This window comes from Podarcis raffonei, chromosome 6 (assembly GCF_027172205.1).
Source record: "Podarcis raffonei isolate rPodRaf1 chromosome 6, rPodRaf1.pri, whole genome shotgun sequence".
Lineage (NCBI taxonomy): Eukaryota > Metazoa > Chordata > Lepidosauria > Squamata > Lacertidae > Podarcis > Podarcis raffonei.
In genome coordinates, this window is record NC_070607.1 from 46505183 (window position 1) to 46576947 (window position 71765).

A 71765-nucleotide genomic window follows, 5' to 3' on the forward strand; every position below is an offset into this window, starting at 1 on the left:
CGGCCATCGCTGACTCTGGTGAGAACGGATCCCACAGTTTGAGGAGGCGCTGTGTGAGGATGGTCTTCCATTTGCCCAGAATCTTCCAACATTCAGCTTTGTTGAATGTCCCCAAGTTCTATTGTTGTGAAAAGGAGGGGGGGTCTTTTCTCTATTCACTTTCTCCACACCAGGCGTCATTTTATGAACCTCTATCACGCCTTTTCGCTAAATGTGGCTCGAGCCCCTTGATCCTTTCGGTGGCCCTTTTCTGCACCTTTTCCAGATGCCCAATAACCTTTTGATCTTCAAACGCGCTGCTTTTTCCCAGTTTAAATCTGGAAATTCAACTTACTACGAATCCCCTCTCGTCCCTTGGCAAAGCGGTACCAAAGCGCTTTAGGATCGGGGTGGTGTTTATGCTATAGTAGTTACCCCTTTTCTAACTTTTTTCTCCAAATAAGCACTTCTCCCCTGACCAGTTTATGTGTATCTGGGAAGCGGGGGGATGTTGTCATAGTTGCACGTTGTAGTTATTCACATTTGCCTTCCTTTAGACGCGAAAATTGTCCCGTTGCAGCTTCCGTTTTTAAAAGGTCAGGGCCTCCGCCCTCTAAAACACGTTACTTTTATCTCGTACCCTTCACAGCCATGTGGAAGCTGTTATCCAGCGTGGTATTGGGCATAAAATATATTTAACGGCGCAATCCTAACCCCACTTACCTGGGTGTAAACTCTATTGAATTCAATGGGACTTACTTCTGAGTACAAATGACCATTGATTTCAGCGCCATGTTCTTCTGAAATGCTGCCTAAGATTGTGAAAGCGTCTCCTTTTTCCCCTTCCGCAAAACCTTCTTGGCTTAGGTCGAGATGGAAAACAGAAAAGAAGAGTAGCTAGTTCTTGGAGCCCGAAGAACCCTGACATACAAAGTGAGGCTTAATTCTTTGAAACAATGTTTGGATTTTCGTAGACAGGCAGTCACAAAGGTACTCTCCTGCGAACATTGCCTGGATTAACAGACACCCACGGACGAGATCCTCGCTTACCATTGCGGTTGCCATTAACCTAGAGTTTATTCTGATTTACTCTTTTAATGCTCACCCCGAGCGGGCTAGACTGGTACCTGTCTCTTGCACACGTGCATCCAAGTGTCTAGTCCTCCCTCTGCGGTGTATGTGGGACTTCTCTTTACCTGCTCCGTGTAGTTCATATCATTATATCGAACTTACACACTGTGTATTCCTTGCGTCAGAACAGATGAGGACCAGCACCTTAACTCACCAACGTCCACTGAATGGGTGGAATTAAACATCCTTTTATTACTCTTTAACATCTAATCGGGCACATCTTAGAAGGACGCTTTTAGTCACTAAAGGAATAATTCATCCATGTTAAGTGGTCCCCTAGACACATATGCCCTCCCCGCATAGTTTGCAAAGGTGCATAAATATGTTTGCCAGTTTGTATGGTTCGTGATCATTCACTGTGTCCATATCCTGTCAATGCACTCCGAGTTAAAGAGCTGGCGGGGGTTTTCAGCCCCCTGACACCCGCGCCAAATGCCCACCTGACTCGTGTGAGGTACAAAATTAGTGAACAAGCATTTCTGGAGACGACTGGCGGCCACTGTAACCACGAGGACTGTTGTTTCCGCATTTATGAGAGAGCACCGTCGGTAGGCTGGAACATGGCTGGGCATCACACACGCTTTCAGGCATGGGGAAGTCTCAGGTTTCTTGGTCTCAAATCTGTCAGCAGGAGAAGGAGGGCTTCTAAAAACAGTTTGTAGCATTTCTTGCCATGGGGAGATATTGGCATATGTCCTGAAGTACTAATTGTATCACTAGGGAATGGGAAGGGGGAGGGGAAGAGAGTATTATTTTACTTGTGAAAATCGCAATCCAGTTTTTAAAGGTAGCTGTGGAGTGGGAGGATGATAAATTGCGTGAGGATGGAGCGACGATTCTGACCACGTTCAGAGAGTTGCTGCAGATTAATTTATCGGGTTTGGGGGGACCAGGATTGTAGGCAATGGTGCAGGTATACACTGAACGTACAAACACATCACCCCTGGAACCTTGTTGATGTTTAAATCTTTTTGACACTCAAATAACGTGCCTTGCGATCTGAAACATGGTCAGAGTAAACTCAGTGTGAAGGTCAATAGAACTTCCTTCGTGTGTGTTGAAGATCACAGACCCGGGTTTACTCCCGACCCTTGCAGGTATAGAGAGACCTAGATGCGGCACATACCTGGGCTGACAGAGGCGGGATGCTTGGAAAAGGCTTTCACTTATTCCCCGAAGATCCCCCAGACGGAAGCACGAATTATGTTCTCTGGAAGTGTGTCTGCTTCTGTCGTTATGTTGCTTTGGTTTCTGGCAAAAGGGGCAGGCGGGGGGTGGTTAGGATGACGCGGATTTTCCACGCCTCCCTAACGGACGCTTTTCCAGGGAATTAGCTTTTTAGTTTCTATTTGCTTTGCGTCTCCCCGCGTGGCCCACAATGAGCACGAAGCGCCCAGTTGGTGAACAGAACCTGCTTTAAAAAGAAAGGGGGGAATCTGCGCCCCCCTTCCTCCAGTTTCCCCTCCTCCTAATGCGCACAGAACCAACATTATCTCAGCGTGGCAGAGGCAGCTGCGCCAATGTATCATCAGTCTAATTGGAGAGGTCACATGTTAAACCCTCGCTGTCGTTCAACCTAATATATATGTGTCCCTCTGCTGCCCTTTTACTGATTTCCCTTAAACCAACCATTTTTGCAAGGTTCATTCCAAGAGCAATGATCCAATGGGTTGCCAAGGCAACTATAATGACATTAAAATAGAGTCAACCCACCCGCACCTTCATGGTTGGGCGGAGTGTGAATAGAGAGACATGACCAATCACGACTGTATGTTTCCCCCCAACAGCTTACGACAAAGACTTAGGGAAGACGGGCTGGCCAGTCCCATCCAAATCAGTTAAGATTTATTTTCTAACTGAAACGCAACTGCGTTTAATCTGAAATATGTTCCGTTCATTTAAATGGATCCGTCCCAAGTAAGCGCATTTGATTTCAGCTTTAGTCAATGGCACAGAAGTGATTCAGGCTAGGGACTCATCTCAGTCCGCTTGTGGATCGCAGCACTAGCCCTGCCAATTCTCGGGGAAACCGGCATCAGTCCCACATCATTGAGAGGTGTAAATCTGCAGACATGGTTTTATTTCAGTACCTCGATCAAAAAAGTTATCTGTGGGTTGCGGAACGAACCTATAGAAGGAACCCGTTTTGGATCAGTGCTTGGGAAGAAGGTACAGAACTGAAAGATGTAGGGAGATCTCGCACCCCAAAGTGCAAATTCTAGTGAACCATGGAGGAGTACTTGATCTAAGCTTGCGATAAAATTAATTCGATTTTATTTCATTTCATTTCCCTGAAGAAGTGGTTCCCTGGAGGAAAACTGTGGATTTTCCTTTTCGGGATACTTGTGTGTGTTTCTGCCTCATTCGCTACAAAGCCACGTACTGACGGCTGGGTGGATTTTGTTCCAAAAGCGCGCGCCTGATGTCTGTGGTGGAGCATTGCAGAAGAGAATGGAGAGAGATCGAGAATGGAGAGAGATCGTGGTTCCTGGTCTGATCTCAAAGTAAAATTCGGGAAAGTCCAAGAGTCCCTTCTCACCTGAAGAGTAACAAATTAACAGGCCACAGTTCCTTTCGCGAAGGGTTATGTATATACTGCACATGGTATCGATACAGGAAGTTATGAACATGGGGTGGGTGTAAAGTGAGCCGAGAAGGAAATGAAAGGCAAGGTGGGAGAAAAAGTGTGCTTCACCCCCTGGAACCAACAAAGTCCTGCCTTGAAAATTGGGTCAGGTCGGGCCAGACATAATTTGCAAAAAATCTCATATAATGACGACCTATTGTATAAAAACGTATCATTGCTCCGCATTACCTTAGATAGTTGTGCGTACTGCTTGAATGTGTGTTTCACTGTGTCTATATGTAAAATGCAGGGTAGAAGTCAAGGTTACTATTGTGACGTTGTTGTTTAAAACAAACTCATACCGCCCCCAGACACGCACACTCCCTTTCGGTATCTCGGAAGAACAAGCCCTTTAATTCACTGAGTAATACTTTCCTTTGCAGCATATAAATACATGCAGCAGGTTAAGGGTTGGTAAAATTCTTTTCCTGCCTTGCCGATTCGAGTTTCCCGCCGGCCTTTTGTTGGTCTTCTCAGAAGAAATCGCTTGAAGACAGAAGGGAGGGACAGAATAAAGGAACCACCTCCCCGAAATCGTGAAAGGAAAATTCAAACCTCTACCTACCGGCTCAAAAATCTGTTAGCCCTATAAAGGCAAAATAGCATTGTTGTTTTGTTTTTGTTTTGAAAATCACCAGTGAGACATCTCAAACCCAGATCAATTGAAAACAAACCTTTAGTTGGGCCATCTGTGTCTTTTAAAAACACTGGAAGCAAGCTTTCGCACTGCAGTATTGTCCTCCCAAAGCCCGATCCTATGCACTGTTACTCGGTAGTAATTCCCTACTATGTTCAACAGGACTTATTCCTACTATGCGCTCTTACATGTTCAGAGCAAAACAAAAGCACAAGACAAGGCGCCAATCCTGGGGAAGGCCCCTTCCAATAAAACGGGAATAGGAGCGGGGTGCATGGAAGGGGAGACTGGAGTAAAAGGAAGTAAGTTTTCTTTCTTTTGGTGGGAGTTGTTTCTGAGTAATTGTGCGTGGGTTTGGACTGCCAGGTTTCCCTCAGCCTAAATGCTTCGACTTGGAGGCTAAGTTCATGGATTCCAGCAGCTCTTACCTTCCCCACGTAAACCGGTTGTAGTATAGCAGCCTTGCGTCTCTATCCACTTTCTCCTAATCAGACCATGTAGGGTGTGTGTGTGTGTGGCTGGAGGCCCCAGATGGCTTGTTCTGGGTGAGTCTCATGGATCCCTCTGCTGTGTTCTACGCAGCGTCTCCCAAATTTCTCGTGCATACTGTAAATCCTGAATATGCACCAATTGGTCATCTGACACACACAGAATTACAGCCATTCTGGCTTTCAGATTCTGTGACTCCCAACCTCGTGTTGGTGCTGCAGGGATTGGGTTCTCAATCACCCAATCTCGCATCGAGAACAGTTTGTCTCGGAATAGAGGCCACGACGAGCGTAGCAGCTAAGCAGCACGGATATTTTCGACGTCTCGGGTGGTCCAGAGCAAAGGAGAGCAGCAGTGTGCGAGAGAATTTCAGCAGGTGTTGCATGCACGACATAAGTTTATACACTCCAATCTGAAACCCATCTTGGGGGAACTAGCATTGATCTGAAGGCAGGCTTTGTCTTGTGGTTGCAGTGAAAAGAAGACTGAGCTACATTTCAGACTTTGTGCTTGTATTTTTACTTTTAAAGAAAACTGTGTTATGTTATTATTGTTTTAAGAGGGAAATTAAGGGGGAAATTTCCAGGAACAATCCAGACTGGACAAGCCAGACTGGATTGCTTAATTAAAGGATTCTAACGCATCATTAGCTTGCTTCCAATAAGTTGCAAGTGGAATGTGCTCTGTTGTTTACTCACTAGCATGAGTGAAGAGGGATAATATCAAAACAATACATCCTCTCCTATCTTCCTTTACATTCCCACAAAGGGTTATGGGCCCAGAGTTGAGTGTTTTTTAGTATTTTTGGTGGATGACACTGGTATGTGATCCTGAACTGCAAAGTATTTTTCTGTGTCTACTTCCTGGTAAGCACATGGCCAATTGTTCCATTCTGTGAGGGGTTAGCCCCCTCCCCTTCCCTCAGAGTTCACAGTAGCTGCAGCAGTGAAGAGTTATTTTTGGCTTTTGATATTTTGGGATTTTGAATTTTTTGGAAAAAAATTCTCAAGTTTTGAATTTTAAAAATATTTTTCAAATTTTGTTTTTGAGATGGGAAGTGGAATCTTTTTGGTGATGCAAGCTTTAGAATGCCTAAATTAGAAGAAGGAAATTTTATTTTGTGAAAAAGTGTTTGATAGCAATTCTTCAGGCAAAGAAAGTTTTAAATGCAATTACTAATCAAAAGGCTACTGATGAAGATGAATACTCCATTGCAGCAATTAATCTATGGGAAAATCAGAATGACCAAGCAAGAGCTACCATTTTAAGTGCAATTACAGATGTGCCAATGGCACAGGTTAATACATTATATGATCCCTCCAATATCCTTAAATATATGGAAATTGTGTATGGAAGTACCAGCAAAAGGTCTCACAGAAAGTTGATGTGAAGCATCCTCAAATTAAAATTAGATTCCAAGACAGACGTTCTCAAACATGTGAATGAATTTACAACAATCATTCAGAAACTTGAATTAACACAGTATCCTTTAGGGACTTAAACAGGATGCTAGAGCCTGGAATCAGAAGCTACATCAAATGGTAGCACAGCTTGGGTACAAGCAAGGCCACACAGACAAATGCTTGTACACCAAGTCTAATAATGGACAACTTTCTTACATTCTTGCCATCGTTAATGATTTGATCATTGCCACAGTAAATGACAGAGACTACACACAGGTTGTGAAACATTTAAGCAAAGATGTAGAAGTCAAGGAACTGGGAAAGATCCAGTACTATCTTGGAATTCAAGTGAAAGAGAAGGCGACGGTTTATTTCTGCTTAGCCAAAAGCAAAAGATTTCTGAACTGATCTAAAGCATGCACATACAAGAAGCATACCCAGTCGCCATACCCATGACTACTGACTTTTTTAAAAGAATAAAGATGATTCAAAGCCGTTGCTAGACAACAATGAGTCCAGGTCAGAGATTAGAAAGTTTTTGTATCTTGTACATGTAGACCTGATTAGCCAGTGCAGCGGGAATTCTGAGTAACAAAAGTGACTGGGCGGGTGTAAAAAGGGTAGTTCAGTACCTACGGGGTAAGATAAACTGTAAATTAAGTTTACCAGCTGTTAGTAATCCTAAAATGATTGGTTTTACTGATGCAGATTGGGCTGGATGTACAACTGATTATAAATCCATAGGTGGATATGTATTTATGTCTGGAAATGGTCCCATTTCATGGGGCAGTTATAAACAGAATTGTATAGCTTTATCTTCCACAGAATCTGAATACATTGCAGCTACACTACAAAAGCATGCAGAGAGATGGCCTGGCTCGATCAACTAACCAAGGACTTGGTGAGAAAGGGGCCTGATAGTCTGATGGAGGACAACCAGAGCTGCCTAAAGCAGTCCCAGAGTGAGAAATTCCACGCAAGAACAAATCACATTGGGGTGAAGTACCACTATGTGCATGAGGCAATCCAAGAGGGACTTGTGGAACTATCTTATTGCCATACCAGGGAGATGAGTGTGGACATCCTGACAAAGCCCCTACCAAAGGAGACTTTCCAGAACCTTTGTGTCAAGCTGGGACTCTGGGTGGTTGAATAAAATTTATGTGTATAAATGTATGTTTTATTTCCTGAGAAGGGGTATGTGAGATGTATTATTTACTAGTGCAGTCAAGTACAACATTCTTCTGTTGCCTAGAATGGACATACAGGGGAATGTGGCTGCAGACAGGGAGGACTTCCTGTCACACCTGCTCTGGAGCTTCCTCCCCTGTGGGTGACCAGGTAGATGGGCATGACCCAAGTTGACCAGATAAAAGGGCTGGCCACGCAACAATCTCTCCCTTGGACTCTTCCTCTCTTAATCTTCCTCTTGGACTCTCCTGGTTCTTAGCCAGCACATGGCTCAACCTTCACATAGGATGGAGCCCACAAGCAGAAACTGTGAGAAGTAGCTCAGACTTACTTTCACTGCAACCACAAGATAGAGCCTGCTTTCAGATTACTGCTGTGAACTGAATGTGAGTAAAACTTTATTCTTACTTTTAAAGAAGTTAAAAATTATTATTTTAAGATGGAAATAAAGGGGAAACTTACCAGGAACAATCCAGACTGGACAATTAAAGGATTCTAATGCATCAGCAGCTTGCTTCCAATAAATTGCAAATGAAATGTGCTCTGCTGTTTACGCACTAGCATGAATGAGGAGGGATAATATCAAAACAATTTATCCTCTCCTACCCCCCTTAACATCCCCACAGTTGAGACTTCGATCCAGGTCTCTGAACCAATTCCCTTACTTTTCCTCCCACAACTAATGTCAGGCTTCAGGGCATCGACTTCCTTCCCCCCTTTTGCAGTGGATAAGCAGAACAAAGAGAAACGAGTCTCTTACCAGTTAGAAACTTTAATGATCACAGCGAAAGAACAAAGAATCCATTCCTAGGAATGAAGGTGCTCCCAATTAAGGGTTCCACCCACTTCCTCTCTAGTCACCCACATCACTATCGCATATTGTAACCTGATCTCGCAACCAGTGTGCTTTTTGTGCTGCTACCTTATCTGCTCTTCTTGACCTTGGGCTAGGCAGATGAACACCTTCAAGCAACAGTGAGTCTGTTAACTCTCTCTCCCCCAGTTCTTCTTCTCCTAGCTATTCCCCACCCACTATTTCCCAGCTTCTGCCTTCTGAACTATGTCCCTCTACAAACCACTGCTCCAAATCTATACTGTCCTCCTGCTCCTGGGAAGATCCTGGGAAGATCCTGGATCCTGATCAGGAGTAGGGGGAGGGGGAGGCTCCCACCATTCCTCTTCAGTGCAGCCCTCCTCAGCACAGTCCCTGACAATTAACAGCTTTTACTACTACTACACTGCCATTTCACAATTAAAATTAAAGTTTCCCTGGGTAAAATTGACCTCCTGTCGAAATAGGGCATTATAAATCTATTAAGATTTTCCCGTTTCTATTTTACTTTTTTGTTTCTGTTTGTTTTTTAATTCTATGTTTGTTGTTGTAGTTTTCCCTTCTTTATAAATTTAGCTCTTCTGCTTGTCAACCCTTAAAATAAGGATAAGGCCAGGTTTGGTTTGGTTTGGTTTTTTAACTTGTTAAGGAAGGAGGAAGAGACAAACCCAAGACAGTGAGGAATCGACAGGACATAGGCACTCTCCCATGCAACTTCAGTTTTTATCCTACCTAAGAAAACTCACAATCCCCACCCCATGTATCCCAGAGTAGCCCATTTCAATTGTTTACTATAGACAAAGAGAGTAGTTCCAACTCCCAATAGGTGGGGTAATAAAGTTACAACATTCCCTCATGTTAAGTTATACTGAGCCCAAAAGATCTGTATTTGGTGCCCTTTTAGTTTTATTTTTAATAACCATTTGATTAAAAACCCACACACACACAAAAAAAAATGTGAAAGAGAAAGTTTGAAAGAAAGGAGGCCACCATTCCATTTTTTTAAAGGAAGGGAATTCCCAAACAGCAGCGTTTGCATTACAAAGCCACAGTTTTCTGAAATGACAATCATCCAGAATGTAAAAGGGAGAGTGGATTTCTCTGTTAATGGGTTGTTCCTCAAAACAAGGTGTCCAGAAGCCTTAAGTGGACGCAGTGTTGAAGTTGGACATCCATAAACTAAAGATTAGCTAGTCCTTTAAAGAGGCGGTCACTGCCCATGATCTTGTGATTAGTGCTTAAGGTGAATGAAAGTAAACCTTACACCGAGAGAAAAAGATTCCCCACCCCACCCCTAAACTGAGCTTAATGTGTTCAGCCAGAGCCCAGCTTTTCCCTCCAGGTGTCCACAAAAAAGAGTGTTATGGTGGCTGACAGATGTAGCCTAATGGGCTACACTCCTTGCCCACTCTCTACTTCATCAAATGTATGAAGTGTGGTGCTGAAATGCCAGTCAGATTTTTTATATACGGTGGGTGGTTGGGAGGTTGCGCACACACACGTGAGGGGGGGTATAAATGAGAACATGAGTGGATTCAGAGGAAAATAAATGATGTAGTGGTTAAGAGTGGTGGACTTGTAATCTAGTGAACCATATTCGATTCCTCGCTCCTCCACATGCAGCTGCTGGGTGACCTTGAGCTAGTCACACTTCTCTGAAGTCTCTCAACCTCACTCACCTCACAGAGTGTTTGTTGTGGGGGAGGAAGGGAAAGGAGCTTGTTAGCAGCTTTGAGACTCCTTAAGGGGAGTGAAAGGTGGGATATCAAGTCCAAACTCCTCTTCTTCTTCTTCTTCAAAAGAAACAGTGACAGAAACTGTACACCCTTGTTAATTGGTTACTGTAACTAGTTTGCTTTCAGGTAATGCTCACTGTTTCTTTTCTGCATTTCATTTCCCTTTGCTCTCACTCCTTTATACACACACACACACACACACAGTATATATGCTTGCCAATTTAGGATCATGTGTCATTCACCCGATGAAGCGGACGTTGATCCAGAAAAGTGTCTGCCATAGGAAACTGTTAGTGTGCAAGACCCTTTTTTGCTGGTTTTCCTTACCCTTCGGCAAATGCAAGCATCTAGTGGCAGGGGAAAGGCACTGCATGCGTTCTGAGGCACCAGAATTATTTTACATGTTTCAGCCCTGGGAGATTTTGACGGATATTTTATTTTTGGCAACTTAAAACTGCAATATTCCTGCTTTGCTTTTCCCGCTCGAAGTTCACCAGCAACCGCAGCAACAGTTCCACACCTCAGCTGAGCTGGTTGGCACCCCTTTCCGCACCACATTGACCATAAGTAGCGACGTTGCATCCCACGGGACATATTTGCACGGAAGGGGCTTCATAGCTGAATGCCGAGCCTTGGGCCTAAGCGCAGTTTGTGATGGGACACAAGCAATCACAATGAAACCCAAAGACAAAAACTTAAAAAGATGCACATTTATTTAGCATTAACCAAGCGCAGGGGAACCTGAGGCTGTTTAGATGTTATCGGCCTCCCAGCTCCCATCATCCCTAACCAGCTGAGGCTGATGGGAATTGGAGTCGAGCGGCTTCAGGAGGGCCACCGATTCCCCACCCCGGAATTAACGCCATCGATTTCGACGGTATGTTAGGCTTTGATGTTTGACTTGTTTACTCCGAAGTAGACCATTAACGCAAACTGGATTTGTTTCAACAAGACAAATAATCTTAAATATTCTCAACTGCATTCCGGAACTCTAAAGAAAGTTTAGTGATCGAGTTTCTGAGGGGATGAATTTCGTAGTTTTAGTGCTTGTGTGTTAGAGCAGTTACGATATTTAAATGATTATTATTGAATTCTTTTCCTGCCGCAACTCTCCAAAAAGCTTGTGCTTCCTGCTAAGGGAGAAAACAAAGGTCTCGCCCTTCCCACACTCGCTTCTCTACTAACATCTGAACAATTTGGGTAAGAGTGAGTGTCTGTCGTTTGGAGTCTGAGTTGCAGGCCCTTTGACTGCTTCCTTGCGCTGCTACCTTCTTAGTCCAGCTTTTCCGCCATTCAGACCACGTAAACCCAGGCGAAGGTCGACAGTTAGAGATTAAGGAGCCTGGAAAAAAAGTCAGGACTCTGGTAGATGAAAGTGGTTAGGTACATCCATCCTCCCTCCTTTAGTTCGTTCACCTTAATGATTGAGGAACAGAACGCGGGATCTGTAAAATCGTTCAAGTTACTGGACCTGTTTGTGGAACCCCAAGAACGGTTAAGAGAGGCATGACTCAGATATGCCCCAAAGGATTCAAGGCAGAGGGCCTGGGAAGGATAGCGGCGGTGAGGTTACACTCGGAGCTTGCGTTTGACTCCAGATTTCTCCCCTCAAGTGAAACTCTTAAATGCACGTTCTTGTGGGCAACCACCTCCGACGAGGCTACCAGCCCGGATATTAAACACAGCACTTTAAAGGGAACACATTTTGTTTCCAGTGAAACTTCCTTCCGCTTAAACAGGCCCAAACTTAGCAGTCATCCCCATTTACCACCACCCTTGCTTGGCCCGCGAAGAGGACTTTATTGGAATATCAACAGACACGCGCACACGTAAATCTCGCAGAGTTCAAAAGTGCCCATCGCACAGGTAAATGCTGCTGGTGGACCCCATCTTACTTCTGGCAGCAAGGCACAACCCACTCACAGTTCAGGGTTCTCTCATCTTGTCTAGGGGATTACTCGGGAGAAAAGTGATTGTGCTCCGCAGCCACAGAGCTCTAGCCTCCAGCTCAAAAGTTGGAGGGGAGTGCATTCCCCCGCCCTTTAAAAACCACATTCATTTGAGAACCGGGATTGCCATCCCAACATTTGCATTACTGGGAAGTGCCTCCTATTGAATTCAGTGGGGTTTGTCCCCACAGTAGACATGTTTCGGATTCTTCTATACGTCCATTTACTTTAAAAGTAAGGCTGAAATATACGTATAAAACATGTTTGTTCTGTCTGACCCAGCCCCACTGTTCGAGTAGGAAAATTCGAATTACAGCACAGGAGTGAATCTATTCAACATTGGGGCTCTGGGAAAGCAGGTGATGAAATTTACTACCCTCTCACTGCTTGTTTGCTGTTTTTTTTTTTTAAAAAAGTTGGTTTTTCCTGCGACTAGGTTGAGAGGAGGCATTCCACCCAGAGGAATACGTTTTACACGGCTCCCCCATCATATGATCAAGGAAAAGGGAGGGGGGGAGAGTCACGCGACTGAGATTTATAATTCACAGAGGAGAGCCATTATGGGCATTTAAACGCTGGGGAATATTTTATTTGAGAGTGGAATCCTTTACTGGGTTCTGATCCAAAAACTTCAAAAGTCGGCCGTAGCTAAAGGATATAATGATGATGATATCAAATACTGGGCCTCCTCCAGAGCAACCAACATAGGCCAATCCGCTTTCCAACAAATAGCCACGATTGGAGCTTGAACGCTTTCCTGCTGCTGCTGACATTCACCCTACATTATTCGCAACCATGTATTGTATGGCTCTCCCTTTGCCTTCAGATAACTGGGAAATCTGAAGCCAAGTTTATACAATTCCAGCATTTCCAGAGATATAAACTGATGAGGCCCAGCAGTGATTCTTTCCTCACGCGTCTGCGACAAATTCCCCAGGGCGCAGGGGTGCCAATTTGAATAAAATATTTGGAGGGGGAAGGTGAGCCCCGCCCCACATATTCGATCACAAGACGTTGAACGCGCACAGCTTTTGAACGGTAATCGCAATCAACTTTGGTGGGGGACCCGCCCCCTTCAAATATTTTATGAGAGGGGCGAAGGGGCCTCGGCCTCTAGGAGTTGGATCCTATGCCAGGGCGCTTCGAGAATCTTGCAACTCCAGCGCCCACAGCGCGTGTACTTAGAATACACCCAGAAGCAGTGTGGTCTAGCGGATAGAATGGTGAAAATCCTAGAAATTCCCCCGAAACATCTCACTCGGGTGCAACATGCGGGGGTGGAGGGGCTGATGCAAGATCTGAGTTCGGGGCCCAAGTCTGTCAATTACTCTCCCACTGGCGTTAAAACAAGCGGCTTGTGTCTGAGACTGGGTTCCCAAGGGTAAATAAGGAAGACCGACCTGCCTGACCCAGGGACCCTGAGAGGATGGGCAGGGTTAGAGCCAGACAGACAGCATCAAAGGGGACTTTGAATGACATAACTAGAACCTGCTTCTGAAACCTGCCTAGGGTTGCAGCCTTCGTTCTCCGTCATTCAGGAGGACACGTTTGCAACAGGAAAATGCAGGAATGCAAGGAGAGCCTGGAAGTCCAGCACTACAGCATGACAGCAAGTGGCGCAAGATGAATTGCGAGAATAAACGCTTGGCGGACCTTAGAAGTATTGTCCCAGAATCAGTGTTAGTTGGCGAGGTGTGTGTGTGTGAGAGAGAGAGAGTGAGTGAGTGAGTGAGTGAGTGAGAGTGAAACGAGGCAGCTTGGGGCGAGGGCATCTTTCTTAGAAAGGGCAAGTTATTATTATCAACCTCTTGGCCGGATCAAGCGGGCCATGGTCCACCTCCGGGGCTGGAAAGGGCGCGGGGAGGAGGGCAGCCTCACTGGGCCGCTGATTCTTAAGGGATCTTTTCTATCCGCGGCGCAAACCAGCTCCTGCGAATCTGACAAGCGACTTTTCGCTGGCCCTTCCGTCCCTCCCGCGGGCGCAGTTCATAAGGCACTTATCTGCTCAAGTACTAAATCGCCGTGTCCAAAAGGACCCCGGACACCCGAATGCAGGACGCAGCTACTCGGAAGGGAAGGAAGCTGCTCCTTTGGCATCCGTGGGCCTCAACATCTCCAAGGCCGGGAAATGAGCTGAATCAAGCCCGCAGCGGCCCTGCAGCCGAAGAGTGTAGAATAGATGCATTACATCCCTGTATAGTAAATTCTGAAAGAGATTCAAGCTCCAATAAATACGGGGGGAGAAAGAACTCAAGAACAGGATCGCTTTTGCGAAAACAGATTATTTTGAAAGCCGTCAAGCGAGATTATGGCCGCCACCTAATGTGGCCACGTATTTTATTTTTTTATATTTTAAAATAGGATTAGACCAATTCATAGAGGACAGCTAAATAGAACCTCCATGTTCAGCAGCTGTATATCCATACACTACCAGATGCCAGGGACAACGGTCCCTGCAGGTTGACCGGTCGCCGGCGACTGGCCGCTGTTGGATGCGCTCTGTTCTTATTAGCATTATCAATTTAGGGGGTGGAGTAATTATCGTTCCACAGTCTTCATTTAGCAAGCTGAATCTTCGACTAGAAACGTTTTCTAAAAACCTGCAATCTTATCCGCAACGGTGTGGGAGTGGGGGGCTTCGGAGAGGGAACAGAGAGCATCTTTCAAGTGAAGGATCTCGGCTGTCTCCTAAAATGGCGTTTTCCACTGCATTTTACAAGACGGGGCTTTTTTTTGGGGGGGAATGGGCTTTGGAAACCAATTCCCCAAATATATATATATATATATATATATATATATATATATATATATATAGCGCCTAGATTTAATATATTTCGCGCCAATAGCGAAGTAAATGATCTGCCAAAGCAAATACCACGCAATCAGAAAATTAAGCCAACGGGTAGTGACGTTTATTAAAGAAAAAAAAAGATTGTTTAATTTCAACACTGGAGAAAAAGTAGCGGTTGGGGAAGCAAACGCTAGTTTCAAATTCCATTCCATTCTAAAGGGTTTTGTTTAAAGCAACTTAACAGCTCCCAGGCTAAATTATTTGATCGATATTTCTCTCTCCCCCCCCCCTTGGGGTTACCAAAGGCGATCACGAGCCATTAGATCTTGCATTTGAATTAAGCTGGGAGATCAAAGGCTCTGTTACATACCATAATTCCTCTTGGCACCTGTTGCCATAGCTAGGCAGAGGGCGAAAATTAAAAATAAAATAAAAGTTAAACGTGCTGCCGCTGCTTACTAAAGCTACGAGTCACGGGCGGAGAACAGGCCAAGTACTTAGGTACAAACTCTGCAGGTTTAAAAAGGGAGGGAGGGGAGAGAGTGTAATAGCCCACCCTGTTTCAGACTAATGCCCTTCCTTGATAAACTTATAAGTTTTCCACCCTCTGATTAAAATACATAAAATTGAATTAATTTTGCCTGTAGTAAAAAATAACCATTCTAGTTTCCTTTTTAAAATCCCTCCTTCCTATTCAATATAGCTAGTCTGAAGTAACAAAAAGGAATCCGGGTTCGTAGCCCGAGTTATGCAAATATTAAATTAGAATGTTACTTTTATTTTATTTTTCTGAGCCAGCTACTCTTGTCTTGCATATATCTCCAAAAAATCAGGTAAAAAGCCTGCACGCTTTGGGCTGCTGTCCCACGATCACTTGAAAAATTAGCTGGTTCATAGGAGGTTAGAATCTACACTAGCCGTTTAAACTGGTTAGAAAATGGTTCCATTCTCCTGGTTCCCGCTCCCTGGTAATTCTAGCAATCGTCCATTGGTGTGGTCATGGGAATTATTTGTTAGAAACTATCCCCCCTCCCCATCCCTTCCCTCGGAAGAACTGCACTTCCCACGACCTCCTTCACTGGGAAACTTGCAGGTTCTGAAATAGTTTAATACCAGCGGTGCAGACGACCTCCCAAACTTAGAAGGTGCCTTGCCATATCTTTACGACCGCGGCTCCTTGGCATGCATGAGCCCGATGGATAGGAGCTATTTCTCCGACTATTCCTGAAGACCACCGGGATGAGGCCTGGGATTTAGAGGCCCTCCCCACTTCCCCACCCCCAAGGAGCAAGACGGCTGAGCCCTACAGAAAGCATGCATGGCTTTTTTTTAATCCGGTCCTGCGTTTGAAACGAATCTCTCAGTAATCAAATTCACATGTTCACAGCTCAGGTTCTACCCCGGACAGAAGCGTTTGAATTTAAGCCTTTTTAAAACTCCGCGTCAGCTTCAATGCCACCAAGGCAGCAGCAGCAGCAGTACTACATCCGAGGACTTCTGTCCCACTTTGGGCTGCTTGGTACAACAGGCGTGGATAAAGTCAAGGAAGGTGAAACAGTCCAAGAAGATCAAGTCAGAAAATGTGGGTTTGGGGGGCGGGGAAGGGATGATCATCCCCTCCTAATTATCTTGTCAGATCAGAGGAGGGCAGCTTTATGTTAGTGCCACACTTCAATTCCTCTCCAAGGGAGGGAAGGTGAAGCCCTGAATCGTATGGAAGCGACTAAACACCTCCACACTCCAGTCTTAAAGCACATTGAAGACTATGGGATTCCACCCTAGGGGCGTGAGGAGTCCTTGATTTACGACGGGCCCTCCCAAGACACTTGGAAGGGAGCCTCGTCGATTTCGAGTGAACTTACTTCCAAGTAAGAGCTCTTGGGACCCAGGCAGCAAACATTCAGAACAAACATTTCCTTTCTAGAAACACCGCGGGCCTTCACTCCCCACCCCCACCCCTTCAAAACTCCTCAGCCTGGCTGGTGCTCTGGAAAAAACAACAGCACTGTAAGAATGGCACAACCCTCTTCGCCATTGTTTAAATCCGAACTTTATTGGGTTGCAATGAAGGAAGAGAAGGACCTGTAGCTAAAGTTTCCACTGGCCGTGCCAAGAAGTCCACCTATTTTCCATCTGCTTTAGTTGCATAAGAGGGGGGGGGGAGGTAAATCGGCAAAAGCGCTAGGGATAAATATGAGCACATCTACTGCAGAACCAACAGTGCCCTTGTTGTCCAAGGTAGCTTGCAATTTAATCACCACCTGACTTGATGCAGGCTTCAGTCCGCAAATCAATTGTTCCGAATGGTCTCCTGCGGATCTGGGGCAGCGGAAACCAACTTCGCTTGGCCCTGGCCAGGGTTCTGTGCTGCCCAGAAATAGGCGAGATAGAAGCGGATATATAACCATACGATTGCTATCCTAATTCTTTGCTCCGTAGTGCCTTCTTCCAAAGATGGCAGTTGGGCGAAAAGCCAAATGGGGATGTTTGAAAGCAGCTGCTTAGTAATCAGGACTGAGGCACTCTACACATGCTCAGGTTCACCACGTGCCCAGGACTCAGATTCCAGGACTTTAACTCTGGCACAAATTAAGGCTGGCCACACTGGAGGCTGCTAAGTACAGCAGTGCTGTGTTTCGTTTCATTTCTGCCCTGTGCTCTCTACGCGTTTCCCACAAACGATAGCTTCAAGTGCAATCCTGTGACTACATGTTTACTCGCAAGGAATTCCCGTTAATACTAACGAAGCTGACCCCCAAGGGAAAGTGTGTAGCGGTTTGCAAGCCTACTTCCTCCCAGAGGACAAGGGGCAAAATGAAATACACTGTTATTATCAATAAATACCCTGGATGCGGTCCGCACTGATATATTTCCCTTGGTCCTGCCCAGTTAACTAATTCACATTCCTCCCACACGGACAAGCCCCTCTCCTGAGCAATCCAATAAAAGCTTCACCACCATCCAGCCTCGAGGTATGAAAGAGCTTGAATCCAATCGCTTGGGAAAGCGGTTCTCTCATCCGGGATGCCCTGAAGAAGCACCCTTCAGTTCCCCCTCTCCTTAAAAAAAAAAAATCAGCGAAGTCGGTCCCTAAAGGCGAACGCCTCTGCATCACTCCTTCTGGGGGAACAAGCGCAGCAGCGGGATCTCCTTTTCTCGGAATGAAAAGATGCCCTGGGAAATAGCCAACTCCGCAAAACTTTCCTGCGCTCTCCCCAGTCACTCTCCCCTTTGTATCATTTTTATTCAACCCAGCTTGTCCCGCTTTCCCGCTCCGCCCTGCCTCAAAAACTGAAGGGGGAAACGACTGCTTCATCCCCTCTCAGCTACCAGCTCCACCCACCCCCGAATCAGTGTTACAAACTTCCCTTTCAAAGTCTTCCTGGGAAGATGGACCGCATTTTAAAAGTTCTCTAAGTGGGTAATAACCCCCCTCCCCCGTGCGCGCACACACACCACACTTCCTAAGCCTTCAACCAAATCGTTAGGCATACTGAACCAAAGGGAAGAATGCGGCTTTTGATGTTTCCATTAAACATACACAGAGAGATTTTTTTTCTCTCTTTTAAATGTCCGCGATTTACTATACAGATGGAGATAGTGGGTGGTCGGCCTGCAGTTCCGCCCTCCCAAAACATCGTCGCTTCTCAGGCAGTACCTTTCTGAGAAAAAATGATCGTCCTTAATTAACAGCCCATCCACACTCCACTGAAGCTGAAGTACTTTTAAATCGGTTCATCTCCCTCCCCCGCCCCGCCCCGCTGCAACTTGCAGAATTGTTGCTGAAGATGAAGAGCTTAGAATTTTCTGGAGCAGTTTTCGATTCCCTCTGCGGCTTTTGGAGGGTGCCAAGTTACTGACTCCCTCCCCTGAACCTAATCTCCGGGCAACACCGCTTCAATTTCTCCACCCCTGCTTTTACATCCCATGCATCCTATCCACACACAATTTTTAAAAATAAGAATAATAGGGTAGAGGTTAACATCCAAAAGACTCTAATTATGATGAGTTGATTTTAATTGGTTCTGAAGTGAAAGAATTGCACAAAAATATTCCAGAAGTGAAAAGAAAATTATGGTGAGGTGGTTTTGTTGTTGTTGTTTTTTACATACCCTACCATCAACAACAAAAGTCCTAACAACAACATTGTTATGCGGCAAGTCGTCGAATGTAGTGTGTCCTTCTAAAGGTTTGTTTTCTTTTTTTAGGGGTTGTTGGTTTTAATAAGCTGTTGGCTAATATAACTTTTCTCTCACTTGGTCATTAATGGGGATTTTCCCTTTTAAAAAAGAGTGCGGGGAGAGAAGCCTGTTCTGTCTAGATATCTCTTCAAGGGGAGGGGGTCTATTGATAGGAAGAAAAATATCCCTCTCTGGTAGTGATTTTAAGAGTCCCAAGGCGAAGTGAAATAGCTCCTATAATTAAGGCCTTAAATGTACCGTGAAGATTTCTGCGCATTATGAGCGAAGGAGGGATACCGCCGGCTTAAAAAGAGAATGCATTCACTGCGTAGCGATTCTCTCTCACACAAACACAAACACACACGAGTCACGCTCCAAATATTTTCGTGATGCTGGTTAGAAACAAAAGATACAGTCAAGGGGGCTGCGATCCTGACCCTTCCTAATTCCCCAAGTCACTTTCCAACGCGCCTGCGGGCTCCTGGTGGTGGCAGTAATGGGAACCAGAAAAGGGCAAAAGATGATCATCCACTTAGGAGGGAGAAGGGCCCGATTGTGAGGAGGAGAGGCCGAGGCCGAGTTTAGCGCCAGAGCGGGAGAGAGGAAGAAGCACAGAAACCCCTCTCTCACTTATTATTATATTCAGACCCGGACCGAACAAGACGATCTCTCGCGCGCGCTCTTCCACACGCCCTTCTCTAACTCAAGGCAAGATCGTTTCACTGACCTGTTTTTTAAAGCTTCCTGAACAGCAACAACAAAATATTTCTTACCAGGTTCGTGTTCCCGGTTCCACTTTAAAGGAGAAGTCAGTGAACCATGTGTTAGAGTTTGGACATCCCATGGAAGGCGGAGTGGGGAAACAGAGCACACCTTAAGTCCGCTCTATAATATTCATCCAGCCAGCAGGAGCGTTAAGGGTCTGCGTCCCATTCAGTCCACTGGAACCCCCAAATCCACAGCTTGGCAACAGTTCAAGGAAAGCGCTAGAAAGGAATTGGTCGAATCCAGGATGGTTTCCTGGAGGCCAGCCCGACTAAATTTTGGGGTCGTGGCTCGAGCACGAACGATCTTGAAGATACAGGTTCATGTACAGAAAAAGTAACCAGAAAGATACAACAACACCCGCCAAAAATTCCAGCAGGGTGGAAATAATGGGCCTGGTCTCAGATAAATTTTGTTGGGCCAGGGTTTTGCAGAAAAACGATGGGCTGCGCGTGCCCGCTGACATGAAGCCCACCTCCACGCAAACCCTGTCACTGGATCCCACCGTGAGCAGCGCCTAGAAAGAACAGCAGCCCCTCCAGGGCATACAATCAGCACCTGGATCTTAAAATTTGCCCTTGGGAACGGAAAACGGATAGCGAGGGAAGATTTCTTTTTTGCGGGTGGGATGGGAAAGCTTTATTCGCCTTTCCCAGGTACCTTCTCTTTTACCCATATAACGCGAGGACCTCTTAAAAGTCCTGCGTTGTTCTCTTTTTTGTAAGGCGGAGAAGCAGCTTATTCCAGGGAACGGCGGGGGAGGGGCTGCTGGTGCCTATTTCGCGCTGGTCCTCCTGCATGACATTTAAATAGAGGCAACAAAGGAGAGAAGGGCGGTAAAATAAAACCTGTCATACAACAGTCAAGAAACGTTTCAGCCTTCTACAAAACAGATCTATTCTGCCCCAGTGGGAAAAACCGCTACCGATTTTCTAGGAAAATAATTCGAGTTCGAGATGTTCTTCCACTTAAAAAAAAGAGAGGGAGAAACCAGAAAAATCCCCATCTGGGTTCTCTCGCCGCGCTCACCCCGACCCGCTTGGAGATCCATCGGACTTCGATCCTCAGGCCGAGCCAGCTCTTCTGAAGGGAAAGGGGCGATTGTGGTGCGACGGGAAAATGAAACCGATTCTGGGTCTTCACACGCAACGCGCTACTCTGCCTACATACTCCACGCGATGATTAGGAAACCGGTACACTTGCTCAGAAGCTCACCTCGTGGTCCAAAGGACGGACATGCCTTTTTCCCACGCCATCCTCACACCTGGCCTTCTCTCATCAACCAAGGGGGAAACTTGGACGGACTGGAGAAGAGGAAAGAAAGCGACCTAACAGCTCCCCTAAAGCAAACAGCATCACCTGATCTTAGGGGATGAGGGCGAGCGAGAGGAGCCAGCCTGGGCTCCTTTGTGACTCCAGATCCACCGCATTGCAAGGGAGAAGGACTCACACGCTCTCCCTGGCGCCGCACTCCTGCCAGGGCAAGAGGCAACAGATGCAGGCCAGGGCTGCTGCTGCTGCTGCTGCTGCTGCAGTCAGCCCCTCGGGCTTCTTACTTTGCGATTGTTCTACTGGAGGCTCCAGCTCTGGAATAAGCTGCTTACGCATTATAACCTTTAACCTCTGAACTCTGCGCCTCGGTCCTGCCTTAACAGAGAGGAGGACTGTGCAAAGTTCGGTTTAATGTCGTAGCCGCGGGAAAGAGGCCAGGCATTTTTACGCCGCGGGATTCCGCCCTGAGAAATACGCGGAACTGCTCGGGAGTCCTTCGAGATTTCAGTCCCACGGAGGAAAGATTTGACACGGATTTGCCGACTTCTCTCCACACGGAAATAGACGCTTTTCAGGGGCGCCGGTAGCTTGGAAGAGATGATCCAAACAAACCACCGTTGCGGGGCGGCTACACTATGTAACCCGAGGCACACACTGAGCGGCAAACCAGGGGCGCATTTCCGTGGGGTTCGTTTCCAAGCGTTCCCGCAAGCCTCCTATGAGATGGAGTAAGCTCCATTGAAATCAATGGGATTTTCTTCGCAGTTGACCTGACCTAGGGAGTTTGATCCGGCCGACCATCTGCATAAAACCGAGCGCTTCAGGCCCACACGCGCGGCCCTTGTTAGTTTGTTACCCGTCCCCCACTCCCTCCCCCCTTTTCTTTGCCTAATCCGCAATAAATATCTGAACATTGGACCCAGAAATTGATTTCAAGTGGCTAATGAATCAGATTCAATCCTATCTGCATCTTTGCAGCCAGCTGTTTGCATCTCAGGGCCTAATGATGGAAATATTCCCCTTTCGCCTTGTGAAAAGGCGCACTGTGCGGACAACTTCGCGCTCAGACCGCCCCCCAACCACGCAGTCACGGCCACGCACTCTTTATTTACAACCCGAAGCCTATGCAGAAAAAGCGAGAGCGCGGAAGCTGTTTACCCAACAGAAAATATATCCTAACGTCATCAAAGCTTGCCGCTGGAAACGGGTAGGCCACCCTTTTTGCCGCCCAGGTTTACACAGCAGTTTTAACAATTTGGACAGAAGCGCAGGGTCGCAGCTGCGGGGGGAGAAGATGACGCGTCGCGGAGGTGGCGGAGGAGAGTAGAAAGAGCTACAAAGCTCCTTCGATTTGTAACCATGTGCTCAGCAATCTGGAAAATAGATTCATTTTGCCTCATTCTCTTCTCCCCGCTTTCCACGTCCTGCCTTGTAAGTCTCTTTTGTGGGGACTCACACATGAAAAGGGACGACTAAGTGTCTGACAGGGGATCGCTTTTCAAAAGCAAATGTGGGCCAGAGGGAGACGCGAGACCGCTCGCTGGCCCTGCAGGGAGGGCAGGACTCCTTTCAAGGAACAACATCAACAAACTCCGCTCAGGGCTTGTGGCCCGGGCGGGCGGGCGGGCGGGGTGGGGGGAGCGGCGGCAGAGGCTGGATGGAGAGACAGATGGAAAATGCTACAAGAATCCGCCTCTTTTCTCTCCTTCCCGCTCACCCCACCCCACCCCTCACGACCCCTTTCATAAACCCATCTCTATGGGAGTCTATTAAAGCCGTGTAAAAGCTAGTAAATGAATATTTTAGAATGGGGCTTTAGGCCGATCCATTCACTTACTCCTTTCAGGGTCATTTAAGTCATGGGCGGCGGGCAGAAACTTGACAAGGCAGTCGCTGCCTGAGCGATCCGGGCCGGATTTTGTTTATGCAAAGCGGCGCATTTTCACATTTGGCCACAGATATGAAGACATTTCAGGGGAGGGGGAGGAGGGGAGTCTGTTTACTTTTGTAGCTTTTTTCTTCTTCTCAAAATTTAGGCAGGGATCTCGGGTTTCAGACGGTCAGTTCAACCCTTCAGGCTCAGGGGTTTCTCCGCCAGCCCCCACTCCACCGCCACTTCTCCGCACCCGCCTCCTCCTTCCATGTGTCAACATTTCCAACCAAAACAAAAAGGGGAGTGGGAGTATAATTTTCCTCCTTTAGGAACTGCCTTGGCAACTTCCAAGTATTTTCCGAAAACAAGAGTTCAATTGGTTGCCAAGTGTAACACCAGAGTTTAAAAGTATGATGTACAACTCATGGTTTAACACTTGAAATTTCAAAGAAACGGAGGAAACACTACCTATGTATTTGGAAGAGTGAAAATGATGAATTTAAGAGGGCATTAGCAGAGGGATGGGAAAAGTTTAGCCTCAAGTGAGCTTGCTAAGGACCTACCCTCCTCTCCCAACGGGAAGTTCAGTTCCTAACGTTGTTAAGCTGAACTGCTCCTACTCCACTGATCTTGCCCCTACTTGACTAGAGCAATTTACTATAGGCCATAATTCGGTTGCAGACTACAGCCTTGCGGAAAAGCCAAGTATCTCAGCTACAGCGCTATGGTAGATTGCTGCTCCAATGCATAAACTATTTATTATTATTACTAGTAGTATTACTACTACTACTACTACTAATAATAATAGATTGTACACTACTATTGTAACTGAAAGTACAGTCGATTAAGGCCCACCTAATATAGTTATTAGTTAGCTCTCCAGAGTACGTTTAATAGCTAAGATGCATTACTTTTTAATATTTGTATTACTTAAAAAATATCACCCAAATATCAAAATCACCAGACGCAGAGACTACTGGCTTAGGAGGACCCCTGGAGTCCTAGCTTTAGTCGTTAGTTTGCTTTTCTCTCTCTTCTCTTTCTTGTGTTAAGAAAGCCGATAGCGAGACCCACTGGGTTTCTTTAAAAGACATCACAAACATTTATTAATTTACACCAAAGGTGGACAAAAAAAAATTACGTTGCCTTTTCCACATCAAATTATTCACAATTCTTTCAATAAAATAGAAAGGATGAACAGCTATTAGGGAGAGCTAAGGAGGCTCTGGTGGTTGCACAATATATATACACACAAATAAGTCCAGATACACAAGAAACACACACGTTGAAGGGGCGGAGAGGAGGCGGGTGATTGGATAATAGGGGACTTCCTGATGTAGCACGGTCTTTTGAGATGTGCACTTGAAATCTCTCAACTTCTTTTAGCATTCTGGTTTCCTCTTTTGGGGGGGGAAAGAGACTTTCAATGTTAACTACGTTCAGCAGACATTCTCCTTAAGCAGTTCCTTGGGGGCGGAGGAATAACAGGGGTAGGAAACCATATGGGGAATTATTTTTTTGTTTAAGAGAAATGCTACTAGTGGAGTATTTCTGATGCTCCAGCCACTTAAGCCGAAAGGTTTACGGCTGCTGACCACACACCTATCCGAGAGCAAGTCTCACTGAATCGCGGGACTTGTTTCTGAGTAAACATGCCTAGGATCTGCCCATCGTATTTGGATGGCGGAGCGGACTGCTAGGAAGCTACCGCCACCCTCCTGGGAGATCTGCACCGGGAAAGCACAGTTCTCCAGCAAGCAGCTGCACAGAATGCGGCAGAAAGACGTTTTAAGGGACGCGCCCTACATACTCTCAAAAGAAGTATTGGAAGAAATAGGGCCATTCTGATCCCCACAGAAAATCCAACTGGGTAGCTTAAGGTCCCAGCCTTAATAAAATAGGCCCTCTTTTAAAAATGAAATCAAGCTGCCAGAAGTCATTTGATAAGAAACGCTACATTTTAAAATAGATCCGTGAGTTGGTCGGTTCTTCTTCTCCGCCCCCCCCCGTCCTCCCTCCACAGCAACCCTCCTCCTAAAACACACTACGAATCCTGAACACGCGTGGAGAGAAAGAGAGCGAGAGACACACACACAAAATCGATCCAGACGCCCGAACAGTTCTCAAAAAAGGAAGAGTTCCTACCTTTTAAAACACAACGGGAGGGCAATTGTGAGAATGGAGGGGAGGGGGGCAGAGAGGCCAGGAGGGGCTGTGGGTTAGGATCTCGGGGGTGGGGTGAGTAATGGTGGCTGGTCGTTGTCGCCTTTTTAAAAAGGACAACTGTTGAGGTTTGTGAGTTTGCTGGAAAAGTTCTGTCCGGACTGCAGGAGGGACTCGTGGGTGAGATTCAAATGGTTCGGTAAGGGCGTCAGAGCCGGAGAAAGCATCGCCAGGACTTGCGCTTGGCCCCCGGCGTGGCCCGCCGGGAAGGGCGAAGCGGGGGCGCTGCTGGTGGAGCTACCGGACGGCGGGGGGGCCGCGCCGCCCCCGCCGCCTCCGATGATGTTGTCTATTGAAAAGGAAGGCCTGCTGCCGGCTCCCTGGTCCGGTTTGAGGCTCTGCAGGAGGGACGCGGTGGGGCTGAGCTGGCCGGCGGGGTAGAAGGCTTTCCTGCAACTCAGGTCGCCGCCCAGGAACGACGAGAGGCCGCTGGAGAAAACGGACGGCGCGGCCGCCGAGGCTCCGGGTCCCGGCGGCGCCGGCAGGGCGCAAGGAGGAGGCTGGAAGGGGAACGTCCCCGCCGCCCCGCCGGCCCCCGCCGCGGGGTGGTGGTGGTGATGGTGGTGGTGGTGAAAGCTCTGCAGCTGGAGCCCATAGTTGTAGCCGTAAGGTCCGTAGGCGAAGCCGGGGAGGAAGGCGGCCGGGTCGGCGGCGGCGGCGGCGGCGCGCAAGAGGAGCTCGGGCGGCTGCGGGTGGAGCTGCTGCTGCTGCCGCTTGAAGCGCTTCCTCCGGCGCAGGAAGGAGCCGTTGTCGAACATATCGGCCGACTCCGGGTCCAGAGTCCAGTAGTTGCCCTTGCCCGGGTTGCCCGGCTCGCGGGGGATCTTGACGAAGCAGTCGTTGAGCGACAGGTTGTGGCGGATGGAGTTCTGCCACGCGGGGAACTTCTCCCGGTAGTAGGGGAAGCGGCCGCTGATGAATTCGCAGATCTCGCTCAGCGTCAGCCGCTTCTTGGGGCTCTGCAGGATGGCCATGGTGATGAGCGCGATGTAAGAGTAGGGGGGTTTCACCAGGGGGTTCTTGCCGGACCCCGAAGCGCCCGACGACGACGAAGAGGAGGAGGAAGAGGAGGAGGAAGAGGAGGAGGCTGGCGCAACTGGCGCCGATGCCGCCACCGCCGGGTCGTGGCTGTCCCCCAGCGCGGCCTCCGGGCCTCCCTGGGCTGGAGAGAGGCTCCCGCGGGCCGCCTGCTTGGGCAGGAGGCGCAGCTCCTCGTCGTCGTCGTCTTCGTCCTCGTCGTCCTCGCTGAACTTAGCCTGGCCGTGCTCGTGCGGAGGCCCCACCACGTCGATGTCCTCCACGTCGGACAGCGCCTCGTCGTCGTCCTCCTCCTCCGGAGAGGGCGCCGCCAGCAAGCCGCACGGCCGGCTGCTCCCGCTGCTGCAGCCCAGGGTCATGGCGACGGCGTTGGCGGGGTTGCTGCTGGGGCTGCTGCTGCTGCTGCGCTCTCTTCTTCTGCTGCTGCTGCTGCTCGGCGCTGCCTCGGGCTCGGGCTGCTCGCCTTGGCCACCCCCTAGCGGCGGAGCGGAGGAGGAGTCCCAGGAGGAGGCGCCACGCCACGCCTCCCCCCGGCTCAGCGGAGGGCGGCAGGCGCTCCCTCGCAGTTCCCGCCCCTCAGGCGAAGAGCGCTAGGTGCGGGGTGGGGGAGGCCATGGGGGTGGGACCCCTGGGGGTGGGCAGTAAGGAAAGGTGAGGGAGGGGGGACGGGGCAGAAGGGAGGGGAAGGAAAGACAACCTCCCTTCCAGCGCGGCTCCCTCCCGCCAGAACTTCTCACAGGCACTGAGCTGCGTCGGAGAGCGCCAGGAGCCTTTATAGCGCGGCCCGCGCGTCACGTGCTGGCGCGCGCAGACAGACCCTGGGCGCTCGCTCTCCTTCGGTCCCTCCCCGCCCGTGCGCGGTTATAACTCGCGCTCGGAGCTGCGCGCGACCTCGGGCTCTTCCCTCCCCCCTCCTCCTTCCGCGCAGTTGCTTGCGCCTGGCGGGGTACCTGATTCGCAGTCCCGCCAGACGTTCCAGAAGGCGCCCTGTGGCCCGGCCGCCGCGCGCCATCTTGACTCCTCTCTCCCGCCGCTCTTCCCGCCCTAGAGGGTCTGAGGGTCTCGGAGCAGTGGCTAATAATAAGGACAGTAGTAGTAGTAGTAGTAGTAATGATGATACAACAGGGGCGAAGTCAACCTTAGAGTTGCCTGTCTCTTTTGGGAAGCTCTCCCTTCGCTTCCAGTCGCACGGAGGTTTATTCTCCCCTCAGATACGTCCTCCTGCGCCAGCACCTCAACAAACAAGCAGCAACAACGCCCCGAAGTCTTCCTCCTTCAGAACTGCCATCTCTTTCTGTAGAGATTGCCGACGGCGCATGAAATGCTTGGAGAGCTGGTGTTGTGAGGCGACGCGCCATGGCTCACATCTTCTGCCGGCGGCGGCGACGACCTTGCGTGTCAGGACGCTTCCCCCCACCCACGGCCGTGGGCCCGGGGCAGCCGCCCTCGTTCCATCGCGGGCTGGGAAGTCCAAGGTCGAAAGCCCTTCGCAACAGCGTCCGAAACTAGGCTCACCAGGAAAAGTCTCGCGCTTTTACGCATTGCTGAATGTTCAGTGGAAATCAAGGAGATTTGCTCCCAGGGTTGGGGTACATAAGGGGTGTTCGTCTTGTTCAACCTGAACTAGTTTGTGAACTGAAAGCAGTCTCAGAAACGGTACATAAACTGCAAAAGAATATTTTTTATTGTTTTGGAAGACACGTGCTTGATGCAGATCCGGGACTTAACTTCTTTATTCAGGGAAAGGTTCTCAATACTGCAATCCAGAATTAATTTATTCCCAGCGATTGTTCTGAAGGAATTGGCGTGGATTAACAGCCAGACCTGTATAGCCTCCTTTTTCTCCCGGGTAATTTCTAACCTGGGTAATTTACTCCAAATAAATAAATAAACAAACCCAACTTCTGCACAAATGACAACTAAGCGACGCCACCCGGAAAAAAATACCAGCAGAAAGCGATGCCTGGTCAACTCAGGCAATTGAGCCCTAAACTAGAAGAAGGTTCCTTCTAAATCCTTTGAACTTCTTATTTTCAAATCGCTTTAGGATCTGGAAGCACTTTCCCACTTCTTGGGTTGCCACGGAGGTAAGCAGGGCTTCCAAGCAAATATGTTAAGGATCCAGTTGTCACATCATCTGATCCGATCTGCAAGACTTCGCCGTAGGGACACCTACCGCGAAAAATAAGCACCCGCCAGACCCTGCCTGGATCTCAAACATTTCTGCATAGACAGAAGCCCGGCTGGTTTGGACAGAACTTAACTTCCCAAGTAACAAGGTCTTTTGAAAATGAAGCTGCGTCTACCTGCTTATAAAGGCCTATCAGCACCAGAATGTGAGAAGCAGACGGTGCTGTTGGTTGAGCGAACCTGATGGGTCCCGTGCCCCCGGTGCTACTCAAGAAAGCAGTGGCAAATAAGCAGTACTCGAATTATGGGGACAAAAGCAGGGCGAAGGTCGTTAATTATGTTCACATGTTTCGCCCTCAACTCCTTCCACTTTATAACTAAATCATGCCCCTCCACCTGAGGTTTCTAAAAGCAAGAAATAAGGTATCACAAAATATGGGGGTCGTGGTTTCCTTTCTGTCCTGCCTCGGGAAATTTGCACATTGCCAACTCGAACGATGGAATTTTACATAAGAAGCGAGCAGTTCCTCAGTGTACGTTGCTGTCCTTGCAATCTTCTATGGGCGCTGGACTAAGGGACTCCCCCTGCCCATGACAGGGCTCACCCGCCCCACTGCCGTCTATAGGTCTTAGCTAGCACAAGGCATTTGAATATTGCAGCTGCTGTTTGTTTATATCCAGCCCTGCATTAAAAAGCGTGTGTGTTGCGGGGTTGGTGTTCAAATTGCTCTGGGAAAGGGAGAAGCGAACTTTGCAGAACCAGGCCCCTAGTGCGGAGCTGCGGACCACACACATCGCCACGTGTCTGCTTTGTTTTTCTGGGTTGGCTTTTTCTCCAAGCGAAATCGGAAGACTCGCATAGAAGCCGAGGTTAGGCTGAAATCCAAGCGAATCTCCGGCCAAGTCAATTTACAGCCCCCACTTAAATCAATGGAATACGCTGTCTGGTTTACTTTGGGGGTAGATCACATTGAAATAAATCAAAAACTTCATTAGGTCGCAGCTTCGTTAGGTGTGAACCACGAGGCAGCGTAGGCACATACATACATAATTTTATTTGTATGCCGCCTTTCCACCGTTCAAACCATGCTCAAGGCGCCTTACATTATGGGGGGGGGATACATAACGTTTAAGAATGCACGACCAAACTGAACAATTTCCACACAAATTATGACAATATGTAAAATAAAGGTACAGAAGCCCAAGATTGTGTTCAGCAGCCTCAGTTTTTTGTAGCTGGAGTCAGTAGGGACCCCGCCCCCCCAGGCCAGGTAGGAAAAGGTCTGTATAGCAGGGAGCAGGTATCCCGTGAGCCAAGAATGTCCACTTACACTCTCGCCAGACAAAAAACCTCAGGCAAAGTCAGGGCAAAGGCCAAGTGACACCGCCATTTTGCATCCTTAAAAGAGATTCTCCCACGTGTGCCTAACCTATGTCTTGAAGAGACAGCTTCAGACCACCTCGGATGGGCCTCACCGAAGCGTTCCTTTTTGCAGCTTGAGTCCTGCTAAATTCAGTGGGCCTTATTCCCGCATAAACCATAAAAGGACAGGATAGCAAGGCGACAAACTTTCTTGTCGCCTTGGAAGTAATGGACCTTCCGAATAAAGAAGGAAGGACTGGGTTGTTGGTGCTGTAGAAGAACGCTATTAGCACCTGACATGGGATGTCTGGAGAGTAGGGTGGGGCGAACAGAAATGGGGGAAAACCGTCATCCACTTAAACGTCGAGATGCAAGGCTGGACTTGCCGTAGAGGTAAGCTCTAATGGGGCAAATCCCCAGTTTCCCCCCTTCATTAATTTCCTGACACATGAAAGCCGTTTTCTCCTTCTGAGTTTACGTAGGCTAGAATCCTCGCTGGTGGATTAGCTCAAAGGCCCATCTTAGCCCAGCATCATCTTCTCACATGGGTCAACCAGAAGCTTATTATGGGAAGCTGGCAAGGAGGACCCGAGAGCCAGAGCTCTCTCCAGATTCGTGATTCCCAGCCACGGTTTTTCAGAGACATCCCAAAGGGCAGAAGCGAATAAGGCATCCCTAGACCCTTCAGACAGCCGAATGCATGGCATTGCCACAGAGGAGGAGCACGTCTGCATCCCATCGATTTCCGGGGAAGAGAAATAAGACCGGAAGGCTTACCTCTCCCCTTGAAATCAATGGGTCACTGGGGCGGGAGATCGTGCGTCGAGGGTCCGAAGGAAGGCTCTCACTTAACACAGCTGGTTCCCATCCACGGATGCTATGCTCGGAAGTAAGATCTAAGCAGAAAGTCCCACTAAATCTACTTCCCAGAAGAAGTAGAGAGACCTTCCACTGCAGTGGGGCGGGGCTGCCCATCAGGGGTCCTGGGGGCTCCTTTTTTGTTTATTTGCAGCTGGGTCAATCTGGGATTGCAAACTGAATTTAGGTAAAGCGGAAAGGTGAAAGAGGCTGACCTCCCGATCCTAAACAGCCCTGATACACTGTTGCCAAGTAAAGGATTTAGTATCGGATTGGGTAGACATGTTTTCCCTCCTTCCCATGTACTAAATGCCAGCGAGTGTGTGCTAGGCGCTGCACAGAAAACGAGAGGTGGCAGGTGTTCAGAGAGCCCTTATAAACAGCTGGGCATAATTGGGATGATAGGTGGGAGGGTGAGGCTGCTGCTGATTTGATATACGCAGCAAAGTGAAAGGGAGAGCCTAAGGGATTGGTAAGGTATTTTTCGGCTCTTGCTAATACTAATAGAATCACAAAGTTGTAAGGGCCCCAAAGGTTTTCGAGTCCGACCCCCTGTAATGCAGTAATGCCACCCCGAGCCTTTACAATAGTGATGGGTTATGGATTGGTGAAAAAAGAAGTTATCCTCACTTATCAGGTTAAACCCAAGGATGGGCTTTCTAGCCTGTTCCATAAAATAATTAATTCAACTGAAGGGATGAAATAGGCCATAGATGGGGCCGATTTAGCCAAACCCCGTTGGCTTCATTCCTCCTCATGTGCCTGGAAATAGAGCAATTTCGTTATGTCTGTCTAATAGGCCAACTTTTTCATTCCCTTCTCCTTTAGCGTAGGAATAACATTTCAAACCAAATCCCAAAGAAGGTTCCTACCATGCTCTGTCCATCTTTCCCAGTTGTGACACTCCCAGTCCAGCCCAGCCACAAATTGATGAGAAGGTTCCCTGTAAATGAGTTCAGAGCCCATTTTAGTACTCTGGTTTTTTTTAAAAAAAAATTTGCATACATGGGAGGAGATGCTAATATTACCGCGCGCACAATGTGATAAAAAAACCCGAACAGTGCTCCCCACAGAAGTCGGCCCTATATGCAGATGATGAGCGAGTTGCATGCTGTATAGAGGACAGGATTTAAATTCAGAAATATATTGACGAATTGATTCTTTGTCTTGAAATAAGATTCGATTCAGCAAAGATGGTGCTTTACACGTTGCAAGCAGGGATCACTTGTCAAACACCGGGCACTCCTGTTGTTTGTATAAAAACATCCTGGTGTTCCCTTTCCACCGTTTGTGAACATTGTTCAGGATGAGCGGCCGGTACTTTCCAACTGAACAACCTCCCCTCATCTTGATTCTTTCTGCAAAATCTTTGAGGGTTTGGGGTTTTTAATAAAAAAAAATCAAGCGGTATATATACATTTCATGAAATATAAATAAACATTGTTCTTGCAAGTAAGTGTAATCGATGTCTATTTAGCTTTCTGTCACGCTTATGTTTACTTGGTGGTACTAGGCAATGTCCCATGGTAGTTTAATACAATAGTAACTCGCCAGGGACTCAACCTTCATGTCCCTGGTACTTTGCTCCTTGTGCTAAAAGGAATGGGGGCCCTGTTCTTGGGAGTGTGTGTGACGTTTTGTCAGAGCAGGAGAAAATGGTCCTGGGGTTTAGGATACGGTTTTCCTCACGTTTTATCAGTGCCTTATAACAAGAACTGGGGGGGGGGGTCAGTCCTCTGGCTGAAATAAAAGTCTAGCTCATCGCTCGTGATGATTTAACTCTCTCTCTCTGTGTGTGTGTGTGTGTGTGCGCGCGCGCCCCTCTCTCTCACACACACACGGTACCGACCCACAAGCGGCGCTTGCGTGGGAATCAAGTCAATACGCAGGGATCTCAATTTTAAGCAGGCGCATATACAAACATTAGGCACGGTATCCTGAAACAATCCAGATCTGCCAATGTTCCTTGCAGCAGTTAAGATAATCGGATTCTCTAATCATTTTCGAAGTCTCATTTCTCTCAAGACAAGCCGATCTCCTTCCCTGGCATTCGCTGGCACTTGCTCCTTGGTGTGGGGGCGGGGCGGGGAGGGTGTTTGGCGGAGTGAGGGTGGGTGGAAATTCTCTTAAACGTTTCCCTTTTTTTTGGTTGTTGCTTTGTTTGGTGGGGCGAAGGGGTGGAGAAGGAAAAGGTGGGGCTAGAACATAACCCAACCCTTTGGAATGTCCAAAGTTGGTGATGATGAGAATAACAACAACAACAATAATCATAATAATTAATAACAATGCTCCACCCCATCCTTCACCCTTCCGTCAGGAGGTTGAGAAAGAGAATGATGAATTGCTGGTGGTGCCGCCGCCGCCGCCGCCGCAAACAGGTGCTGGCGTTTGGTGATCAAATCACCAGCCCTAATACTGACAAACTGGGCCAAGGCAGCTGCAGAAGCTGCTTCCAAATACCAAACGCAGCTTTCCAAACGCTTAACGACTTCGGGGCAGGGGCGAGCTGCGCTTAGAGGGCTCTGGCAGAAAATCATCATCATCCTCTTCCTCCTCCTCCTCTAAAATGCCAGCGTTCGGAGATCAAAGGGACATTGACTTTCAATGGGACATTTTAATGCGAACATGCTAAAGGCTGGTTTACGGTTTGCGTTGCGTTTGCATTTTGTGTATATTGCTATTTTCCAAAAGGGAGACTTCTGCTGGTTATTTGCGAGGCATTCCTCCTTCGTATGAAAGCAAGTGCTATTTCTTTATAGTTTCCAGCGAGGTAGCTGTGTTACAGCAAAAACTACCAGTAGTGCAATCCTATATGTGTCTACTTGGAAGTAAGCACCATGAAATCCAATGGGCTTTACTGACAGGTAAGCACGCATGGGAGTGCATCCGAAGAATATTGTGGCACCTTAGAGACTTCACTAACCCCCACCTTCAGCCCGTCTGCCTCAACTCCACGAAAATGTATGCTATAATAAATACGTTGCGGTTTGAAGTGCCGCAAGGCTCTTTGTTGCAATAATTCACATTATATTAACATTTTATTATTAACGCTGGCCTCTCTGCAAAAACGCATGTCGCGAAACAGCATTTTAAAACATGGTATGTATTCTCTCTTTCTCACCCGCAGTCACTAAAACCAATATCCGCCTCTCTGAGAGTAAACTCAGCACACCAATCATTGGGAAAAAAGCGTCGTTTGGTATTCCAATGAATTTCAACACATTTCAATTAGGATCGGGGCATAAGAGGCTCCCATCGTCAACGCAGCCACCGAGGCAATTTCTCCCGAGGGGCCTCTGTTAAAAGGAGCTGCAGAGCGGGCGACTCTCCTGGAGCAAAAGAACAGAGGCAGGCGTCACATCTTGGACCGGCGCGCCCCGTATCTCACTCAAGGCTTGCAGGCACAAGCGCGTTTGCAGGAGAGAAAGAGCGCCTGCCTGCATTCGGTAGCTCTTACTTCCGGGTAAACACGTTTGGGGATCGGGCAGGACTGATTCACCTTGGAACTGAATAGCCCTGAAATCAGTGGGACTTACCTTCCACCCCACCCCGTAATGGGATCGGGGCGCGTGTGTGTAAGTGAGGACCCTGAATGGGGGGGAATAGAGAGGAGCACGGCGTCGCGTTTCTGTTGCTCTCTCATTCATTCACATCCATCAGAAACAGATCGTTTTGTTTTTAGGATAGGGAGCGATCCCCCTAAACTAGCAACTGGGCAAAATAACGGGTCATTTTTAATTATTATTTTTTACCTTCTATAGATTCCTGACATTTTAAAACGAGTCAGGTCTTTGGAAAACTGACAGGGAAATAATCGAGTGGCGCGGGTGGAGGGGGAGGGGGGGAACGACGAGCAGAAAGTTCTCTCCCCCACCCTCTCTCTTTGTACGTTTATTGCGTAAAATAATAGTTTGGCCTCTCTGCATAAACGCAAGTGTCATTAAAAAGAAAAGAAAGAAAGCCCAGCCGCGTCCCGAGCAGCTGCAGCAGCCTGCGATTCCCGACCACACGCAGAAGGGGCGAGATCGAATTTCCACCTTGTGTATTTCAGGACTCCGGAGTGAACGGCCCCCTTGTGCTCCGGCGGCTGGGCGAGGGGCGGCTGTGGATGTGGGGTGTGTGTGTTCATTTTGGAAGGGCGAGGGATGGCTACTGATTTACTGGAAAATCATTAAGCGAAGGTGAAAGCCTTTCTTTGTTTCAAGTCACCCCGAATTCGTTACCCCTGATCTGAAAGGCGGGGTGGGGGAGAGAAAGAGAATGGGCTCTCTCGCCGAGCAAGGGAACGACGGAGTAGGCTGTGGTTTTGTTTATGCCATTTAAAATAATAAAAGCCCCGCCCAGCTAATTCTTCCCTGCTGCAGACACCTCCTCCCCGCCTCGGTTCTCATAGATATGTTCCCTCCCGTTCTGTTCCGAAGTGGGGGTGTCCTTCTCTCTATCTAAAGCGGACTGAAATGAATGGGGGCTACAAAATGCAGGCAGAACTTGCCTGGGGATCAGGCCCTTCCGATCCTCTTAACAGGTCCGTTCAGCTCCATAAACACGTGACAGCCGGCTACTTAAGGAGAGAGGTGTGCTCAGGGTGTAAGCGGGGAGGTTGTGTTACGACGGTCCTCCAGCAGTTGGGCAAAGAAGAACCGCGACGTGGGGTTCCAGGCGCTCTCCTCCGCAGACGATTGTTGAGCCTCGCTAGTTGAACCATCGCCCACCCCAACAACAAAATTGAATAAATCCCAACCACATCCTGAAGTTAGCTTGACCTAATTGCACCCAGAGCAAGCAACAGTGGCGCTGTCCTAACGGTACCTCGGCATTGTAATTCAAATGCACGCAGACATGTGCGCGCCTAAGTGTATGTATTGCATATATTCCCCAAAGTATTCTGAGTGACACACGAAATATATAGCACTCTGTATACTTATTTTGTGTGTATGTGTGTGTTTAAAAATTACTGGTGATGGCTTATGCGGCGCAAGGTGCGTGCGGCAGGGCCTGCTGCGATCCTAATATTCCTGGGTCTCTGGTGTCACAGTGTTTGACAGCAGATCGATCTGGTCCCTGGTTCATTGCACTGGTTCTCCTACCTCCGTCTTTCTTTGCTTCACAAAGGCTTTATAGAAACTCACATCGGCATGGCTTTTTAATCCCATCCCGGAGGCTCCACTCCTAAACACATCCTTACCTGGAAGTAAAATGGTCATAGTTAGGCTTACTTGTAACTAAACATAGCTAGGAATTCTGTAAAGACAATTTAGAAAATCAGGTTGACTGAACAGGATTAGACAGTTACATCTCACATCTCCCCCTCTAATATAGAAACTCTGATGATGAGTGCAGACAGGATTGCAGCCAAATGGGGCCAAACTGGAAAAAAACCACACAGCAAGGATTATTGGTGTGCCTGGTTTTGTTTTTTTTGCAGGAGTACAAACCATCTTGAAGAAATCAGTGTAAGCAGATTACTCTCCCCTCCCCAAAGTATGGGACTGTACATGCTCAGTGGCCACAGAATATTGAGTAGAGATGGAGAGTGGTGGAAAACCCTGCTTGAGGTCCTTGCAGTTTACAGGATCCTGATAGAGAATATTAGCTGGCTGGCAGGCAGGCAGGCTGGCACCTTGAACAAGAGCACTCCTGCTAAGAGCTTTATTTCACCCAGGTTAAAGACCCAAGTTTGGCACCCCACCCCACCTGCATTTGCGTACACACACACACACACACACACACACACACACACAGGCTGGTTGCCTCAATGGCACCCCTTTGAAGACTTCACCCGGGACAAGACACTCAGCTAGCTGCTCCCAGCTACGGCTCTGGTTGAAGGTAGAATAACCTTCTGTTGCAGGTTCTACTTCCATAAAATGGATCAACATCATGATATGAGTATCCCCCGGCTTTATGTACTCAGATAAGCACAGCTACCGGTTTGGAAATAAGAAGCTAAATATAGATTCCAAAGGCCTCCTTTTCCACCCAGTTGATACGAAAACAAGTGCAGTCATTTTCATGGGACATGAGGTTCCAAAGTCTCCTGCGCCAATAGAAAGCTCTGCTCACGTGTTACAGCCACAAAGGAAGGTCTAATGAAACAGCTCGAAGCTGCAGATGGCCAGTGCTTCTTGTTGTATGTTTGAAGAAGGGAGGGAGGGGGGAGAAGAGTGCTTGTGTGTTAGTATCCTTCCAAAGGCCAATCTCAGGCCAAATAAATGTGGGGCGGGGGGAGTGTACTGACATGCCTCCAAAGGGGCTGGAAAGAGGGCATGTTTGAATCACTAGCATTTAGAGAGTGAGAGAGAGAGAGCGCTTAATTATGACAACTGAAGTAAATGAAATTCCTTTGCTTCTTTGGTCCAAGATAGCTTAATCAAGTTATTCGTAAATACTTCTAAGGATATTTAGAAGTTCTATTCTTGCAGGGGTTGGCCACATGAGTAGGATGAAAGTTTGAAAGAATGCACTCAATTTTTTATGGATCACTAAGAATCACTGCATCCTTCTAGGCCAGGTATGCGACGAAGGTGGCTCACGCCTTGGACCAGTGACCCATTTCTAGTAGGCTACCTATTCTCTGCTGGCAAAGAGTACTGAGCTATATTGACCTTGATCTGATTTGGCAAGATGTTTTATGCTCTTAAGCAGCATAGTAAAGTTTACTTAGTACATATTAGTGACATTTTAACTGTTAATATCACCTGCATATATACTCTTGCTTACCTGTAAGTACAGGCCACGTAAAACTGAAGTCAGTGCTGCCCTATGAAGGGCTGAGTTGCCATGCTTTTCGCGTGTTGCAGAGATAGGGGTGGCCATCTGTGCTGTGTGTAAAAGTGGGTTGAAACAGCAGCAAACCTGTTACAGGTTGTGGCAGTGGTGCTCAACAGCATTCTGTGCTGGAAGTTTGGGTGAAACTCAGCTTGCACAAGAGGGGTTTGCATAGGGTTAAGAAAGATAGAGTGAGGGACTGCCACATTCCTAGACAATCCCCGCACTTTAACTTATCAGCTTCCTTCTTGTTTGTTTAGACTAGGGGTCAGCAAACTTTTTCAGCAGGGGGCCAGGTCCACTGTCCCTCAGACCTTGTGGGGGGCCGGACTATATTTTGAAGAAGAAAAATGAACGAATTCCTATGCTCCACACATAACCCAGAGATGCATTTTAAATAAAAGGACACATTCTACTCATGTAAAAACACGCTGATTCCTGGACCATCAGCTGGCTGGATTTAGAAGGCGATTGGGCCGGATCCAGCCCCCAGGCCTTAGTTTGCCTACCCATGGTTTAGACTGATACTGTCTTAGGCTGCATCCTGTTTACAACTTCTTCCTCCTCACATTTCTCTCTTGGACCTCCAGATGAGAGGTCATTTTTAACTATCCTCTGAGAGCAAGCAATTGCTGCCTTTTTCTTTTCTAAACTAATTAGTCTGGAATGAGAAACTTTCTATTCAAGTTACGTATTCTGACAATAAACGACTTTGTTATTTTCTTTACCTTCAAGCATGTGTTTGTGTGTGATTGCTGCCAGTTACTCTTTAACCAAGATTCAGTAGCTGAGTGCTGCTCACTCTGCAATTGGCAGCCACCATTCCCACTCACTTTCCAGCAGGCTGAAAACAGGAATATGAAATGAACATGTGTTGCTTCAACTCCCCCAAAATCTCACTGGACCTGTCCAAGCAGGATAGTGGTCACTGGGTGGGCTGGAAGCTTCAATGTGAAAGTTCAGCCTCTTGCATCCTTTACAGAGATTAAGCTGCCTTATTGGCACTATTGCCCTCAGATGCTTTTCATCTTGGTTATTATGGTCATTTTATTTAGAACTGCTTCCTTTGTAAGTGGGACACATAATTACCCAGGCACAATAGTTTGGAAGGGGCAGCGTGAGCATAGACACCTAGACACATTTATATGATCAGCCTGTTTGAATAGCAATGTATTTCCTCCTTTGTTTCCCCTCCAAATACGCCCACCACCTATGGCTCTCTGTTTGTAGGGAAACAAGGAGATATAAGTCTGAGTTGGAAAGTTGTTATTTGGGCAAGTCTTGAGATCACCAGCACATATGATGCACAGTCCTACTTAGAAGTGGGAAAAGAAACCATTTGAATTTCAGAAATATTATGAGCCAACGGTCATTCTTCTATTGCTTCCTTCACGTTTTCATCTAGAAAAAACAGTGCCAGTACTGCGTACCCTTCTGTTCAGTTTTGAAACTTAATTTTCCTCCACTCCTGCAAGCGTCAAAAATAGAATAAGCTCTTCAAAACAGATATCCAGAAGGAACAATTTGCTCAGTTGCAGGATAAAATAAAAATACAAGGCAATGAATTGGATGCAGGAGAACTGAATTGGGCAGCGAAAGGCAAGCCTTCCTCCTTGCATTCAGCAAAGCGCAGTTATGCTCTTCTTTCCAGGCAATGCACCACGAGAAATGACTTCTAATGTGTGGGACTGCAGAATAGCAGGTAAAAAATAAGGCAGGAACTCACATAGGCTTAAATGAGGCAAGGCAGGTAATGCAGGATGAGGACAACGCACAGTCCATTAAAGCAGGCTAGATGATGACCTTCTTGCACATAAAAGCACTAACAGGAAATGCTAGGTCTTTGAGACAACCAGGGAACAGGGATGGACTGACTAATGAGAAAGGTATGGCCAGAACAGGATTAGGATGGTGGTGCCCTGTCCAAACATGCACCAAGACAACAGTTCTTGTGTTCCACTATGGTCATCTCACAACTTCTCACTGGTTTTGATTTCCATAGATCCTGGCATCCCTAAAGCATTAAGCCTTTCAGGGTTATCTTTTTTGTCCTGTTTTTGTTCCTGCTTACACACTTGAATGATGGTTCTTTCTCTCTCCATCCAAGAGGTGTTATTAACCTGATTCCAAATTTATGGGCAGAAATTCTCTACACTTTTTGGCTGTGATCCACCAGCCAATTAAGGTAGACCTTGCAATCCACATGGTACTTAAATGGGCACACTTGTATGTAAATTGGCTTAAGTCCATTGACTTCATCACCATAAAGGAAACTCTCTAGCTTAAATAACCTGTTAACCCCCAGTGTCAAGCATTGCAGGTGGACAAACCAGAATTGCTACCATAATTCTTCCCCAGCCTTATGAGGACCTTTCCACAATCTCTTTGTACAGTCCCCCAAACGTCTGTGAAGAGATGTTTGTTCACCTAGGTGGTAGAGTGGAACTTGGTGATCTCAACTCATAAATGGCCATGTGTATTTTTTTAAAAAAAATAAGACCAAGCCAGTTCACTCTTTGCCACTAAAAACATGTTAGCCAAATTGCACAAGGCCAATTATGACTTGGCACCCACACAGGCACACTGAAGGCCATAGTGTGGGAACTGCACCTACCACAAAAGAAAAATAGTCTTGTGGACATCAATTGGTTCAAATTATTATTTTACGTCCCAAAATAAAATTAGAATATCGGGCAATGTTTTCCAAATGTAAGTAATTAAATTTGGGCTGTTAAAAATATGGCCTGGACTCTGCCAACCCCCCTCCAAAAAATATTGTCACACTATAACTCAGTCAGAATTTTGGCAAAGCTATCTAAGAACTTGTTCAGATTTATGCAAGACTGTTATATGCTGATATTGGAGATATTTGTGCATGTGTTAGCAAAGGGGTCAACCGCATGATTAGGAGTATAATCTATCCTGTGAAGGCCCATAGCTAAACTTCTATAGCAAAAGCTTTGACTAGTTTTGGATTTTAATCCATGGGTGTTAACTTTTTGTTGTTCAATATTTATCAGATCCTTCCAAAGCTGCTATTAACAGACAGAACAAAGCAATTAATATCTTTAAAATATCCTAACACAACAATTAAACCCGGATTAGATCTTGTCCATCCAAATTGCACATGAATAGCAAATATTCCATAGCTCAGCAACCGAGTTGTCAAAGTGCTTCAGCTGACAGGCAACCAAATAAAGTAAATGTGTGCTATACCTGGAATGTGTGTGTGTGTGTGTGTGTGTGTGTAGTGTCTAAATTTCTGTGATCAGAAATTCTTTCCATCAAAAATTTTTCTCATGCAAATTCACAGTTCTGCATATATTTAATTTGCATATACAAATTATCTTTTTTTGCGGGGATGGGACGGAACTAAAATATGTAAAATCAGGGAGCTCCCGTTGCTCAGTCCCTGCTCCTGCCAACCTAGCAGTTTGAAAGCACGTCAAAGTGCAAGTGGATAAATAGGTACCGCTCTGGCAGGAAGGTAAATGGTGTTTCCATGTGCTGCTCTGGTTCGCCAGAAGCGGCTTAGTCATGCTGGCCACATGACCCGGAAGCTGTACGCCGGCTCTCTTGGCCAATAAAGCGAGATGAGTGCCGCAACCCCAGAGTCGGTCCCAACTGGACCTAATGGTCAGGGGTCCCTTTACCTTTAAGGAACAATGTGGAGGAAAGGAAATCCCATCATCTGAGCATGACAGTAGCCCAAGCCCTTCTTTTGTTTGACAAAAGCATGAGCATACATTTAAATAATAATAATTTTGTGTTAACGAGGAACATGAAAACCTCTGTCCCCCTCCCACCCTACGAGAAAGAGATTAAAGATAATTGGTATTGCAGTGTGTGTACCTTTGTAGTCGCTGTTTCAGTGACGACAAAAATGAAATTTAATTTTGCCAGTTCAGTGATTTAATCATTGCACTCATATTTTCATTATTTATAAAAAAGAAAACTGCATATATCCCAGTACAGAAGTGAAGCGTTCAGTTCTTATGGTCTCACGAAAATGTGTCCACCTGATTTTTATTTTAAAAAGGCCAGAAAGTAATTCATTCTGAATCCCTCCACCTTTTAAAGCGGTCTAAATTGCATTCAGAAAAATAACTTCATACTCAAGTACTGGGTAGACATTTGCATGCCTCCCCCCTCCCTGTATGTGTGTGTGTATATATATATATATATATATATATATATATATATATATAAATACATATTGTTAGTTCAGTGCTAAGCATGCCATCTAGAGGCTATAGTGTTAGTTGCTAATGAAAGCCTTCAAAAGTCAGGGTGAAATTCAAACATTTGTACAGTACAGTGGTACATCGGGTTAAGTACTTAATTCATTCCGGAGGTCCGTTCTTAACCTGAAACTGTTCTTAACCTGAAGCACCACTTTAGCTAATGGGGCCTCCGGCTGCTGCCACGCCGCCGGAGCACAATTTCTGTTCTCATCCTGAAACAAAGTTCTTAACCCGAGGTACTATTTCTGGGTTAGCGGAGTCTGTAACCTGAAGCGTATGTAACCTGAAGCATATGTAACCCGAGGTACCACTGTATCTGCATTAGAAATGCAAGAAACAGAGTAAACAATACATCTTGTGAACTTGGACTGGCCAGTGAGCATTTGAAATTCTGGAAGGAAGTTTTGAAATATAACAGGATTCTTCTTCAGGTTGGATATTCAAGTGGTGGAGAAGATGCAGCTAAACTAATTTACTGTGGAGCAGGAGACTCTTAATCTCAGAATTGTAGGTTTGAGCCCCATTTCCTGCATTACATGACCCTCATGGACCAGATGACCCCTCGGTCCCTTCCAGCTCTACAATTCTAAGAGTCACGAGAGGAAAAGGACCTGCAGAGCTGTGGTCATTATTTACCCACCACATTGTCAAACTTTGCTTCAATTCACCACTCCCATCTGGTGCTGAAGATACGGAGGACCGTTTTGGACAAGTTCTGTCCCCTACATGATTATTAGTTCTGTGTGGGAATGGGACATATTGCTTCCATGTTGAGCACATACATGCGTATTTGTCCAATGCCTAGGAAGCCCTGATTTTGTGGAGGAAGGGGGCAGACAGTCAGGTTCCCATGGCATGTACATGTGGCAAAATAAGTGTATATGTGCTCATCACATGATGGTGTACATAAAATTTACTATGCACAAGGGATGCAAACCTCAGATAAACTACAAAGAGGGAATGCTGGAAAGCTTTCAAAGTATAAACAAGGCTTTCAGGGACAGAGCATTAAATGAAATATTCAGATCAGGAACAGGCCTCCAGATATTTTTGGACTACAATATCCATAATCCCTGATCATTAGTCATGCTGGCTGGGGATTGTGGAAGTCTAGCAGCATCTGGAACTTACAGGTTCCCCACCCCTAATTTAGATATTGCCTTTCGGAAAAATTTAAATCATGATTTATAAAATTAGATTGACCTAAAATGAGTGCTTGTTCGATGTCACTTCTGTGAGTAGGGTAGTAACCAAGGAATTAATACAATGAAAAATGTAGAATGGCGTACAGAACTTGGGGTTAAGCAAAGGTCCTCACTTTCAGTCTCTTAGCCTTGTACTTTTGGAGTTTTCTATTATTATTTTTAAATCATGAAATGGTACGACTCACTCCCCACCACTCAAGCAGGCCCTTATTCTTTTTATTTCTAATCCTCTAAGCATTTGGAGTTACTTCAGTTTCTCATAGGATATTATTTCATAGTCTCTTACAAAACTAAAATATTTGTTTGGCAACAGTATATAAGGAAGAGAATTTCAGGCACAGGTGGGCAAATCAGTGCAGATGATTTAAAAAAGATTATCGGACTATCAAAGACACTTGAAATCTGAAATTTAATTGTCTAAATTTGGATGAAAGCAAACTTTGTGTATTCCAATTATATCCCATTTCTCAAAGACTCCTTCCATCTCCATGGCAGGATTCAAGTTCACAGGTAAACCTTCTCCATTGAGTCCATTAGTCCTAGAACAAAGATACAGGAGAACAGGAATCTACCCTTATAAGGTCTGCAGTCAAAAGAACATTTCTGACAATTTCAGCCCAAGTCTTAAGGATTGAGGAAAGGGAAACCACCCACCTCTGGTGATACAGGTCAACTGATGCCTTACAAGTTAAAGAGATTATATAAAGCAGGTCTTGTGAAAAAGCTGATCAGAGTGGAATGCTTATTTCATTCCTCCATTCTAATGAAGGCTAGGTCAAATCCAGCACTTTAAGAGTGCAATCTGTGGCCCTGCAGGTGTTGCTGGACTCCAACTCCCATAAACCCTAGCCAGCATGACCAATGACTAGGGATGATGGGAGTTGTAGTTCAGGAACTTCTGGAGGGCCACAGGTTCCCCAGCTCTGCTGTACACACTCACCTATAAGGCTGATTGAATTCAACAGGATGTACTTCTGAGTAGACACCCATAGGCTTGCATTGCAAATCTACAGTCCTAAGCACACCTACCTGGGAATATGCCCCACTGAACAAACTGGGACTTAAATCTAAGTAGACATGCATATGAATGTTTGGTAAACGTTGAATTGTAGCACAGAATTTATGCAGATACTTAAGGCTTATTGAGCAATGGGTAGAAAGGAAGGAGAGGTCAATGCAACTACTTAGGCAGCTGAAAATCGACACACACAGCAAGTATGATAGACAAGCACTGCTGCAGGTTGCACTTTGGTAAGGAAGGCAGCAATGTCAAACATTGGCAGCAGCCATGGACAAAACAGGCTGACTTCATTATACATGCCTATTTAAAATTCAAGCCATTTATCACCTCTACAGATGTTGAAAGAGGTTACAAATCTTGCTGGGTCCTAATGACTTTGGGTGACTAAGACCACCATCCTTTACATACGTACCTGGGAGTAAGCCCCATTGAGCTCAGTGTAACTTACTTCTGAGTAGATAGTTCACCTGCTGCATATTGATTCTTCTTGCAAAGCCTAAGATCAAGGGAAACAATGAAAGCGCCTCTTGTTTCTAGATTCAGCATGAGGCACAAAGGATGTGGTATGTGGGTGCCAATCCAATAATTTCCACCAGTCTGTGAAAATTTGAAATATAATTACAGGAGAGCTCTTCAAGGAGATAATTTACATAGCCATAGCTCAGTGGTAGAGCATCTGCTTCGCATGCAGAAAAATTCCTAGGGCAGGGCTGGGAGACACTGGTGGAGGAACAGGAGTGCGGAGGGAATGGACTGCCCCCGGCACCACTATTTTGGTAGGGTGCCATCGCGGTGGGCCTCCCAGACATGCACCGCGCACACACACACCCCGCCGGGTGCCACGCCCCCACAGGAAGTGCGCCACGCCCCCAGAACACGTGCCACGCCCCCAGGATGCGCGCCACGCCTCTGCCTGCTCTCCACCCCTGGTAGCAGGGCATGCAGCTTCGCCACTGCTGGGAGAGGACCCTGACTCAAATGCTGGAGATCCCTCTAGCAACCAGTGTAGACGTACTGTGCTAGATGTTCGAATGGTCTGACTTAATATAAAGAAGCTTCATTTGTTCCTATCCACAGTTAATGCCCATCTTTCCTTAGACCTCCAATGTCTTATAAAATGTTATTGGTGAAATAATTGTTGCATAAAGGGTGGGAGAAGCTCACATACTGAGCCAAAGAAACAATGAAACATGATAATCCTGAAGTCTTCCTTCTAATGTGGAAGCCATTTCTAGTTTACACAGAAGCTAATAAAGCCCTCACTAAGAAGTCCCAAATGTTAACTCAACACTCTAATGGGTTTTAAACCCTCATTTTGGCTAGCATCAAAGCTGGATCCAAAATTGGTTGCATACAGATGTGGCACTGGAAGCCTTAAGCGCCTTTCAGATTAATTTAAAATATTGCAAAGTGTTGCTTTAACTTTGCTTAATTTGTGTCACCAATTAGTTTCCTAATCATGGATTACGCATGGAAATTTAATTTGAAACGTAGTTCATCCAAGGATCTCTCATGAGACAATCTGGCTGTGTGCCTTCTTGGAAAAAGAATGTCAGGAAACAAACTAATGTGGTGTAGACGTTTGGACGAGGACTTGGGAGGCTTCCTCACGCACTGGGTGGCCTTGGGCCACTCATTGTCTCTTTGCTTAACCTACTTCATAGGCTTATGGTGAGGATGAAATGGGGAGGTGGGAACCACATATGCCACCCCGAGCTCCTTGGGGAAAAGCCGGGGTCAGGAGCAGCTGGTGCACAACGCAGCCCGCTCCCAACATTGCTGCTGCTGCTGCGCACCTGGATGGCCCCAGCCTGACTGCTCTCCTGCCCTCATATGACCCAGGAAAGTGGAAGCAATGCTGTTGTTGGGAGGGTGGTTCAACATCACTGCCCTACCATGCTGGCTTCCCCTGGATAAACACAATGATATGTAGACAGATCTGCCACTGTAATTTACCAATACTGTATTCCAAACTCCATTCTGGAGAAGGGCTATTGCTGGCTGAGCCAGGGGAAATGAGTTGGACTCATACACCCTTTTTGCCCGTGTTTCTTCCGTTAGGTTGCGAAGTCATGTGACTTAGCTGAATAGAGGTTGCTATAATAAGCCAAACACCCTTATTTACATTGGACTTTTGCTATTATCTTGCAGTGTGATGCTGAGCAATTTTGTGCCCAGTAGCGCATTCATTCTCCTATTAACAGTTCAGTATTTCTTTTTTGTAGGAAATGTGTATGTGTGTAAATTATTCTTTAATGAAACATCAGAAATAGAAAGCTAGCTGGCTAGCTGCACAAAATGAAATAGAAGAAAGTTGAATATATTTTATGTAAATATATAATAATGGGAAACTGAGTCCACTAAAAATGCCCTTTGTTATTGATGTTACCGGGATTCCATTTTTTCCTGGCCTTGGTGCCATTCAATCTTGCATTTTCAGTTTCAGCCAAAATTATGACCTAAGGCACATTTCAAGAAGAAAAGGAAGCTGCTTAAAGATGGGTAAGCTCACTGCCTTGTTCCAAAAGACAAGTTATTAACACTTATGACTTTTTCACTCAAAATGGAAACTTCTGCACTATATCCAAATGCAAAACTATGCTCAGACACTGCACCAGCCCATTCCAAAGGAGTCACAAAGCTGTCTCCTAGTGTTCCACTGACATCATCCATTTGTGCAAGGAGTTCTCTTAATCTGGTGGTAATCCAACTGGTTTGCCACCAAAGATGTTTCTGGCCACACAAGAATTCCTGGACGAAATCCCAGAATATGCTCCTCATTCTCTTAGGACCAGAGAAGAAGAGAGTGGAAGGAACTACTGAAGCTATTGGCAAGGTCTCTTTGTGTTTGTTTGAAGGGTTGGTTATAGGAAGTCTGGCTCAAATGTCTACATTGTGCAGAATAATGGAACACCAGCAACTGTGACACACTAGCAAGAAGCATGGCCAAACATGGTGACGCCATGTACAGCCTGTGATGCCTTCTATTCCTTGCAGATTTTAGCCCTAACATGTTTAGCAACAGCTCTAGGGATGTCATAGGAGCATAGGAAGAGCCTTATAATAAATTTAATAATTTTTTTTTATTTATACCCCACCCTTCCCTATTCAGGAAACCGGGCTCAGGGCACCTAACAACAAATTTAAAACACTTAATTGATGCTTTAAAAAAACCCAGTATAAAATACGGTATAAAGTGTAAATAACAATAAAATCAAAAATCAATTTAGGGGGAAATCCATCCAATAAACATTAGATGATCACCAGGACTAGCTGGCTAAATTAGTCCCACTTGGGCCAGTGAGGAGACCAGGGGAGAACCAGCTGTGGGATCCCAGAGCAGGCAATCTTCACAAAAGGGGGAGGGAAGGAAGGGGAACAAAAGATCAGGGCAGGTTCAAATTGAAAGCCAGGTGGAATAGTTCTGTCTTACAGGCCCTGCGGAAGGAAGTTAAATCTTGCAGGGCCCTGGTCTCACGGGACAGAGCATTCCACCAGGTCGGAGACATCACTGAGAAGGCCCTGGCCCTGGTGGAAGATAATCTAACTTCATTAGGGCCCGGGACCTCTAAACTATGATTATTCATGGACCTTAATGTCCTCTGCGGGGCATACCAGGAGAGGCAGTCCCAAGTACGAGGGCCCTAAGCCACAAAGGGCTTTAAAGGTCAAAACCAGCACCTTAAACCTGACCCGATACTCCACCGGGAGCCAGTGCAACTGGTAAAGCACTGGGTGAATATGATCCCATGGCAGGGACCCCGTGAGAAGCCTCGCTGCAGCATTCTGCACCTGCTGGAGTTTCTGAGACAGTTTCAAGGGCAGCCGCACGTAGAGCGAATTAAGCTTGTTGAGTCCACTGGTACATCTAGCTCAGCATGTCTACACTGGCTGGCATGATTTCAGACAGAGATCTCTCCCTGACCTACCTAGAGATCCTGGAGATTGAGCCCAGGATCTTTTCAATGCAAAGCAGATGCTCAGCCACTGAGCTATGTCCCTAGCCTAGCAGTTCTAGGGAGTAAAGTGTGATATTTAAGATAAACCTATAGCTTCCATACAGGCTAGATTTCTGAGTGCCACACACACCACCTCAACATCTATGTGTCCTTCACCTCTCTGTGACTAAACTCTGATTGACAGCCTGTATTCTCACTTAGAACAAGTGAGTTTCAGTATTAGGGATTGTGGCAAAGGTGTTGCTCCAGATCTACATCCTCTAGAGTTCTGTTTCCATCCCACAATCCTCATTCAACCACCATCTTGTCAATCAAATGAGAAAGAAAATCAAGGAAGCACAAGGAACTGCTAACGTCGGTTGCCAAAGAATATTACTGGAGGGCAGCAGCCTTTGAAGGATCAGTGCCGGAAGGGAAATCCCAGGTGGTTTGTTTCCATAACCAATTCACGTGACCAAATCAAGGGTAAAAGCCAGCCAATTGATGTAGGAGCATCAAAGCAAGAGAACAAGATTCATCTTAAAATCAAAACTATATGAAGAAATCTGCTAAGATTGGTGGTAGGTGTTGCAAATATGCATTATTAGGTTGCCACCTTGTGGCAATGTGCATGATGTACAAATGACTAAAAATGCTGACCAGCGTGAATTAATTGTTGCTATGAAAAGTATCAAACAGACAATTCTTGTACAATATATGTATTTTAACAATCCCATGAAAAGAAGCAGATATTTTGAGTGAAGGAAAACCATGTCTAACCCATTTCTTGTTCTTAAATATATGGACTGACAAGCTGCACATTTGGGGGCAAAAATGTCACATAACTGTTTTACCTTCTTGATGTGCTGAAATCACACAGATATCATGACACAGAAATAAAGAGATGGCAAAGGATGTACTTGAACATTAAAGAAAACAAACCCACAAGAGTAGGGATGGCAATGATTTAATGATTTGGCATACTCTTTCCAAACATTGTGCCCAGGTACAAACAAACAAACATAGGATTCTAGATGGTTGAACCTTCCATGTATTCAGGCAGTTTTCAGCTCAATATATACCAATAATGAAGTCAAGAAGGATATGTGCCACTGAAATTCAAGATCATGCTGCCAGTTTGCAGAGCTTCTATTCTCAAAGGATATAAGTTGCTATAGGGTGTTACCAGACTGTCACTCTTTTTGTAGTAGGAATTCAAGTGCATACCAGAAAATTAGGCTTGCACACTTAAAGTGGATTAATTGCCCTAGAACGAAACAAACAAACAAACCCCTACTTTTAAAAACTCCTGATATTTTGTGGTTTGGCAAATGACAGGCAAATGCATTAAAAAGTGTGGGATGAATGAGTACCATCATGGGAGGGGTGTTTTCAGCTACCCCACCCTTTGCCCTTAGAAGCCTTAAAAGAAATTGTTACAGGAGAGGGACACTGAACAACACCATGGGAGGAATGTCCCTGGGACTAAGGTGAAACTGTGAAGCTCCCTTGCTATTTTTGTTATTGGCTTCTGCATGCCATTTAAGTAATCATGATGTATTTATAGTATTGGAATGTGGTTTTTGGTGTGTTATTATATTTGCTATTGTTTTGCTGTGTTATTATGAAATTGTTTTTGTAGTGTTTGTTTGAAATGCATCCCTGTTTCTTTTTTTGTAAGCTGCTTTGAGCATTGTGTGTGAGTGTGTGTGAGTGTGTGTGTGTGTGTGTGTGTGTGTGTAACAGCAGCATACATATAAAATGAATGAATAACATGGAGAAGTGTTAACACCCTGCAAGCAATCAGGATGAATGCTTGTTGCCATATACCTAATCACTCTGTAAAGAAATTAGACGAAATGCTCCAAAAAGACCCAACCCTCGGCTAACAAATGTAGCTTTCTTCCCCTCTAGCACCGAGGAACCAGTTCCCCCTTGACGTGTGGTTAAATTCAGCACTGGATGTCTCTTACATTATTTTTGTTCCTGAAATAAATATGCCACATCGCCATACAAAGGAGATACACAGCACATCAGGGCTGGGGGCAGTTGATTGAAAGAGGGGTGATTACAAGCCAGATCAACAGGAAAAGGCCATAAACATTTAGCATGTACTTCCAGGACATCCTTCCCTCTGGCTATGATCATGATGATAGTATAAGGGAAGTCCATTATATGCTAGCACCATCTACTGGATATCAAAGAAGAAGCAGGTCAACCAGTCTCTGACTGCAAGCTAAAAAGCTACCCTTTCACAACCTTGGAGAGAGGACGCAAAGGGCCAAAGCACAGCACTGGAGCATCTACTTTGCATGTAAAAACTCCCAGGTTGAACCACCAGCATATTCAGGTAGGGCAAAGAATGACCCCTGCCTGAAACCCTGAAGGTCACTGCCAGTCAGGGTAAGCGTTACTGAGCTAGGTAGATATATGGGCTGACTGGCTGTAAAACAGTTTCCTGTGTTGTTTATTTATTTTATCTAACAAAAAATTATAACCCACTCAATTGTAGTAACATCTCTAAGCAGTTTGCAGGAAATGTTCCGTAAGCCCTTTCCAAATTTGAGAATTGGAGCACTTTTTTGGGGGGGGATTTGCCAAGGGTGCCTTGCAACCATGAAGGCCGGTGGCAATGCCAAATGCAGTAACAGAACCTTCCTCCTTTTTTTCCCTAGGGTCCCAGGGGCTAAATTATATCAGAAATGTATTATTTCCCCTTGCAAAAAAGCAAAACAAAACCCTAACGTAAGATTTATTATCTATATGCAAAAATCAATAACAACAACAATAATAATACCCCACCTATCTGGCTGGGTTGCCCCAGCCACTCTGGGTGGCTTCCAACACATATAAAAACATAATAAAATGTCGAACATCTACAGTCTGGCAGTGCCTTTATGGTAGAACCAATTGAAATGTCATGAAATGGCAAGCAAGCTTACCATTTCTGCAGTTTTCAGCAGCCTGGATGTTAATGAAGCAATATGAAGAACTCAAAAGCTTGCTCACTTTTTGTGACATTTTGGTTGGTCCTCATAAAGGTATTGCCTGCGGATTTTGTTTTCCTCCCTCTTAGTGGACCAGCATGACTCATAGCTTCTTATGCTTAACATCAGACAAGGAGAGAGAGTTTAACCCTTTCCTCCCTGGCTGCAGACTTGACAAAAACCACTCCTTTGAAGCCGCCATGTGCATTGGAAGGAATTTCTCCATTGGTGCTAATAAATAGAGTAATGAAATCTGAGTTATTTCTCTGCCCTTGCTTCTCCCCATCCCAACTTCTGACAGATCTACATGGCCTGTTCAAATCATGTTCACATAGCACGCTCGTTTTCAGTTCTTTGAGCTTAAGACGTTACCTGAGGCTCTTGGGACCAGCAAAAAGATGAGCTGGCATATTGCTCCAAAACTTCCACGCGTTCCAGTACAAAATGTGGGGTGTGCAAAAGTGTAATTTTCCATGTCTCTGGTACAGTTTCATTGCAAACAATGGATCAGGGTGTGAAACGAAGGGAATAATGGGGGTAATGGTGCGGAACATGTAGCTGGCTCCAGTGCGACACACTTCATTGGGCCCAGAGTCAGAGCCAACTTCCATGTAACCCTTTGTGGCTTAAACATTGTGGGAGGGGGGAAATGTCAGAGCGAGGAACATTCAATGTATTCATGCCGTTGATTTCCAAAAACCATGCTCCCACTGAGAGATAGTAGCTCAGTCAGTAGAGCACGAGACTCTTGATATCAGGGTTGTGGGTTCCAGCCCCATGTTGGGCAAAAGATCCCTGCATTGCAGAGGATTGGACCAGATGACTCTTGTGGTCCCTTCCAACTCTACAATTCTATGATGTGTGCTTAGCACCATCATTTTACTTTGTTGTAACTCCATCTTTAAGCAGCTTCATTGGCTCATCTATCCACAGCCACACCATCAAATTAGGCAGCAGGCTTAGGCTCCCAGACTCCAGGTGGTTCATGTGTCTTCGGCATACGCAGCCATTCCAGTGCTTTATGCAAGAAGGAATAGCAACCCTATAGAGTCCACATCAGAACAATCCATGGGCATCCATCCACATTCAGCAACAAAAATTAGAGGAACTCAATATCCCAAACATAATTCCAAAACTGGCCTATGAAGGCTGGCTGGACTGTTTCTTCGGAACCGGAAAACTTTGCTTTACCAGATTTGAATTTTCCCCAACAATCATGAGGGTACATAAACAGGAATGTACAGGTCATTAGCAGGTCTGGCATTGAGGTTCACAGGCCATTATCACCTGAATTGCCACATGCCGGTTGTCTGATACTACAGGCCATCCTTTACCAATCTGGTGCCCTCCTATGTTTTGGACTACGATTCCTATGAGCCCCAGCCAAAATGGCTGCACTGGCTGAGGCTTATGGGATTTGTATTCCAAAGCAACTGGAGGGCACCAAGTTGGAAGGCTGCTATTGGTCAAAAGCCAGGACTCTGCCTTGAAAATGTGTTGGGGATGGAAGAGATGTGACTAGATTAAACTTCAACTTTCTTCATTCACAGGAGAAATTTTAGCAATCATCCTTTCAGTGCTCCCCCTGTAAGACCTAGCATAGAGGTTTGGACTACCTTTAGCCCAGTCTTCCAAGGGCAACTGTCTTCATCCCTGAACTGATCTCTCATTTAAGTGGCAGCGAGCACCCCTGATTCTATATTAAGTCCACAGATTAATTTGGGTTTACCATTCACAGAATAACACTAAGAGTGACAATGAAAGAAAACTAGTCCAACTAAATGTGGGCCAGAGTTCATCTTCCTTGATGGTGGTGACAAGAAAGAACTTATTTCTCCACTAACATTGCATTTTAGATCACATTGGGATCTTTTGATTAAAGGCAGAATGTAAATATTTTTGAGGAAATGAAGTGTTTGGGGTTTTGTCCAAATGCAGTCGTACTGTGTTAATTTCTCTTTTCACACATGTGTGTGAATACTTTTCTCAGGGTAACAATAAAAATTAATCCTTGTTGGAAGAAATCCATCCATGCCCAAAGTTTATGAAATAAGATGGATATACCTTCAAAATACCTGGATCTATGGGCAGAGATAACGCAAAACTGCATCTTAATTGCCACTTTGCTACACAACAGCAGGGGTTGCACTTGAGCTGTTTGGCCTCAACACCCGCCTTTTAAAGCAGTTAACCTTTCAGTACACATCTTCCTTCATATTACTTGAGCATTTAGAATGGGAAGGGTTGGGTCGGTGAGGAGCAGAGAGAGAGAAGACAGGCAAGTCCTGTAATTCATTTTTGAGCTTGCACTTTGGAAAAGCAGATGCAGCCAGGGATGCAGTAGAAATCTGATAATTCAAATGTATCAGAATTCTGAGATGCCATTCTCCAACCATCCTTGTTTATAAAAATGCAGAAAAATGACTAAATAACTTACAAAAATGCATTACAGTATATTATGGGAAACTGCTTGCACTAGTCAAAACTGCATAGAAAAATGTGTATTAGAAGAAGGCCACATTAAAAGGCGGACAAATTTTCATGAGGGTTCTTTGCTTTTTAAAAAGTGCACACACAATTGCAAATGACTGCAGAAATGTGGAGAACTGAATTTAAGATTGGAAAAATGAGAAACCGAGAGAATGGATTTGCTCATCCCTAGATTAAACTCTTCTCCCGTCTAGATGCCCCTGGAAAGAGATGAATTTAGGTCTTTACATATATTGTCACCAAGGAATTATTAACAAGTACAAAGAGTAGAAATACATATAATTGCACAATTTGTGCTTATCAATACACAGATGAGGAGCAAATCATGCTCAAACACATAGATCAGTTACAGAAGAACCAGACTGTAAAGGGGATATTATTTTTTGCCAAAATCATTAGTGATACAACTAGTAGCTGCATACTTTTGAGCAGCCACTGATACTTTTGAAAATACGCATAGATTGGGAAACCTCCTCCCTTCTTTATCCCACTATTTTCTCACCTTTCATTGACCACCTGGTACTCAGCCTCTCCCCATGACAAGTGCCTAGGTCTTTCAGTACTTGACAAAACACCCAGCATCTCCAAAGCACCATATATTAAAGCTCCCCACAAGATGATGATGATGCTCCTGCTAGCTGCACACGCCTTTTGTGTGTGTACTAGATGAAGCTGCTCATAAAATACATCCCTGAACTAGAACCAAATTGTTCTAACATACATTCACATTAAGCCACCATACATTGTGTTAGTTTCTGTTCATATTGCTAGAAATTTCCAGCATAATCAGGAGAGACGTCCCATGTATCTGCACCAAAACGTCGGGATGAACTGACTCACTTTCTATGTACTCATTCAGCAGAGGATAAATTTGCTCCATTACATATCTGCTTGAAGAGCTCTCCAATGGAACCTCATTAAAACTCCTCAGAACTTTTGGAAGGTCATATCTTGCAGCAACTAGATACTGCAGGTGAACTGCAACCTGTTAGTAATGGCATCTGGGGCAACATCTGGTCCTCTTTCTGTTTTGTTCTTCTACGTCTTCACTTTTAGCTACACCTAATATATACATTTCTCATTGCCCATCAGGAACAGAAAGTCTTTAGGTAATTTGCTGTTGCCTCTTATGATGAAAGCTCAATTCAGTCCTCCGTAAGTATACCATTAGTTAAAACAGGCTACATCACCTTCCTTTTACTAAGCAAAGGAAGGCAAACTATTTATAATTTGCCTTTTCTTCTTAACAATAATCGCTTATGCTGGAGGTCCACCTACCTGGAGAAGCATAGTTTTACTCTACTGGCAAGGCAAACATAAACTTCCCCTCAACCTAAATCCACTTTGGCCCTGCTAGGCTTATGCCCCTCACGACACTTTAATCCAACTCATTTGCTTGATTCATCCCAGCTATAAACAAGCTTTTGAAACGAAAGCTTAAAAGACTAGTTGTGATACATTAAGATAATCATGAAGGAACTCCCCACAGGAGTTTAAGAAGGCCACCCAAAATATGTATTACCATATTGCTCACCTCCTGGTTGTGCGGGAAAACTTACAACTTCTCCCACTTCAGCTCTCATCCTGAGTCTTTTTCACAGGTCCTCTGAATTCAGCATGGCATATATCTCTTTATTATTTTTAATCGGTTTGGATTAGCTTCATTCCTGGCGGATGCGCTGGATGTTTCTGAATGCACTCAGATTGTGAACAGAACCAAGTAAATAGGAGGCACCCACTAAATTCTTTATTTCATCAGCTCCTTAATTATCCCCAGCCAGATTCCAGTGGTGATGTCTGTTGTGCAGATGTGAAAGCTGGCAATCCCGAAATGATTTAAATAAAAGCATTTACATTGAAACAAGATAAACTCCATTGATTAAGTATGAATACGACAATTAAGTGCTTTGTGAACTTCAGTCTTAGCTTGTTGATCTCTGTGGTAAGAACGGTTTAAGAAGCAGTAACATATTGCCAATAAGGGTCCTGGTTACTATGTTGGTTTTGGATGTGTATGTGTGTGTGTGTGTGTGTGTGTGTGTGTGTGTGTGCGCGCGCGCGCGCACGCACACACACACACACACACACCCAAAACCAAATCCAAAAGGCAGGTGGCACTGTGGTCTAAACCACAGAGCCTCTTGGGCTTGCCGATCAGAAGGTCAGCGGTTCAAATCCCTGTGCGGGGCGAGCTCCCATTGCTCAGTCCCAGCTCCTGTCCACCTAGCAGTTTGAAAGCATGCCAAAAGTGCAAGTAGATAAATAAATACCGCTCTGGCAGGAAGGTAAACACCGTTTCCGTGTGCTGCTCTGGTTTCGGTGTTCCGTTGTGCCAGAAGTGGCTTAGTCATGCTGGCCACATGACCCAGAAAAACTGTCTGCGGACAATCGCCAGCTCCCTTGGCCATAAAGCGAGATGAGTGCCGCAACCCCAGAGTCGTATGTGACTGGACTTAACTGTCAGGGGTCCTTTACCTTTACCTTTATATGTATGTATATGGTGTTTGAAATTCCCCAGATGCATTTTGCTACTGGCGCAGGTCCAGTTGCGACTATGTGGAGATTTCTGAACCTCAGGTTGGCAACCACAGTTAAAAAACATCTGCCTTAGTCCATTGTTAATGGCATTTCCAATTCCACTGTATGTATTTCTCCTTCTTGGCTACTGAGACAAGTGATTTGTTGCAAGAGCAAGCTACGGCCAAGCAATGTAGTTGAGATCATAGAATCATAGAATTGTGGTGTTGAGAGGGACCCCAAGGGTCATCTAGTTAAATTCCCTAGCAAATAGAATAGACATTCCATAGTGGCAACTGTAACCTAGGTTTAAGGTGCTCATTTGGTGCCTAACTTATACAGTGGTACCTCGGGTTACATACCCTTCAGGTTACATACGCTTCAGGTTACAGACTCCGCTAACCCAGAAATAGTGCTTCAGGTTAAGAACTTTGCTTCAGGATGAGAACAGAAATCGTGCTCTGGTGGTGTAGCGGCAGCATGAGGCCCCATTAGCTAAAGTGGTGCTTCAGGTTAAGAACAGTTTCAGGTTAAGAATGGACCTCCGGAACGAATTAACTACTTAACCCAAGGTACCACTGTATATCTGAGTTTCTACACTGTGTGTATATGTGTGTGTGTGTGTGTGTGTGTGTGTGTGTGTGTGTGTGTGTGCAGGTGGGTAGATAGATAGTACTACAGACATCAGGGCTAAGTGAAGCTTTGGAAAATAAATGCTGCAACATTCCACATCAGGCTATGCTTGAAAATGTTAAGAGCCTATGAAGACAACTTTAAGTGCGCAAAGGAGGAGCCAGCTAAAAAACACCAGAGAGTGATAATGCACCTCTTCAGACAACCAGAGCCCTGCTGGCTCCAGGCACACTTCAACGGAAACCAAAGACTACAGAGATCTTCAAGAGTCTTCTGAGAAGTTTCCCAGGCAGATCAAGCTCTCTTCTGACTGCCAGAGAACTGAAAAAGGCTTGAATAGCTCAAGCACCATTTCCCAAAGACAGAGATAGGTACGTTTCACTGGTCTTAATGACACTGCCTAGCGAGAACCATATCAAATGCATCACAGTCTCCCAAAATGTCATAAATGTATATTTATCTGAGTTAGAGACAAAGGAGCCCTGCTAAAGATTAAAATTTGCTGCTGGATATGCTAACCTTCTGGTCATTTTCCTTAGGTGAAAAAGCTCATCTGTTCTCCCAACAGCAACAGGTCAAAAATGAAGAAACGAAAGTTACTATTCTGACTTATCTTCCTCCCATATGTTTAAACCATTACAACAATGCTACAGTTTGCTCAGGCTAATGACTCTTAAAGGGAAGTAAGTGGGCAACTGCTTCCCACTTAGATCTTCACACAATCCCACTGGCTAGAGGAGTAAGCAAGTCTGGACCAAGATGAGTAACCAAGGACTGAAGGAGGACTCTTCTGATCAAGATGCACATGCTGTCATGCATTCACAGAAGCAAAAAGCATGCACTATATAGTTTAGAAACGCAGTAAAAATATTATACTGTAAACATAAGACTTGATTTTTAAGTTTTTTGCTTTTTCTTGTAAAATGAAAATTATAAATAATCTGTTTCAAAAAAAGAAAGCATGCACTATTGCTTTCTAACAGGAGCCTAACATTCCAGGGCACCCCAGCCCTGCATATGCTATGCTCCACTATTTCAAAATGCAAAACAAAAGCCAAAAAGCTTCCAGAACAATTGACAGAAGTCCAGATTTGTGCTCCATTGACAATCCTTTTGATCTGACCATACATTTGGCTCTTCCTTTCAATACTTTTCAAGGCACAGGAAGGAAGGATCACACCTTGCTGACAGGTCACGCGATCCACTATCAACTGAAGGGGATACACTATAGGGGAATTTTGATGCACTGAAATTAATGGATGTGAAAATTCTGTATCCAAGTATTGCAATTTCACTGAGGCGGCAATCCTAAACCCATTTCCATGGGCGAAAGCACCACTCTGAATTCAAAGGGCTAACTTCTGAGTAGTAATATATAGGATTGAGCTGGCAATTATTTATTTACATCTTTTGCCAAAATTATTTTACCCAATTATGGATTGGGGGAATTAAATAAAAAAGACAGATTATGGACAGCCCTGTGCCATGCCTATTTCCTCAGAATTTAGCAATACTTGCCCTCAGGCTGTCACTGCAAACTTGCTTGTCCTGTGGAACTCAGTCAGACACATAAATGTGTACTAAATCAAGCAATTAACCTCAAAACCTTTGCCAGATTGCAACTCTATATAAAACAGAGTGCAAGACTTGGTGTAACAGGACAGGGTTGCTGTGTTGCAGAAGCAATTGTAGCTTAGACTACTCTAGCTGGATCTTCCAAGCATAGCCTTCCAAGTGCAGAACTTTCTGAATAAGCCCAAATAAGGCTGCTGGACACAACTGCCTTTTAGATCATCTCAACAAATGAAACAGTGAAGTACTTAATATTTCTTTTTCCCTTAACTGAGACCACTCACTGATTTGACATACAAGACATGGGACATGATTAAAAAAAAAACAATGCTTAAAACTCAATGATTTCAATGGGAGAAAGCTAAGCACACGCTTAATTATCCATAACTATCAATGAGACTCTACTGTAGAGCTTTCCAAACTTTTCACGTGGGTGACAAACTTTTTAGACAAGCATCATATCGCAACACAGTAATTCAGTTTTAGTAGCAAACCAGAAGTTAAAGTGACCCCTTTCCAGCCATTGGAAGAGTATGGGGAGTGTTTGTTCAACACGGCAACACACTAACATGTCGCGACACACGGTTTGGATAGCTCTGCTGTACTGTGCATCAGCGTGCGTACTCCTTGCCTCCCAGCCTTTGCACAAACCACAGGGCCCCTTGTAGTGCAGGAAGCTCTGCATGTATACTATCATGTGCAAATGCTTCCTTATGACCTGCCACCCCTGATCATGCAAAAACTCCCCTGTTACCAGGGTCCATGTACTTCAAAGGAAGACTAAGAAGCTAAGTGACTCCCCTGTTGATAAATATGGGAGCAAAAACACACAGGTAAAGCTCATGTCACAAACAAGATTTGAAAAGCTTAAGAATTGTTCTTCCTTTCTTTTCCTTTTAAATAATAAATCGTCTATTCAAGAGGCATATTCAAAACAGGACCAGCACACTTAAACATGTCTAAAATGAGTATTTAATTTTTTTCCTAAGTTAGAAAAATATAAATTTCTCCTACTTACAAAAAGAATTGCTTAATTTAATAAGCAGGACTAATTGTCACTGAAGTGTTAAACCTGTGCCTAGAACATACCCCTACTGCAGGTAAGGAATGCTTCTCCGTACAAAACAAAATATGTGTCAGGGAAGAAGGGTCCTAACCTTGCCTTCTTCTAAACATGCCACCTTCCTATGTACAGGGATTGACTGATTTATGGTACATGGTTGCATCATATGAGACCTCACCAGCAGTATGATGTGGAACGGACGAGATAAAGGTTTATCATCTCAATGAGAACTAGGCTTTAAATGTATTAAATATTAATATTGAAATACTTAATGCTACTAATTCTTTAAGCATCACCAATGAATCAACAGTCCATTTAAGAGTTCAGATTTAAATCAATAAAGGCTTTGATCCCAAATATATTTGCAATCTTTGACTGAAATCAGTGGAATCAATAGTATCCTAATTATTTAAATGAAACTGACTTTTTAAATGACACATTTTTATGACTGCATCTAAATATGCTTAAATAAAAATACACTTAACTAAGTTATGAACTGAGATATTTGGTTATAGGTTATCAAGAAATCCCACATCCTGGGATATTTAAATGCATCATACATGCAAAGCACTACCGTGCATTATTCCGAAGGCATTCTTGTTCATTATGCAATATGCACTACAAACTATGCTAATGCTATATATGCAATATGCACTATATACACTGTACATTTCATATGCAGCATATGTTGGTGTTGTAATATGATACAGTAGCCCAGCGAGCAACACTGCATAATACAAGCATCGTGCGGCACGATGACGATTGTCCATTACCTGCACGTTATGAAACATTACTGACGGGGAAAGCAAACCACTTTCATACATAATGTATGGTAAAAAATTGAACTGTTATACATTTGAAATGTACTAGACACTGCCTACGCAGTGATAATGAGACACACAGGAAGTAAAAATGTTATGTCGTTGGCCCAACCTGTTGTGTAAAATTTGCCGGCTTTGAAAACTAGGCAGCTGTTTGTCAAGTGCAATTATTCACTGCTAGAATAAAGTAACATACAATCATATAATTGTAGAGCTGGAAGGACTCTAAGGGTCATCTTGTCCAATCTCCTGCAATGCAGGAATGTCATCATCCAATCTGAAACCATACCGGACTTAGCTTTGCAAATGTGCTAGCAGTTTTATTGCTGCGCCACTAGGCGGTCCGTAAAACCGAGTAAGGTGCTACATACCAGCAAATTACTACTGGCATTCTTAGCATCTCCAAGACAGTGCAGTGTTTAGAAAATATAGCATTGTAGTTGACTGGAGGAAACCTGGGATCAAAGCATCACTCAGCTCACCAGGTAACATTCAGTCAGTCACCATCTCTCAGCCTAACTTTATCTCACACCAGTTATTGTGTGGGTATAATGGAATCCTATCTATCTGACAAGGGTGGGGAAGCTGCCACCCTCCAGTTGTTATTGGACTACAATGGCCAGGATGGCAAGGGCTGATGGGAGCTGGTGCCCAATGACACCTGGAGAGTCACTGGTTCCCCATCACTGGTGCAAAAGGTAAAAAAAAAAAAAAATACAAGCTCAGCCACAAAGCTTCCTGGGTGATCTTAGAAACCACAGGCAGCTGCTAAACGTGGGAATCAAATCTCTGGTCCATTTAGCTCAGTACTGTCTGCACTGAATGGCAGCAGCTCTCCAGAATTTGACAGGGTTCATTCCTGCCCTAACTGGGACTTTTTGCTTGCAAAGCATGTCCTCTGCCATTCTCTTACATAAAGGACTGAGAATGTCAGAACAGAGCCCACAAGGAGGAAAGCTCTGTAAAACCTGTCAGAACAAGTACTTTTGAGGGCAGACAGCAGGAATGCCACCTCAGCACTTCCCTCAGCAGAAACAATGGCAAGAAAGGGCCAATCTTAGTGCCAAATCAAAGAGGCTAACCTAAGCCAGCCCTGATCAGCTGCCTTCTCTCTATCTCCTCCTCCCTATCCTGGCTGCAGAAGGCTGAACTAGCAGATGGCAAGTTCCTCTAACCTGCCATCTCTAAACTGCAGGTCAAAAGTGCCACCTGAAGAGGTGGGACCTTAATTCTGTCTCATGACTCGGCTGCCCCTGTGGGAAAAAAGTTGTTCTTGCCTGTGACCTGGAAATGGCACAATTGCAAACCTCTGCAGAACATGGGAAAATAAATAAATCACAACTTATTGGGCCAATCAACACATCATTTAAAAAGAAAAAGCAAAACACTGTTCAGTATCTCCTATTCTGTTGGACTAGCCAAACTGCAAGACTTGGATCTTCAAGCTCACTGCTCAATGTTGCAGCACATTTTCCAGCGCACTGGGCAACACCCAGAATGTCTATTCATGAGGGGCTCTGTGCCTCTCAAGCGGCTGTTACAGGCAGAGAGTCTCTATGTAAAAGTCCTAAATTGCAAATCCATGATCCTATTGGAGGAGGGGAAAATATGTTACATGTGTACAATATTCTCAAAAGACCTGTGGCAGTCCTCACTTTTTGTATGGGGATGCCCCACCGCATGTTCCTTTGGACACGTGGGGTGGGGAGGCGCTGGGTAGCTCCTTCCCTTGTGCTGCCGGCATGCTTCACGTGTAGAGTTTCCACGGGTTCCAAACCACGCGGATGCCGTTCAGACGTTGCTATGGGCGCCCCCGCCGTGGGCTTCCTCGCAATTCAGGGGCACACGCGAGCAGGTCACGCCGACCAGAGTTCCATTCAAGTACCAGGCGCGCAGCTCCCTTCCCACGTGCCGATTCTTAAAATGTCCTAGGCGATTCACGTTATGGCTTTGCCCGCCTGCCCAGCCAAGGCCGGCTTCCCACCTCGGCTTCACAAGTACCTTTCCAAGCCGGAGTGGAAATTGGGCTGCCTCATGTATGAGTTGTTGTTTGCGGCGCCTCCGAACTGCCCGAGCCCGTTGAGCTGCGAGGCCGCCAGGCCCAACAGCTGCTCGGCGTGGTCGGCGCAAGAAGAGGGGGCGGGCCGCCCGGGCTGCAGGGCCAGCCTGTTGGGGGCGCCGTAGAGCTGCGCGCTGGGAGGCGAATAGGCGCCGGGCGGCAAGGCCAGGTGGGCGGGCGGCGAGGTCGAGTACGGGTAGGCCATGGCCGGGGGCTGCCGGCCCAGGAAGCCGGGGCTGACCTGCTGCGTCTGGAAGCAGGCCTCGGCGTTGCTCCCGGGGCAGCTGCCCAGGTCCCCGGCGCCGTTGAGGCCCAAGGGGTGGTGAGCCAGCTCGGGCCCCACCGGGGAGCCTTGCAGGGCCGCCGCCGCGGCTGCTTGCTGCTGCTGCTGGGAGCTAATGAGGCTGTCGATGCTGAACATCCGCGGCGGCAGCGCCGGGGGCGCCCCCGGGTACTGCGGAAGGCCGGGCAGCTGCGCGCTGTAGGCGGCGCCGCCGCCGGGGGAGTAGAGGGCGCCCCCGCCGCCCGGGTAAGAGGCGCCTCCGGAGCCTCCGCAGCCGGGCCCCGCTCGGGCCACGGGGCCCGGGTTGGGGGTGAAGGCGCTGGCGCTGTGCACGTAGCCCGGGTAGGTGGTGAGGTCGGTGCGCTTGAAGCGCTTCCTGCGCCGGAGGAAGGAGCCGTTGTCGAACATGTCCTCGGCGGCCGGGTCCAGCGTCCAGTAGTTGCCCTTGCCCGGGTGGCCCGGCTCGCGGGGGATCTTGACGAAGCAGTCGTTGAGGGTCAGGTTGTGGCGGATGGAGTTCTGCCACTTCTTGGGGTTCTCCCGGTAGAAAGGGAAGCGCTCCGTGATGAACTTGTAGATGCCGCCCAGCGTCAGCCGCCGATCGGGCGCGTTGGCGATGGCCATGGCGATCAGCGCGATGTAGGAATACGGCGGCTTGCCGCGCTGCACCGGGCGCTTCCTCCGACGGCCGCCGCCGCCTCCCGCACCACCACCTGCGCCGGGGCCAGGTGGCTGCTCCTCCACCGGCTGCTCCGCTGGTCTCTCTGCCGGGCTGCCTCTGGGCTCCGCTTTGATGAGGAGCGGTTCCACTTTGCAGCCCGACGGGGAGGCCCTCTGCAAAGTGGGGGAGCCCGGGCTAGCCCCCTGACTAGGCGAGTGGAGGGAGTCCGCTGTCATGGTGCATATACCCGAGAAAAAGGAGAAGCCGGCCAGGTTCATATACAAGGGAAGCTCCCGGGAGGGAAAGGCAGATGAAACAGCACAGCTCCCTCGGGGACCAGGTATTGGACGGGCGACCTGCTTTATATAGATCAGGCCTGGCGCCACCCTGGTGCGAGCCCCTCAATGGCTCGGCTATTGCCCACCCACCTGAACGCTCCCCCTCCTCACTCGCATGCATTCTCTCTCCCCCCCCCTCTCTCTCTCACACACACACAGCTGTCAGAAAACAGCGTTCCACAAGCCAGTGCCAGCATTTCGTATGTGAAAAACTAAACTGGGGTTCCTTTCTTCGTCTGCACCAGGTAGAGAGGAGGTAAAGGAGGATTTCGTTTCCAGCCCATGGTGTAGCGCGATCCTATGCGTGCTAACTCAGAAGTGCGTCGCACCACGTTCAAGGGGACTTTTACTGCAAGTAAGCATGGCTGGAAAGTAAGCATAGCAACTACGACGAGGGGATTTCTTTTCAGTAAGACGTTTGCGGACCGCACCGTCTCCTTTTCGGCTTGGAGACGGGCTGATACGTCGAAGAACTACTGGGAATTCCCCGTGGCGACTCCGGAACAGCAACTGGCTCCTAAGGGCAAGACTGTCCCTGCGCGTCAAGAGAATTTACTTGGAAGGAAGTGTGCTTTGCAGATGATTTAGCCAACGGGATGTAGGAAGACAGACGCGTAGACTCGGCCGGCAAGTCCTTCAGCTGATGCTTCAGTTAAAAGAATGGAAGTTGCGGAAGGGGAGGGGGGCTGGCACAGTTCCCATTGAGATTTGCGCAGGAGAACTTCTTGGTGAATAATGCCAATGGGCAGAAACAAATCTCATGGGATTCGGTTGGATTCGCTTTTGTATGAGAGCCGGTTGCCAGGGGAGTTCTGGTTCTTCTCGTCCACACATTCAATTAGAGCGCGTATATCATTCTTTTGCGATGTACATACGGACCTCTCTCACACACGCCAGAAATGTTTGAAGGATGAGATGGGAAAGGGTGACATTAATTATGATAAGCTTTTCTTAAGCAACACACGGAGATGTTCCAGCTGTCTCCAAATTACTTAGCACACCCTCTAACTCCTAGATCAAGGGACGGAGATCCTCCTTAAAACGAAAACAGAATGTATTCAACTCGACAGGCTTGTCAAGGGGATTCAGGATACGGGAGGGGCGTGGAGGAAAATAGGCAAAGGAAAACCGCGATTTTATTTTTTCCTATTGTGTTGGATTATGAACACGTTTTCAAAGTTCCCTTATGCCATTCGTGGGCTTCGTTTTCCTTTGCGAGTACAGCAGGGGTGTGCTCGTTTTCTCAGTGCTACACATTTAGGCAGGAGCTTCCTCCTTCCGACCCAAGTCCTCCCCATCTGATGTCCTCAGTTAGCAAGTACATGATACACCTGGCTGTAGTGTAGGGTATTCCGTGAATTCAAGGCACGCCTTCCTCTTTTTGCCCCTTCATATGGCGAAAGGAGAGGGTTGGGGGCATCAGTCAGTAGCTGTGTTTTCACCGCATCAAAACTGGACTCGACTTTCCTGCTTATTTGAACTGGTTTGTTTGAACTGGTTGGAGATCATTATCTACTATCAGCTTCGTTTCCAATCCACTCCATCACCCGCCCGGTTTTAACATGCATCCTCATGCTCTAACGTACTCAGTATCTTGCTCGCTATTATGTAACATCTTAGCTGGTCCCGATATGGGTGTTGGCCTAATGTGGATCTAGGTCATAAGAGCCAACTCATAGGGGCCGTGGGGGTTTCCGCCCCCACAATAAAATATTTGAGGGGGCCGAGCCCCCCAAAATTGATGGGCATTCCCATTCAAATGGTGTGTGTGCACCGCGTTATGTGATCGGTTATGCGGAGCGGGGCTTACCTGGGCTCCCACAATATTTTATTCAAGTTGGCACCTCTGATCTGGGCCCGCCAGCGCTCCCCGCGTCCAGCCCGCTCCCGTGGGCCAACGGAGGCTGCTTTCAATTTTTTATCTATAGGGAACCATTGCTTGGTCTTTGTCTAGTCTCTCCTGCCCTCTTAAGTTTCCCAAAATTGTCCGTACCAAATCAAATATCACAAAACTGATGTACATATGTCTAAAATTCTCTAACTAGAATTGACTTAATAGTCCTAAATTCACAGCGGTATCTCGGTGCCTGTTGGAAGTACATCTCGGTCTTCTCAGCGATTCGTTTAGGATTGGACGGTTCTGTGAATAGTCCAATCCCGACCTTGTGCGCTCGAAACCAAGCCCCACTTCTCCTCCCCCCCCCTCACCCAGCGGGGCTTTCTTGCAAGGAAGTATGCTAAAATGGCCATCCTAGACCTATTTGTAATAGCACAAGGCTGCAATCAGAGAGCCACTTCTCTGGGATTTAAGCCCCATTTGATTCAGCAGGTGACTTATTCTAGGACTGCGCAGTCAATTCCAGTGGATTCGCCTTGTAGATACCTGCGTGCCATAGAGCTGCGCAGATTCTGTTTTACGACCCACTGGAGGTTTCCCTACTTCAGCGCTGCTCAATTCAATTGGGAGCTGTCCAGAGGTGCGCAGTTCCCCTTCAGATCAAAGAGATTTTCTCAGGCGAGCTTCCTAGCTGCTTACACACCGAGGTTGTAAATTCTGTGGACAAGCGTTCGAGAGCAATGCGACTTCTCATTTGCAACGCAAACTTGTAGTGCGAATCGAGGAGAACGCCATTTGCAACCGCTGGAATCCCATAGGATAGCAGCTTTAAGGGGCGGAATAGGTAACAGCCAGCTCCTCTGCGAAGCGCGAACAGCCAGTATTATAGCCAACACGAGACCGCGGAGAAACAAGAGGCGGGTGGGGGGGTGTCAGCAGGGAACCCCCGAGTTCAACATCAACATCGAAATAGTCCACGCGCAATAGTACCCCCGAAAACGGGCTTGGCTGGCTAGTTAGAATCCAGAACAGAAACACTTCGCACAGCTGCGCTGCAACATATTGCTGCAGGTTAAGTCTAGTAGTTAGTGTGTCCGACTAGGACTTGAGAGAGGAGGGTTCAAATCTCCATTCCTCCTTGGGCCAGTCCCTGCCTCTTAGTTTAACCGACCTCGCAGGGGTGTTGCGGGGATTAAATGAGGAGGGGGAGAAGAGCTCCTTGGAGAAAAAGGTGGGATACGAATGCAATAAATAATAAAATAAATCATCTACCTACGCACCTGCTTAGCTACCTTTTCTCAAAGCGTTCAAAACACCTCCCACTGCTTCTTTAATGCTGGTTTACTTTTGTTTTTAACTTTTTGCAAACGAGGGTGCTTAGTTAGGAAACACAGAGATACCCTGCACGGTGCAAAACTGAAATTATTCGGGAACTGTTTACTAAGTTAGTTCCGGGTCGGGGGAGGTAAGTGATGGTCATTTCACTGCTCTGGAGAAGAGAACCGCCGCCACCAGGCGAGCTTAAACCTGCCACACCACACTAAACACGTTCCTTTCAGAAGTAAAACACCGCGGATTTCAACTGAAATGACTCTCCGGAGCGTAATTTGCTGCTCGGGGTCTCCAATCCTAGACTGTAGCTGCAATCCTACTAGAGAAAGCCCCATGGAACCCAATGTGCAAGGTTCCTCTGTAATGCAAGGGTGCCTTTGAGCGGGTTTCGGATGCGCAGGTCCCTAAACTGCTGCTCCAATGAGAAACAAGACTTCGACCTGAGCGGCAGTCCCCACATTGATCGGGGCGATTGTGGATTGGAGAAGGTCCTCGGCGCTGCAAATGTGACTGTAAGAAGCATCCAGGCTTCTTGAAGCTGCAACCGTGTGCAGACTTCCCTGTGAGTAAGCCCGCCGAATTCAGTGGGACTTCTTTCTGAAGAAACTACTTGGAGGCTGAGCTGCAGCACAGAGCGCTGCAATGCTGTTCAATGTCAGGAAACCAGGCGAGGGAACCCGGTCCCGTTGCTCCTTCTTGAACCATTCCTCACTTTGCCAGTGGTGGGACTTCTGTGCAATATAATGAAAGCGGGCAGGGGCGCCAATGGGAACAAAATATTGGGGGAACCCAGGTAAGCCCCGCCCTGCGTAATCTATCACATTTGCACACCATTTGAATGGCAATGCCCATCAACTTGCTGGGAGGCTGGCCCCTTCAAATATTTTAGGGGGGGCGAAGGGACCTCAGCCCCTAGGAGTTGGTCCTATGAAAGAGGGAAAGGGACGATAGTTTAGATCAGGAGTGGGATTTATTTATTTACTTTTTTGCAGCCGGACAGACCCATTACTTTCTGGGCAGCACTTCTGGGGGACACGTGACGTCAGTGATTATGCCAGATGCAAAGGCATGTGGAGCAATGAATGTCAATATTACCTTTGTACAATAGGCTAGTAAGTTTCATACAGTGGTACCTCAGGTTAAGTACTTAATTCGTTCCGGAGGTCCGTTCTTAACCTGAAACTGTTCTTAACCTGAAGCACCACTTTAGCTAATGGGGCCTCCTGCTGCCGCCACGCCACCGGAGCACGATTTCTGCTCTCATCCTGAAGCAAAGTTCTTAACCTGAAGCACTATTTCTGGGTTAGCGGAGTCTGTAACCTGAAGCGTATGTAACCTGAAGCATATGTAACCCGAGGTACCACTGTACTCACGCTCGCGTCTCCATCGTCTGTGGCTCCAACAATGACTTTTCGGGGATGGGCCAGTAGAACCATACGCACTACTCCAGATGTGACTGAGTGTATAACAGTGTTGTTGTGATAAATGCACTTTAATTTCAAATGAATCTCCGAAGCAATTCCGTTTCTTGTTTCTCACCCCATATTTGCCATCGTGCCAACTGCAGCAAACAGTTTCCGAAGTGATTGCCAGTTGGCAACCGCCTTTGCACATCGCCTTCCACTTCCTCAGAGACGAGTTAGAAAGGAGCTCCTTCGGGGCATCCCGGCTGATATGCCTGAGCTGTGAGCACACATTTATTTTAGGACGTAAGAAAAAGCTTCCATTCAGCAGACGATTTTATTTAGACTTCCACTCATGCAGAGAAAGCATGGCAATCGTAATGTAAGGCACCTGCTTTAACTTCCGTACGGGCGCGAAGCACAATCTGCAGCAGAGGTTGCCGACCCTCCGGAGTTTGCTGAACTACAACTCCCATCATTCCTGACCACTGACCATGCTGGCTGGGGCTGATGGGAGTTGTTTCGTTTCCAAGGCTATTCCAAGTCCTCAGGCCACAACTGCTGGCTTTCATCCAACAAAATAAGGACCAGATGCTTCTCTGGACTCATCCGCAGACCGAAATGCCTAACCGGTGGTATTCTAAGTCAAGGTGGATGCAAGCGATTTAATCTTCGAAATGTTGTGCAGAAGAGTCATAGGGTTGCAGCCAATGCTAGCCCTACTCAGAGTAGACCTGTTGAACATCACCAAGTTAAGGTCATTGATTTCAATGGGCCTACCCTGAATAAAACATAGTTGTCTAAAACCTAGACAGTGGATTGCTGATGTTTCCTTCCACTGCATTCCTCTGCAGACCAAGGCTCACTCAGGTGAACTCTCTTGGGTAGCACAGAGTGGACCTGATGGTCGCAGACAACTATTGCTTCTTTGGCATGATCAGCACACATAGTGAGTAGTGAGTTTTTACCTCTGTTTGCCCAGATTTTCACAGCCACTTTCAGTTTCTTTGTCTGCTTCATTGCTCCCAGTTTCCTCCCTCATGGAAATGCAGAAGTCAAGGTGCAAGGGGAGGGAATAGACTCTGTTCAGATGGGAACATATTTGTAGATTTGGGCATGGTATGACCCTCCAGTTTTCTCAAGATTGGATGGGATGAAAAATATGGTTTATAACTACTGTTTCTGCTGTTCAGGACTTTTAAGGTTACCTCTTTCTACTGCTGATCAGAATACCTGTTCCTCCCTCCCTCCCTGCCAGAACCACCAGGGGAACAGGGTAGGGTCTTCATATGCCCGGTTGCTATCAGTTACTGAATTAAGACTCCTGCCAGCCAAAGGTCCTGACTGGGAAGGAATATATTCTAACACATGCAGGTTATGGATGGAATGGGATGTCCATCTGCAAAATTCATATGCAATTTATTTCAACTGGTCTACTCTTTTTTCTATTGGGTTTTATAAACAAGAATAATGTTATACAAACAACTATACCAAGTTTTCTCATGTCATTTGTATAACACACACACACACACACACACAAATATCAACTGGTCTGCTCTGAGTATGACTGTTTGAGAACATCTCCAAATGTTTTACAGTTCAGCAGCTAGGCATATAAGAGACTGGTAGGCAGTCTAACCATTTGTAAGTAGCACATTTTATAATTTTGCTTATTTGAAATCGTATATATAGCCCACACTTCAAAACCAAAACAGCATTCCAGAACAGGTTGACAATAAAACCAAAACAAAAGAAAAGAAATGGCAATAAAAGTGGGGGGCGGGAATTCATCGCAGAAAATTATCCATAATAACTCATCTAAAGGCATGGGTGCACAGGAGGGTTTTTAACTGGTGCTTGCCTGTTAGAGAAGGAGGGGGGCTGCACCCTTGGTGGGGGCCAAACTGACCAGCCACCAAGTGCAGGTCTAATTCGTTCCTTAGAGCAGCGTTTCCCAACCTTGGGCCTCCAGCTGTTTTTGGACTACAACTCCCATCATCCTTAGCTAGCAAGACCAGTGGTCAGGGATGATGGGAATTGTAATCCGAAAACAGCTGGAAGCCCAAGGTTGGGAAACACTGCCTTAGAGGCTGTCTCACACCACAGACATGCCACTGAGTTCTGCACCAGCTGAAGCTCCCAGACCAGCCTCAGAGGCAGCCCCATAGCAACCTTACGAAGCAGATCACTCACTGCTGTTTCATAGATGGAAGCTGAAGTTGTTACATGGCTACAGTTGTGAGGAAGGGCTATCGTCCTAGGTTTGTTTGTTTTTCATATAAAGCTTCTAGGTTCAGCACCTGGCATCTTCAAGTAGGGCCAGGAAGGTCTCCTTTTTAAAACCTTGGAGAGCTGCTGCCAAGTGTATAGGAGCATAGGAGGCTGCCTGATATTTAGCCAGATCTTTGGTCCAGCCAATTCTGTACTGTCTACACTGACTGGCACAGCCTCCCCAGAATTTCAGGCTGGGATTTCTCTACCCAGCCCTACCAGGAAATGCCAGGGATTATATCCAGGACTTCCTGAAAGCAAGGCAGATGCTTTGCCCAGTGTACCTAGATGGACCAAGGTTTGACTTAGAAAGGTAAAGGTAAAAGACCCCTGACAGTTAAGTCCAGTCGCGATCGGCTCTGGTTGTGGCACTCATCTCACTTTACTGGCTGAGGCAGCTGATGTTTGTCCGCAGACAGTTTTTCCTGGTTCATGACTAAGGACCAGGGAGCGGAACTCAGGTCTTTAAGAATCCTAGGTCACTTTCATTTTTAGTGGATTGATTGGCATATGCACATTACAGCATGGCCTCCTGATGATGCCAACACTCAAGTTTCTGGGCAGTTAGGCTGCTAATTAAGATATCCTCCACTGTCATCTTCCTCCTCCTTGTCTTAGTTCTTTGTCTAATTGTCTTGACAGTAGCGATATAGTTCATTTGTAACAAGATGGGCTCTTCCTGCTCCCAAGGCTGTGAAAATCTGTGTGTCAAGGTGCATTTCCTTCCCCGTCTCAAATCTTAAATGCAGTAAGCCTGCAGCAAGTATTTTGAAGCTTGTATTGACATTGCTCAATGGTTTAGAAACCAAGATCCCAAAGCCCACCTATCTGGCTAGGTGTCTCTGTTGCTCTGTTTCCAATTGCGGACAAACAAAAACTGCAGGGGGAAGTTCGTTTGCATTAAACAAAATCCCCAAGAGAAGACTGGGAGTTGCACTGCTTTGCAGTAGATAGACGGAGCTGTTAAAATAATACTGATGGGAAGATGGAACGCTTCCAAATTCATTTACTGCTCTGTAGAACAGTGATTGGCAAACGAGGATCTCTAGGATTTCATGGAGTCTGTTCCACAAAAACTTATGCTGTAATATATTTGTTGGTCTTTAAGGTGCCACAAGACACACTATTCTATTCAGGATCTTCCACAGAGCTCCACCCTACGGAGTGACAGAGGGGTACATCCTTCCAACTTTAATCATTTTAGCTTAAGGTTACCAGATTTTTCTCAATGAATCCGGGGACACTTTTCAACTTCCCACTAAATAGATGGATTTCGTCAGGGGACTGATTAGTAAATCCGGGAACGTCTGGTAACCTTAATTTAGGTCCTCATTTTGGGCAGCTGACAATAGCCCCAAAGGAGTCTGGTGGAAATTACAGGGACTGCCTGTCCCTGGCAACATGGATTAAAAATGAACCTACTCATTTTGCACTGGAAGTCTGCTAATCTGTGCAATTCATCAGTATTCAGCATTGATATGTAAACTGGACAGGGTGCCCTTTAGTTTTTACCAAGCTCACAACTGATAGCATTGTTGAATTCTGAATTTCCTTAACAGGTAGCATGAAAATTGCCTTAACTTTGTGCCTTAAGTTGCCTGACCTTTTGGTAATATTTTTTTCTAGACAGCAAGTACACAAGTGTAACTTAAAGGGAGGGCAATTAAGTACAAATAATAAATAATAATACTTAAGTGCAAACTTAAACTGTTAATAATTTTCTGACTATGCATCCAATTTCATGTAAGGTATTACGGTACCCTGCACTGGGACAAGACATCAGTTCATATTTCATTTCTCTGCTTTCACTCTATCCCACTCTATCCACAGTTGCCCATTCTACTCTCCAATTCCC

At 46.3% G+C, this 71765-nt stretch overlaps 2 protein-coding genes and 2 long non-coding RNA genes across 5 annotated transcripts; all 4 read right to left on the minus strand.

The window, feature by feature from the left end:
• Window positions 1–4053: 4053 nt before the first annotated feature.
• Window positions 4054–5292, minus strand: LOC128415809 (uncharacterized). 2 transcript variants are annotated; one of them, XR_008331078.1, is made up of 3 exons: window positions 5122–5292; window positions 4802–4940; window positions 4054–4222 (listed from the first exon to the last, which is right to left on the minus strand). It is a non-coding gene; the product is annotated as an uncharacterized LOC128415809 (long non-coding RNA). The 2 variants fall into 2 exon arrangements; XR_008331077.1 differs by lacking the exon at window positions 4054–4222 and having other exon boundaries at window positions 4395–4940.
• A 5427-nt stretch (window positions 5293–10719) lies between these two features.
• On the minus strand, window positions 10720–23509 carry LOC128415810 (uncharacterized). Its single transcript, XR_008331079.1, has 2 exons — window positions 20926–23509; window positions 10720–11366 (listed from the first exon to the last, which is right to left on the minus strand). It is a non-coding gene; the product is annotated as an uncharacterized LOC128415810 (long non-coding RNA).
• Window positions 23510–24671: 1162 nt separating this feature from the next.
• FOXD2 (forkhead box D2) lies at window positions 24672–26906 on the minus strand. Its single transcript, XM_053392508.1, is given in 3 exon segments — window positions 24672–25602; window positions 25604–25656; window positions 25659–26906. Coding segments are annotated over 3 exon segments (1347 nt in total). The 5' UTR covers window positions 26476–26906; the 3' UTR covers window positions 24672–25125.
• A 34149-nt stretch (window positions 26907–61055) lies between these two features.
• On the minus strand, window positions 61056–63109 carry FOXE3 (forkhead box E3). Its single transcript, XM_053392510.1, has one exon. It carries the CDS (start codon window positions 63005–63007, stop codon window positions 61718–61720), a length of 1290 nt encoding a protein of 429 aa, XP_053248485.1. The 5' UTR covers window positions 63008–63109; the 3' UTR covers window positions 61056–61717.
• Window positions 63110–71765: the final 8656 nt, after the last annotated feature.

Excerpts from the sequence above, each read along its gene's own strand:
- FOXE3 (XM_053392510.1), bottom strand. The coding sequence starts at position 63,007 with ATGAACCTGGCCGGCTTCTCCTTTTTCTCGGGTATATGCACCATGACA.